At 35.3% G+C, this 72089-nt stretch overlaps 1 protein-coding gene, 6 non-coding genes and 4 pseudogenes across 7 annotated transcripts; 10 read left to right on the top strand and 1 right to left on the bottom strand.

The window, feature by feature from the left end:
• The first annotated feature begins 32011 nt into the window (after positions 1 to 32011).
• Positions 32012 to 32130, top strand: LOC140885636 (5S ribosomal RNA). The gene has a single exon (XR_012151054.1). It is a non-coding gene; the product is annotated as a 5S ribosomal RNA (ribosomal RNA).
• A 394-nt stretch (positions 32131 to 32524) lies between these two features.
• On the top strand, positions 32525 to 32643 carry LOC140885698 (5S ribosomal RNA). Its single transcript, XR_012151117.1, has one exon. It is a non-coding gene; the product is annotated as a 5S ribosomal RNA (ribosomal RNA).
• A 401-nt stretch (positions 32644 to 33044) lies between these two features.
• LOC140885611 (5S ribosomal RNA) lies at positions 33045 to 33162 on the top strand (annotated as a pseudogene).
• Positions 33163 to 33564: 402 nt separating this feature from the next.
• On the top strand, positions 33565 to 33683 carry LOC140885626 (5S ribosomal RNA; annotated as a pseudogene).
• Positions 33684 to 34083: 400 nt separating this feature from the next.
• LOC140885821 (5S ribosomal RNA) lies at positions 34084 to 34202 on the top strand. Its single transcript, XR_012151236.1, has one exon. It is a non-coding gene; the product is annotated as a 5S ribosomal RNA (ribosomal RNA).
• A 401-nt stretch (positions 34203 to 34603) lies between these two features.
• On the top strand, positions 34604 to 34722 carry LOC140885613 (5S ribosomal RNA; annotated as a pseudogene).
• A 403-nt stretch (positions 34723 to 35125) lies between these two features.
• LOC140885608 (5S ribosomal RNA) lies at positions 35126 to 35244 on the top strand (annotated as a pseudogene).
• A 401-nt stretch (positions 35245 to 35645) lies between these two features.
• On the top strand, positions 35646 to 35764 carry LOC140885634 (5S ribosomal RNA). The gene has a single exon (XR_012151050.1). It is a non-coding gene; the product is annotated as a 5S ribosomal RNA (ribosomal RNA).
• Positions 35765 to 36161: 397 nt separating this feature from the next.
• LOC140885590 (5S ribosomal RNA) lies at positions 36162 to 36280 on the top strand. The gene has a single exon (XR_012151034.1). It is a non-coding gene; the product is annotated as a 5S ribosomal RNA (ribosomal RNA).
• A 401-nt stretch (positions 36281 to 36681) lies between these two features.
• Positions 36682 to 36800, top strand: LOC140885557 (5S ribosomal RNA). The gene has a single exon (XR_012151001.1). It is a non-coding gene; the product is annotated as a 5S ribosomal RNA (ribosomal RNA).
• A 28831-nt stretch (positions 36801 to 65631) lies between these two features.
• Positions 65632 to 71831, bottom strand: LOC140879557 (polyadenylate-binding protein RBP47-like). Its single transcript, XM_073283319.1, has 6 exons — positions 71315 to 71831; positions 67814 to 68294; positions 67308 to 67372; positions 67103 to 67233; positions 66937 to 67033; positions 65632 to 66032 (listed from the first exon to the last, which is right to left on the bottom strand). The coding sequence occupies exons 1-6, from the start codon at positions 71690 to 71692 to the stop codon at positions 65883 to 65885; spliced, it is 1302 nt and encodes a 433-aa protein (XP_073139420.1). The 5' UTR covers positions 71693 to 71831; the 3' UTR covers positions 65632 to 65882.
• Between the last annotated feature and the right edge of the window lie 258 nt (positions 71832 to 72089).

Raw genomic sequence — 72089 nt, 5'->3', positions numbered from 1 at the left:
TGTTCTCGCTTGAGCGAGAATGATGTGCATAATTTTTTATTTTGGAAACTCTTGCTCGTGATGGACATTATCTTTTAGAGATTTGTGGGTACTTAAATATCGTTTTTCCATTAGATTGAGGGTTACAAGGAGATTGAGGAGGCAAGAGGCGGCTAGTTCATCATCTACCATTATGTTCTTTTTTTCTTTTCTTTTTGATTTTTAGTTGATGTTTGGGATTGAAAACTATTATTGTGAATTATATTAGACCTTGAGTAGTTCTTTCTTTTCGATCAAGGCCACGCGATTGGGCCGAACAAATTCATGTAGAAAACTTGGATGTTTATTTGGAATTTTTCAGATTTGGTTTTATTTTATTGATTTTTAGATTTATATTTGTTTTGTGAATAGACTGGTCAACTATTTGCTTGCATGTTAATCGGTTATAAGTCGACAGAGGAGGAATTGATTTTGATCACTCTAATAATTAACACGAAGTAAAATTGACTGGAAATAGCATTCGATTTTATCGTGCGGTTTTAGGTGCAAACTGAATTATCACAGTTCTTCATGCGTTTGAATTTGATTAGAATTATGAAAAATTAATCCGTCAATATTTGAATAGGTTTAATTGTTTTAGAAATAGACCTTTAAACAAATTAGGAGAATTCACCGTAATTTAAGATTAAATCTGAGTCCTGAATCGGCTACTTGTTACATGATTTTTTCGGTACCTACGTGTGTCCTTGATCGAGATTTTCTCATATTTGAATTTAATCCAAATTTTCTGCTGCGTTTTATTAATTTTATTTTATTTGCAAAGTTATTTCTTAGTTTAAAATCTGAAATTTCATCACTTTTATTAGCTAGTCTAGATTAAGTAGAAGTAATCATATTTTGGTAGTTACAAAATAACACTCCCTGTGGTTTCGACATCTGGACCTTTGTCCACTATCTATTACTTGACCTGGTATGCTTGCCAAAATATTTTTATCACACCGATTTAGGCAGTCAAGTTTTTGGCGCCGTTGCCGAGAGCTGTTTGTGATATCAGAATTTTTATTTCACTTGATATTAGACTTTATTTTTATTTGTTTTTATAAATTCTGAAATCTTTTCTTTTCTTTGTGATTTTCAGGTACTAGCTGTTGTGCATGCATAGCATTCAATCTAGGGAGCTCATACCGCTTGATCTAGAGATCGAACGCACGCTCAGCAAAATCAGAAGTGTTAAGAGATCTATCAATCTTGAACTGAGACAGAATCTGAATCAGAAGAGGACATGGCGGATAATAGAACTATTCTTGATTTAATTCGTCTACCAACTGAAGGCTATGGATCTAGCATAGTTCGCCCGACTGTCGAGGCGAACAACTTTGAGTTAAAGTCTGCTATTATTCAGATGATTCAACTACAAGCTCAGTTTGGGGGACATTTGTAGAAGACCCCGACGCTCATCTGGAGTGTTTTATGTCGATCTGCGACACGTTTAAGTTTAATGGGGTAACACCTGATGCAGTGTGACTACGGTTATTCCCATTCTCTTTACAAGGAAAAGCTGTAGAGTGGCTGGATGATCTGCCTGCGGGTTCTATCCCTACTTGGACCCAACTTATTCAAATTTTTTTGAACAAGTATTTCCCTCCTACAAAGATGGCAAAACTTTTCTCTGACATAATATCATTTAAGCAAAAGGAGGGAGAATCTCTTCATGCAACATGGACTAGATTTAAAATATGTTGAGGATGTGTCCTCTGCATAATCTCACTCAGGGCCAACAGACTCAGACATTTTACAGTGGAGTTGATCAGTCGGTTTGGTCCATGTTGGATGCTGCTGCTAATGGAAGTTTATTAAAAAAGACACCAGCAGAAGCGTGAGAGATTATTGGAAACATGGCTGAAAGAAATATAGGATGGCCAGACGTGAAGAAGGAGAAAAAGGCTGGAGTTCTAGAAGTCGATACACTGACAGCGCTGAATGCTAAAATTGATGCTCTTACATATCAAATGACGATAATGCAAACAACTCCAACTAATCAGGTACAAGTTCAGCAAACTAAGGAGCAGCAGGTCTTTGAAATTGATGCGGCAAACTTCATGGGAAATCAAGGGAGAAAACCATACAATCTGTACAACAACACTTATAATCCTGGCTAGAAGAGTCACCCGAATCTCTCATAGAAATCTACTGATCCCACAACCAACACTTCAAAGCCAGTAGAGAAAAATCCCTCTTTTGAAGAAATCATGATGAAATATGTAGCGGGTACTGAGACTCGTCTACCGAATCAAGAGGCAATGTTGCAAAAGTTGGAGACACAGATGATCCAAATAGCGACACAACTGTCAATTAGGCAAGCAGGCTCGTGGCCTAGCAATGCTGAAAAAATCCAAGGGATGTCAATGCTATCTTGGCAGTTACTAGATCGCAAGCACAGACTACAGAGAAGGAAATTGATGATGAAGAAATAAATGATCCAGTCATTGAAAAAGGGATAGAGGAAGTACCAAAGCATGCAGATTCGGCGCCTATGGGTAAGAAAGGTAAGTCTTCTAACCCAACTAATAATGAAAATATAGATTTGAGTAAACTTCCCTTCCCCCAGAGAGCAAAGCAACTGCAATTGGACAATCAATTTGCAAATTTTTAGAGATTTTCAAAAAGCTTCACATTAATATTCCATTTGCATATTATTTGGCTCAAATGCCCAGTTATGCAAAATTTTTGAAAGAGATTTTTTCTAACAAGAGAAAATTAGTGGATTTTGAAACTGTAAAGTTGTCGGAGGAATGTTATGCTATCTTACAAAATAAACTCCCTCCGAAACTTAAGGATCCCGATAGCTTTCAATCCCATGCACTATTGGAAAATCATTCTTAAATAAGGATTTATGTGATTTAGGTGCCAGTATCAATCTTATGTCTTATTCTTGTTTTGAAAAGCTAGGTATTGGTGAAATTAGGCCAACCACTATCTCCCTTCAATTGGCTGACAGATCTATAAAATATCCAAGGGGGATTGTGGAAGATGTTTGGTTAAGGTTGATAAATTTATATTTCCAGTGGATTTTGTTCTGCTTGACATGGAAGAGGATCGTGAGATACCTCTTATTTTAGGTAGACCATTTTTATCCACTGGAAAGACCTTAATTGATGTGCATAAGGGAGAACTAATTTTGCGTATGAATGATGAGAGCGTGATTTTTAATTTTTTCAGGGACTTCGTTATCCTGCAGACAATTCTGATTGTTTCAGAGTTGATGTTACTGATGATTTTGTTGAGTATTCGTTGCAGGAACAGTTGTCCGTGGATCCATTAGAATTATGTTTGACAGAAACAATGGATGAGGAGAATGTTAGTGATGAAGTGCATGAAGTGGCAAGATATCTGGATGGGAGTATACCCTTTGAAAGATCTATCAATACCAAGATGGGGGAGCTTGGCCATATTCCAAAACCATTGAATCCATCCACCGAGGAGCCCCCTACGCTTGAACTCAAACCACTCCCTTATCATTTAAAATATTTGTATTTATTAAGGAATGATAAACTGCCAGTAATCTGTTTGTCTTATTTGACAGGGTGCGAGGAGGAAAAATTATTGCGGGTAATCAGAGAGAATATAAGAGCCAAAGGATGAAGCTTGGCTGACATAAAGGGAATCAGTCCAACCATATGTATGCACAAGATACTGATGGAGGCGGAGCACAAGAAATCTACTAAACCACAGAGACAACTTAACCCAGCTATGCAAGAGGTAGTGAAAAAGGAGGTGATCAAGCTACTCGATGCAGGTATTATCTATCCTATCTCTGACAGTGAATGAGTGAGTCGAATTCAAATAGTGCCTAAAAAGGGAGGGTTTACTGTTATTGGGAATGAAAATAATGAATTAATTCCTGCTAGAACTGTTACGGGTTGGCGGGTTTGTATTGATTATAGGAAATTGAACGATGCCACTCGTAAAGATCATTTTCCCCTTCCCTTTATTGACCAGATGCTTGAGAGACTTGCAGGGCATGCTTTTTACTATTTCTTAAAAGGTTATATGGGTTATATTCAAATTCCCATATTACCTGAGGACCAACACAAAACTTTTTTTACTTGTCCATATGGCACTTTTGCATATCAACGGATGCCGTTTGGTTTTTGTAATGCCCCTGCTACTTTTCAGCGTTGCATGATGGCTATTTTCCATGACATGGTAGAAAAATTTATTGAGGTTTTTATGGATGATTTTTCTGTGGTTGGCTCTTCTTTTGATGCATGTCTTTGTAATTTGAAAAAAGTGTTTCAGAGGTGTGAAAAAAGCAACCTTGTATTAAATTGGGAGAAATGCCACTTCATGGTAAGAGAAGGTATTGTCTTAGGGCACAAGGTGTCTGAAAAAGGTGTGGAGGTGGATCAGGAAAAATTAGAAGTAGTTGAAAAACTTCCACCTCCCACGAACTTGAAAGGGATAAGAAGCTTTCTAGGACATGCGGGTGTCTATAGGAGATTTATTAAAGATTTTTCTTCAATTGTTAAACCCCTTGCTAATTTGTTGATAAAAAAGGTTCCTTTTAATTTTTCTGCTGAGTGTTTACAGGCTTTTCAGATATAGAAGCAGAAATTGACAACTGCACCTATGATAGTAGCACCTGACTGGAGTTTCCTTTTGAGTTAATATGTGATGCCAGTGACACCGCGTTGGGAGCCGTGCTTGGACAGAAAAGGGATAAAGTACTTCATGTGATTTATTATGCCAGTATCACCCTGTCAGCCGCCCAACTAAACTACGCCACAACCAAAAAAGAACTTCTTGCCGTAGTGTTTGCATTGTACAAATTCATATCATATTTGCTGGGAAGTAAAGTTGTAGTCCACACTGATCATTCGGCGCTGAAATACTTGATGAGCAAGAAGTATGCTAAACCCAGGTTAATTCGTTGGGTATTACTTTTACAAAAATTTGACTTGGAAATTGTTGACAGGAAAGGCTCGGAGAATCAAGTAGCGGATCATCTTTCTCGTTTGGAGAATCAAAGAACGGAAACGCAAGTGATTCATGATGAATTCCTAGACGAGCAGCTCTTCGAGGTAACGAATCTACCATGGTATGCAGACATCGTGAACTATCTTTCAAGTAATGTTTCTTCCCCCGCATTTGAATTATCAACAGAAAAAGAAATTTTTCTCTGAGTTGAAATATTTTTTGTGGGAAGATCCTTTTTTTTTAAGATCTGTGCAGATGATATAATTCGTAGATGTATCCCAGCTGAAGAGGTAAATTCTATACTCTCACACTGTCACACAAGTTCGACTGGAGGTCACTTTGGCGTGGGTCGTACCGCTGCTAAAGTGCTACAGTCAGGATTTTATTGGCCTTCATTGTTTAAGGATGCTTACACCTATGTGATTGCTTGTGATGCATGTCAAAGAATTGGAAATATATCTAGAAAACATGAGATGCCCTTGAATAATATACTTGTATGCGAAGTTTTTGATGTTTGGGGCATTGATTTTATGAGACCGTTTCCTGATTTTGAAGGAAATAAATACATTTTGGTAGCAGTTGATTATGTGTCTAAATGGGTTGAAGAACTCGCATGTAGAAAAAAATGACTCTAGGGTGGTTGTCAAATTTTTGAAAAAATTTATTTTTGCTAGATATGGTACACCTAGATCCATACTTAGTGATGGAGGAACCCACTTTTGTAATAATCAATTTGACACACTTTTGAACAAATATGGGATCACTCACAAGGTGGCAACACCTTATCACCCCAAAACTAGTGGCCAAGTTGAAATTTCAAACAGGGAGTTAAAACTTATATTGGAAAAAACTGTAAACTCCAATCGGAAATAATGGTCCAATAAGCTTGATGACGCGTTATGGGCTTATCATACTGCTTTTAAAACATCTATAGGAACTTCTCCCTTTAGGTTGTTATATGGTAAAGCGTGTCATCTCCCTGTTGAACTTAAACATAAAGCATTATGGGATATTAAATTTCTGAACTTTGATGTTACTGCCACAGGTGAGGAGCGGTTGCTGCAATTGCATGAACTTGAGGAGCTAAGGTTGGATGCATATGAAAATGCCAGGATTTACAAAGAAAAAATCAAAAGATGGCATATATATCACTAGTAGAAAAGTCACAAAAGACTTCGGTTATTAACCGAAGTCGTAGATAACTATCGAAGTAGTGTCACGTGAAGTAATAGGTACTGTTTTACTTCGCGTTATAACCTAAGTCGTAGCCCTGAAATGACCGAAGTCTTTGGTCGGTTCATGGAGCCAAAACCGGTTCAGGATTGAGCCGATGCCGAAGTAAAAACATATATTTTACTTCGGAAATTTCATTAATTAACGAATTAAAAGAGAGTCGTTTACTTTGTTAATTTCATAAATTTACGAAGTAAAACATATGCTTGTACTTTGTCGATTAATGAAATTGCCGAAGTAAAATATATGTTTAAACTTTGGCAATGACAGTAATTGATGAAGTAGAAGAAATTTTTTTACTTTGGAAATTTCACTAATTGACGAAGTAAAATAATGTCTTGTACTTTGACAATTTCATTAATTGACGAAGTGAAAGACATTCGTTTGCTTCGTCGGTTAGTTAAATTGCCGAAGTAATAGAAGACATATGGTGAAGTAAAATATTTATTTAACTTCACCATTTAATATGAAATTGTCGAAGTGCAAGAAGATATATATTTTTTTTCAAAAGATAGTTTCGTACTTATAAATGAGAAAACAAACTCAAATCATATACACATCTCTAAGGTGGCAATGATTCTATCAATTTTTGGCCAACACGCAGGAAAGAAAAAAAACATCTAGATATTATTTAATTATGAAGAAAAGATACACTTAAAAACTATATATATATACATATATATATATAGTTCTTTTATGGTGCCCAACACTATATGCTCACTTCATGTCCACCATGTACAAGTCAACTCATCTATTGTACCGATCAACTCATCTATTGTACATGGTGGGCATGAAGTAGACATATAGTGTTGGGCACCATAAAAGAACTCTATATATATATATATATATATATATATATATATATATATATATATATACATCTCACCTTGATTTAGTAACCTGTAGCTATTTGGTAACACAGCCAAGCCATAAAAGGATTGATTTTATTCTTTTCTGCATGCAAAAAACTGGGATAAATACCTGACAAATCGGAAAGCATTAGGTATCAGCATTATCAATAGCTATGTAATATAGAAAGGTAGGAGTCACCCATAACAAATGATTAAATCACCATGATCTGCTTTGATAAAAATTCAGTGATCCTATTCCCACTCAAGGATTAAAAACACCAAAGGAGAAGAAAAATCCTGGGTCGAATTACATGTCTGAGTAAATAGACATTCTAGCTCCTGGACCAACCCCAGAGGTCTCCGCAAAATGTTAATATTATTTGCATAAAGTAAACACTGCAGATGTTGTGGATTCTTGTTCTAAGTGGATTCGTTTTTTGGACCATCAAGGGAGACTGGAGAAAGTTTTTTATTTCCTAGCATGAGTTAAAAAGACAATGGATCAACAAGTAACGAAAAACGCTTTCTCAAGGTTGGGGAATCATTATATGAATTACTAGACACAATCAACAGTTTAGATATTTAACAACCTCCAGTCCAAAGGTTAAAGAGAAATGGAGACGACCGTCCTTGCTAGTTGCCCTGGCCTCTCTTTAAGTCACTGTCCAAGAGGAACGAACTAAGTACTAGGGCATAAAATAAGTAAATATAACATATTCCAAGGCTATTATGGTTGCAGGAACGTAATCAAGTTGTCTAGCTCCGTGATTGGATACAACCAGCTTGTATAGCTAGGGCGTCTGAAATATATTTGTAATGAGATATCAACAAGGGGCACCAGTATAATATCAAGAAGCAGTGATAGGCAAGTTAGTGATTGTTTGGAGCCACTTCACACATTCTGTCAGGTGTTGTCAAGAAGAAAATGTGAAAGTCATTTTCCTGCAATTATGCTATGCGGAAATGCTGTTCCTACTTTCAAGTCAAGTCAAATCATCACTTTTATCCAAAATAGGCAATAAAATCAACGGGATGTAGCAGAGCTACACAATTTATCATTTTACAGTGAAGAATTTTCAGACCCACTCGATGTCTTCTCTAGTAATCTTAGGCCCCGTGAAAAATCATGGTAATAAGAATCCTAGATTTGAGAAATTTAATTATTTAGCATTTGGAATATACCTAAAAGAAGTACCTGACCACCTTCAGACAAAGTAACTTTTCGATTATGGATTCAAATGATCCACATCTACAATATTGCTCGTTTTTTTACAATGCCACCGAAACAAAATAACCTACACTCAATCATCCAACCTAAAGAAAGAAAATATCACAAAATTGATGTGGCATAATATGTTAAAAAAGAAGCCAAGCACTGTGAAAACCTCACATTTGGACCAAAAAATAGTGAAGCAAAGTAAAGCACCATGTTTCCATAGCCTGACATGTATTTATGGGAATTTTAGCGAATTTGGAAAAAAAATTTTGGACATTGATAAGTATACTCGACAAATTTCCAATACAGAGTTATCATGGTAACGACACTAGCTCAAACTAGTTGAGCCAAGGCCCTTGAGGGCTAATTGCATCAATGTTCCTTTGTGAAAAATAAAATAAAAAAACAAAAACACTTTATTTAAAATTAATAGCATATTAGACCATATATTTTAAAAAAAATAGCATAAATCCCTTATCGGATGAGGTAAATGTGTCTGAGTTTGTATCACATAGATGAAGCAGTATGCATGATGTAAATTGTGGTAGTTATGATCAGATCGATTGAAATTAATCAATAAGATGATATGAATTATGATCAGATCACTGATTTGTGATCAGAATTGTTGTAAGATTGCACAGTAAGCCAAGAATTATTGTTTTAGATTGAGACAGTAGATTTACTATTGAATTGTGATTCAGAGTATCTAAAGCTCTGAGTACTCTTTGATGTGAAAGTACAATATATTATCCTTGAATTGAAGGATAGTCAGGGAAGATGAATCGGATTTAGAGAATAAACTATATCGGACATGATACAGATATGAATAGATATCTGTTAAGAAGCTAATGATATGAGGAGTTACAGGAATTATTGAAATCTATTGTCAAAATAGAACTTTAGATTTCTTCGATAGATTGTGGCATCAATTGATTGATGTTTTGAGTTTGGTTATATGTGATTGCATTATACCATTCTCTGATCAATGGATTGTTTGAATTGATTTTCCAGAATTTTGAGAATATACTCAGAACTTTAATACCTGATTCGGTATTAATTGACTTGATGTATTGCCACTTAATTATTATGATTCCTGTAACAGCTATCGAGTCGATATTGAGATAGTGCTTTGATGATACGATAAGAAATAAATCAGATATTTTTTGTGTTGAAATAATATTTCTGAAGCATCAGCTATCAAATCAGATGTGATTTGAGACACACAGATAATGTAAATATGAATTTGTACCGAAGAAACAGAGTTAGCAAGTGAATGATAGATATAACTTTTGAAGCTGGAACTGATTGGTCAACGAGAAAGTTATTCTTGAGACATAATTCAATTCAACGAGAAAGAGCAGTGTTTGATATACAGATTCAAAATATGAATATTTGATAAAGATCTTGAAGCGATGAACAGAATGACAGTGTAGACTTGTTATAAATTCTATGTAGAGCATGGAATAATATAGAGAGAAACAAGTCGTCACTGAAACTGAATTTTCCTGAATGAGATGTCAGACAGAATTGATGATGTTATGGAAAGATTTATTCTTTCTAGCTCGATATGATGGATCAGATTGTTCTACGTATCTAGAATAAGGAAGTGTCAGTTAGATTTTTCCTATGTACTTTAATCAGATGAAATAGATATTGAAGAGATTGTGAGTTAAGTCGAATATTCGACAAATCCTTGGTTGAGGTACAACTCAGAGAGAATTCTTTTCAGGTAATTAAAGTATAATAGAAGAACCATAGAATAGATGTAGAATAGAAGAGATAACCTGACAAGAGATTAAGAGATGAGATACGAAGATCAGAGTTGGATGATTGAAGTGAGAATTACTTCAGATAATCATTCAGTCTATCAGAATTGATATTTTGATTGAATGCGATTTCGAGGATGAAATCATTCCTTAGAGGGGAGGAATTGTAAGGCCCAGAAAATATTAAGTTATAAATTACGAAATTTGAGATTTAAATTCTGTAATTTATGTATTTGAGAATTTATGGAAATTATAGATTTAATTTCCGAGCCGAAAATATTTAATTTGAGAATTTACGGATTTTGAGATTTAAATTTCGGGAATTCTTAAATTAAAAGATTAAATATTCGATTTGAATATTTATGGGATTTAAGATGTAAATTCCAAGTTTTGGGAATTAAAGAGGATTTAATTCAAAGATGCAACCTGATTAGGGACTGATTTGTAAATATTGAAGTTTCAAGGGCTTAAGTGCAAAGTATATTTTTAATTCTAATCCGAGCATATTTAATTTGGAAATATTTAGAGTTTCGATTTAAATTCTAATATTCTTAAATTATTTAGGATTGAAATTGAATTAAAAAGAGGACTGAGGACTGAATTGCAATTTATGAAGTCTCAGGGATTAAATTTCAATTTATGCAGTACATATCCGATTGAATTAGATAAATCAGAATTGATACGTGTGCAAGTTATATTGAAGTTGGAAATCTGAACGTAAGCCGAGACCATCTTCAATTTCTTTTGATTTCCTTGATTTTCAAATCCTTGTAACTTTTGATCCGCTCGTCCGATTTTGATTCCGAAAATTGTTCTGAAATCCTTGCGACAAGGACTTCGATTTGATATTAGTTTTGAAGGCTAATGAATCAAGAACTTTGAATTCGAACCGACGAAAAGAAGTTGAGATTTGAAGCATTCAAAACAGAGAAAATACGAAGGTATAAGACGACATCGCAAGTCAGGAATTTGAAACTCAAGAATGAAGCTTCTTGAGTTGTCCTGCCAAAATCACATACTTGTTTATCTTTTCGATTTTATTTTGATGTTGTCGATCCATCTCAGGTAGTGGATCTTTGAGTTTGAGTCGATATGATTATGATATGATATTATATTGAATTGATTCTATGCCAAGATCTGAGGCGATATTATTTTTTAGTCTAAGACGACTACGATAGATAGATATTCATGTCAAGATCGGTTACGAATCTTGATGGCAACGACGATATATGAATCAATTCTTAATCGAGATATGCGTTATTTTACTCTATTGTTGAGTCGATTACGATTAGAGTTGATATGATTTATTTAACGCATTTATATGTTGATTATACTGGGAATTATATTCTCACCGGAGTTTATCCGGCTGTTGCTTTGTTTTGTATGTGTGCATGTCAACAGATGGGGCAGGAGCTAATCAAAGACGACATTGATAGCTCGGGAGAGAGATGTAGCATGTGTGGACTCGGGTTTAAGCTGAAGAATGGTAGATAGATAGCATCAAAACTTAGCAAGAAACTTGAGATTTGAAGTTTGTTTATGATATGTTGAATAACTTGTAGTTTTGTACTTTTTGAGCTATTAATTTGATGTATGAAATGCATGAATTGATGTTAAAGCCTTGTTGCATGTATAACTGCATGTTTAAAATTTTATAAACCATGATTTGAGTTGGTTTTTCAGGATTGAGATTGAGTTTCCAAAGTTTGACAGCAAAAATGATTCTGCAGGATTCTGAAGCAGAGGAGCCCGCTCGATCGTGTGAACTCCACCGTTCGAGCGAGGCCTTTAAATTTTGAAAACAGAGAATCGAGCTTTTGGGAACTCATCCGATCGAGCGAGGCCAAAATTGATGCAGACCCAAGAAATTGATTTTCAAGCTCGCTCGATCGAGTGAGTTTGTCCGATCAGCGGCTAGGGTTTTAGAGAAAATGGGAATCGTAAAAACGATGAAGTGAAGTGATGAGGATCTGGTTTCCTTTTTTCTACTTCAGCATCAATCTAAATTATATATTTTTTAAATTTATTACTTCATCAAATTTGTTATGCTGAAGTAAAAAGTTGACACAAATTAGTTGTGAAGCCCGTGTTTTTTAACATCTGAAGTATAAATCTATTTTTTACTTCGTTATTTTTATTATTGAAGTCTATTGGTATATATTACTTCACAATTTATAATCTGCAAAGTAAAAAATGGCGAAGTAAAAACCGAAAATTCTACTAGTGAAAAAAGAAAACATCATCAAAACATCGTTTCATGTGAGTTCGAGGTAGGCCAAACTGTTTTATTATATAACTCACGTTTGAAGCTCGTGACAGGTAAGCTGCGTTTGAGATGGTCAGGACTGTTTACTATGAAGCAAGTGCTACCGTATGATACAGTGGAAATTTATAGTCCTGAAACAGGAGCATTTAAAGTTAATGGGCAAAGGATAAAAATATATCGATGTGGTAATATGGATCAAACACAGACCATTGTCGACTTGCAGGACCCGAAAAATTGAAAGGGAAGTACAGTCGGGCTATAGACTATAAATTTAGCGCTGACTGAGAGGAAACCCAGTGGTCTTTTCCTTCAGTTAGTTTATTAAATTTTATTTTCGGTTGTTTTAGTGAGTTTTAAATTAGTTTTGTTAAATTTTCTTTATTTTTCCAAAAAATTTTCAAAAATAAAAGTCTCGCTCGAGCGGTACTTTCATGCGCTCGAGCGAGCATAGTTCTGGTTTTGAACAACATAATGTCTCGCTTGAGCAGCCTTATCAGGCGCTCGAGCGAGAAACTTTCTGGGAATTTTTAAAATTTAGTCTCGCTCGAGCGGCACTTTCGTGCGCTCGAGCGAGACATTCTCTGATTTTGGAATAATTTAGTCCTCTCTCGAGCGAGCATATTATGCGCTCGAGCAAGCCCATATCTGCATGATATATCAGAGATCTTCTTTCCTTTTCTTCTTCATTTGTTTTCTCTCTCTCGTGAACCATAAATCCCCAAATTCTCCATCTTCTTCTTACAATTCTATTTCATTCTCAAATTTCAGGATTCAAGTGCCACTCATCACCGTCACAAGTTCACCACAGATCCTCCATCTCAGCCACCGTTTCTCCTCCATCTGCAGCGCCGTCCCTACATCTTCTCCATCAACCGACCACCACTCCATCTCTGTTCTCACTGTCTTGTTTCCCCTCAGACTCTGGACCACCGATTTTCACAGCCTCCGCCCAGTATTTCTTTCACTGTTGCCGCCTCAATATCCTCCATCTGTCACCGTGCCATCCCTGCTCTATATCCATCCGCCGAACAGTCACAATTCTCCTAACCTGCACCGCTGTCTGCTGCCTTGCCGATCCATAGTGCCGGAATTAAATTAATACTTACATATGGCGCCCAAAAGAGCACGTCTCACTAGTGAATCATCTTCTTAGTGTGTTCCGGCATCATCTTCATCATCGGGACTTGCCGGAAAATTTGTAGACCAAGCGGCCAAAGAAAGGTATGATCACGCAAAGCTAAATAGAACTCCTATTCCTGAACGAGGTGTTGAGTTTACTTTTAGAGATAGTCGAGTTGCAATTGAGATTGGGCATCGAAATTGGGATAACTTTTGTAAGCAACCAAAGGCTATCATTGTTCCGTTAGTTCGTGAATTTTATGCGGATGCAGCCGAACGGGAGGATGGGAAAGCATACGTTTGGGGAAAAATTATTTATTTCGATGAAAATACTATAAATGATTTGATTCAAACTCCAAAAGTTGATGATAGTCTATATCAGAGTTTGAAGACCAACCCCGATTACAATGAGATTATTGAACAACTGTGTTATGAAGAGGCTTCGTGGCATGACCCGTTTTCGTATCAGCATTTTCCAGAGCGTTTTATCTTGGCGGAACCATCTACTTGGTTTGATTTTAATTCGAAAAGATTGATGCCCATCTCCCATACTAGTGGCGTGCATATGGCGAGCGCTCTTCTCCTTTATGCCCTGGATTTGGAGTGGCCGATCAATGTAGGCCGAGTTATTCACAGTGAGATCCGGAGATCGATCTACACTCCCTCTGTGGGCCTCTTCTTCCCAACCATTATTTCAGAGCTCTATATTCAATTTGGTGTTCAAGTTTGAGCAGATGAGGAGTGGTTGCAGCTGCGGAAACCAATTGATAAAGCTCTTGTAGATAAGAAGAAGGAGAAGAGAGCGAAAGATTTTCCGTAGGGCGGTCGAGCTAGTTCAAGTGCTGCTGCTGGATCACATACGCCTCCACCCCATCGTCGCACACTTCCTGATTCGGTGCAGGAACTCACGACCTTTGTTCATTATCACAATAAGTATATAACCGTCCATACCGCGAATGCCCAAGCTATGGATGCTCTGATCCGAGGGATAACCACTCACCTTGGTATAGACACATCATCTTACCCCGCTGCGGTTCCATATCCACCACCGTTTCAGTTCCAATATGCTGCACCTAGGTATAAATAATTAACAGTGTATTTTCTAATTGTCCTATTCAAAATCTCATCTCCCGAGTGCCAGATTTCAAATAAATATTACAATTCAATTATTGATCAAGTAATTGAAAAGACAATCAATTCAAGAAAAACAATTAATCAACTAGAATTCAATCAAATTAAAAATTCATGAAAACGTCTACACCAGATTCCATCCGACCTCTAGACTCTAAAAATTTAGTTTATAATAAAATTCTGAAAACAATAATTCATGTTCAGAAAATTCAACATCAAATCAGAATTAAATATATAAAACATAAAGAAAACAAATCTGTCGATGCGATGTCGTGTCCAGACTCTCGATCTCCATCTTTGTTCTTCAAATTAAGCCCAGATTTCCTTTAGAAAATCACACGATCAAGTTCCAAAATCTCCCAGAAATCTTTTCTCTGATATTTTGTGTGTGTGCGGCTCTCCTCTCCATTCACGATATGTTTTCTTTTTATACATCACCCAAAATCCCGTTAAAAAATCCCAAGGTTTCCTTGCCCGTGATAATTAAAAGGCTGAAATCTTGTCATGCGCGGGTGCTCCAAAAATCCTAGGCGGGGGCGCATACTTCTCGGTCTTCAATCTTCAAATCTTGCAAGCAACAACGCAATTGCGCCTCTCACTTTCTTCTCTAGCGCTTCTTAAGCGCTAACTTTCTTCAACAAAGGCCTAATAGAAAGCCCATGAACGATATAAGCATGTTTCTCTTCTATTTTTTTTTCTCTTCAGCTTTCTTTTCTTCTCTATTTTTCCCTTATTTCATTAATAATTATTATTTTCTTTTCTTTTCTACAACAATTTAATAATTACCTACGACCACAAAAACAACAAAACCCACACATAAATCTGCTCGAAACCAATAATTAACAATTAAAATTATATATAAATTAAGTGTATAAAATACACTTATCAAATACCCCCAAACTTTGACTTTTTCTAGTCCCGAGCAAAACTTAATCAACACAAAAATCCAAAAACTCAAATCACCAAAAAAGAGTCAAGAAATATTATGGAGCAATGACCTAAGAAATAATTTCAAAAATTCAGATCAAATCTCATCCAACCCACTAACACTTGAAAATTTTAATCATAACTAGATAACCGCATAAACTTACAATATCCGCAACTCACATTTCAAAACACCCTTATCCAAATTCAATTCAAATATTCATAGATCATGAGGGCTTTTCAAGGTAGCAAGGGATCAAAATTAAGGATATTAATAAAAAACACTCACAATAAGGTAAATGCAAAGAATAATAGTGTGTGCGTGTTTCGATAAAAAATTCATAATCATTAAAATTGTCAATAAACAGTCCATATGCTAAATTCTCGCAACTCTTCTTCACTAGTATATTGGGCAACTGTGACTCGGTCACTAGGAATTAATCAGCTTATAATGTAAGGTCTGGCTCATGGCTACAAATGAAGGAATAAGAATTCAAAAGAAGGAATAATTTATGCTCTATATCTAATTTCCACTTATTTTTTCATTCACATATTACTACTCTTTTTCACCCCATAGATATTTTATCTTTTCTTCTATTTCATCATCATTTTTCTTTTTCTTCTTTTCACAAACATTTTTACAACTTTTTCATCTCTTTTTAACTACCACCTTCTTGATTTTTTTTCTTTTCAAATTTTCCACCACACCATTCCATATTTACAAATATCAACTAGGAGCACATAAAATTTTAGCATTCAAATTACTCACTTAAAGGTAGGAATTAGTGTTTAGGCTATTCATAAGTAGTAAATGCAGGATCTTGAAACAATGACGAATGGTGGCTTTTCACACGTTTGCACGCATGCCATTCGATTTTCGATAAGGCTCAAATAAGGTACTAGGGATAACATGTAACAATTGGTAGCTTGAAAGGCTCAAAAGATTTTTCAGAAAATTGCCTAGATCATTCCTAATCACAGTTATGCCCGTATTTCACCTCGAAAAGTGTCCGAACAAGTTCTAGACAAGTCTCAATCCACAATTAAATCATACGAATTTCAATCAGTGCAGAATAAATAATCATCACCAGTAAACGATGATTTTCAACAAAAATTTCATATTGTACCTCAAGTACTAATATAAAACGTGAAAGCTGAAATGGGAAACTAAGGATAAATTTCAACAAAAATTAGGCCCAAAAATTTCAAACAATGCCTCAATCATCTCTATGTTTGTATATTTCAAAATTCAGATTCAAGCATTAATCACAGAGTATATAGGAAATTGTTCATCTAATTGGTTCCATTTTCAAAATACTGAATTTTGTTAAATAAGTGGACAGTCATAGATTTCAGTTATAGCACAAATTTTTTTTTTCATTGGTCGTTTCTCCAATTATTTCTCGACTCAATTCAACTCAACTCACTTAAACAACAAATAAACTCAAACAAAAATTTTATCTATAAAACGCACAATAAAACTCAACTAATCAACTATCAACCAAACAACTAAATCAAACACTGATTTACCACAAAAACTTGTTGTGAAAAATGCCCGCAAGCGTACGAGTGTCAAGTTTTAATATAGTGATAAATCAAGTATCGTTCCCACAGAGAGTAAAATGAAAATATTCAGTTCTTGTAATTAAAATAGTCCTAATTTTATCTAGAAAATCAATAACTGAGAGGTTTTGCTGAAAATAAAATAATCAATGAGTTTTTGATAGCACGCACACAACTTTCAGATAAAAAAATCAATAAGAGGAAAAATGGTCTAGAGGTTTAGATTTCACCTGGTTTCAACAACGATCAATCCTAATTAATTAATATTTATGAATTTCAGTCAATTAATAGGAAAAAACACTTAAGTTTATTATTTTCCTCTCCCGAGCAACAAATAAATTTTATCAACTACAATTCAATTCCAAAATCCCTATTAAGAATCTACTTCCAGTTATCTATTCAAAACAATGTTATTTTCAAAAGCTTTGTTAAAATTACACACTCTCCCGAGTTGTATAAATAATTAACAGTGTATTTTTTAATGGTCCTATTCAAAATCTCCTCTCCCGAGTGCCAGATTTCAAATAAATATTACAATTCAATTATTGATCAAGTAATTGAAAAGACAATCAATTCTAGAAATTCAATTAATCTACTAAATTCAATCAAATTAAAAATTCATGAAAGCGTCTACACTAGGTTCCATCCGACCTCTAGACTCTAAAAATTTATTTCATAATAAAATTCTGAAAACAATAATTCATGTTCAGAAAATTCAACATCAAATCAAAATTAAACAAATAAAAGATAAAGAAAACAAATCCGTCGATGCGATGTCGTGTCTGGACTCTCGATCTCCGGCTTTTTTCTTCAAATTAAGCCCAGATTTCCTTCAGAAAATCACACGATCACGTTCAAAAATCTCCGAGAAATCTTTTCTCTGATCTTTTGTGTGTGTGGCGGCTCTTCTCTCCATTCACGATCTGATTTCTTTTTATACATCACCCAAAAGCCCATTCAAAAAGCCCAAAGTTTCCTTGCCCGTGATAATTAAAATGCTGAAATCTTGTCATGCGCGGGCGCTCCAAAAATCTTAGGCAGGCGCGCATATTTCTCGGTCTTCAATCTTCAAATCTTGCAAGCAACAGCGCAATTGCGCCTCTTGCTTTCTTCTTTAGCGCTTCTTAATCTCTAACTTTCTTCAACAAAGGCCCAATAGAAAGCCCATGAACGATATAAGCATTCTTCTCTTCTATTTCTTTTTCTCTTCAGCTTTTTTTTCTTCTCTATTTTTCCCTTATTTGATCAATAATTATTATTTTCTTTTATTTTCTACAACAATTCAATAATTTCCTACAACCACAAAAATAACAAAACCCACACATAAATCTGCTCGAAACCAATAATTAACAATTAAAATTATATATAAATTAAGTGTATAAAATACACTTATCAAATACCCCCAAACTTAGACTTTTGCTAGTCCCGAGCAAAACTTAATCAACACAAAAATCCAAAAACTCAAATCACCAAAAAACAGTCAAGAAATATTATGGAGCAATGTCCTAAGAAATAATTTCAAAAATTCAGATCCAATCCCATCCAACCTACTAACACTTGAAAATTTTAATCATAACTAGATAACTGCATAAACTTATAATATCCGTAACTCACATTTCAAAATACCCTTATCCAAATTCAATTCAAACATTTTTAGATCATGAGGATTTTTCAAGATAGCAAGTGATCAAAATTAAGGATATTAATAAAAAACACTCACAATCAGCTAAATACAAAGAATAATAGTGTGTGCGTGTTTCGATCAAAAATTCATAATCATTAAAAGTGTCAATCAACAATCCATAAGCTAAATTCTCGCAACTCTTCTCCACTAGTATATTAGGCAACTGTGACTCGGTCACTAGGGCTTAATCAGCTTATAATGTAAGGCCTGGCTCATGGCTACAAATGAAGGAATAAGAATTCAAAAGAAGGAATAATTTATGATTTATATCTAATAGTCACTCCTTTTTTCATTCACAAATCACAACTCTTTTTCACCCCATAGATATTTCATCTTTTCTTTTCTTTCATCATCATTTTTGTTTTTCTTTTTTTCACAAACATTTTTACAACTTTTTCATCTCTTTTTAACTACCACCTTCTTGATTTTTTTTCTTTTCAATTCTTCCACCACACCATTCCATATTTACAAATATCAACTAGGAGCACATAAAATTTTAGCATTCAAATTACTCACTTAAAGTTAGGAATTAGTGTTTAGGCTATTCATAGGTAGTAAATGCAGGACCTTGAAACAATGACGAATGGTGGTTTTTCACACGTTTGCAAGCATGCCATTCGATTTTCAATAAGGCTCAAACAAGGTACTAGGGATAACATGTAACAATGGGTAGCTTGAAAGGCTCAAACGATTTTTCAGAAAATTGCCTAAATCATTCTAATCACAGTTATGCCCGTATTTTGCCTCGAAGAGTGTCCAAACAAGTTCTAGACAAGTCTCAATCCACAATTAAATCATACGAATTTCAATCAGTGCAGAATAAATAATCATCAGCAGTAAACGATGATTTTCAACAAAAATTTCATATTGTACCTCAAGTACTCATATAAAACGTGAAAGCTCAAATTGGCAACTAAGGATAAATTTCAACAAAAATTAGGCCCAAAAATTTCAAACAATGCCTCAATCATCTTTATGTTTGTATATTTCAAAATTCAGATTCAAGCATTAATCACAGAGTATATAGGAAATTTTTCATCTAATTGGTTCCATTTTCAAAATACTGAATTTTGTTAAATAAGTGGACAGTCATGGATTTCAGTTATAGCACAATTTTTTTTTTCATTGGCCATTTCTCGAATTATTTCTCGACTCAATTCAACTCAACTCACTTAAAACTCAACTAATCAACTATCAACCAAACAACTAAATCAAACACTGATTTACCTTAGTATAATCATTGTCCCCAATGATTAATCAAGAAAAGAACAAGGACTCGTACCTTCGAAACCGAGCATCAGTACCGGGTGTCATCATCATCCTCCCGGAGAAGAAAAAATTTGCAACATGTATAGCAACATCAAATAAACCATCAGGGATGACGGTGAACAACCAGTGTAATCATGCACAGATAGGAAGCTTGCAACATGAGGTGGAGCTTAATGAGGAAGGTCGATTGCTCACGAGTCTGTGCACTTGTGTAGCAGCTGGTTCGCGCATGGAGGTATTGCAGGTGAGGTAATGGAATGCGCGTTTGCACTTGGTGGAGCTTGCTTGGAGTGCAATCACATTTGGTGGAAAGCTTGGGAAGTGCCACGTTTACGCATGGTGGAAGAGCTGTTGGAGCATGGGTTTAGTGCTTGAGAGGTTTCTGAGTTGCTCGTTTGCGCAGATTTTGGGCTGTAGATTGTGCGTTTCTGCATGGAGTTGTGCAAATGGGACGCATGATTGCTCTTGTTTCTGCGCTAATGAGGATGCTGGAGAGGCGCGATTGCGCATGGAGGTTGCGCAGATGGGGATCTCGTTTGCGCAAGAGTTGCACGGTGGAGACGCACAATCGCGCATGGTTATAGGCAGGTTAAAGCATAGTTTGCGCTGGTGAGGAGTGTTGTTTGCGCTTGGATTGCACGGAAAGTCTGCGCGATTGCGCATGTAGCTGCTCGGTTGGGTTGGCATCAATGCATTGAGGAGGGGAGGGTGCGGAATCGATCATGAGCAAGCGCGCATAAACATCTGATTTGAAATCACAACCTTGAGCGAACGCCTCTAAGCTTGCGCGAGTGCGCATGTTCTGCTGTCAGAATTCCAAAATCCTGAAAAAATTCAAATAGATTTTTTTTATATTAGTCCTCCAAATCTTCCAACATTGTAATCAAATAAAATAAAATAATTAACAAAAACGAACGAAAAAAAATTTAAAGAATAAATTAGATAAAAAAATAAATTAAAATAACACAAAAATTTTGGGTTGCCTCCCAAATAGCGCTTGGTTTATAGTCGTCAGCCCGACTTTCACCTATATTATGTCTTTCCCTTCTCTTTCACTCACCAAATAAATTCCACAAACCGCCTTTTAAATTGCGCTCTCTTTTTCGTGGCCTTCTTTGTTGAATTTGGCGTGTTTTTCTTTGATAAATCACCCGCAATATCAGCTCTTGGACAACCTTCCAACTTCAAAACCGGCTCATTCAAGCACAATTATTCAATGGGTGTATTAGGTGTCTTCATGAATAAGTTAAAAATCACCCATTCGCACTCCACACCAATCGACAATTCACCCTTATTCACTTCGATTTTGGCATCCACTGTGGCCAAGAACGGTCTCCCCAAAATCAAAGGCATATTTCCGTCCTCCTCCATATCTAACACAACAAAATCCGCTGGAAAAATAAACTTATCGACTTTGACCAGAACATCCTCAATGATTCCAAGCGGATATTTGATAGATCTATCAGCGAGCAGGATAGCACTACACTCTTCAGTCAGGTTGACATTCTTGAACTCTTCCAACTTTCGCTTCTTAGACATCACCTCCTTCAAGAATTTGGCATAATTTGGCATTTGCAGCAAAGCATCGGCGAATGGGATATTGATGTGAAGTTTCTTGAAAATCTCAAGAAACTTGGCAAATTGTTCGTCCAACGCCTTCTTCTTGAACTTTGTGGGTATGGAAGTGGCGTCTTGTACATCGGTTTCAGCTCAGGTTCACTCGGCTTCTCCTCGACTTCCTTCTCTTCAACAGCAGCTTTTTCAGAAATCTTGCTCTGAGGTCTGTGACTGCGTTAATCGGTGTGAATAAATTCAACTGGCAAGCGTACCAGGTCAAGTAATAATATAGTGGACAAAGGTCCAAGTGTCGTACCCACAGGGACTGTATAAAAATGATTACCAAAATCTATTTATTTCTACTTAATCTAGACTAATGAAAAAGGATGATTTCAGATTTTAAACTAATGAATAAAATTGCAAATAAAATAAAATTAAATAAAAACGCAGCAGAAAACTTTGGATTACTTAAAATTTGGGAAAAGTTCGATCAAGGACACACGTAGGTACCAGACAATTCATGCAACAAGCAATCAATCTAAGATATCAGACTTAATCTTAATTTACGGGAATTTTCCTAATTTATTCAAAGATCTATTTCTAGAACAATCAAACCTATTCAAATATTGATGAACTAATCTTTCGTAATTCTAATCAAATTTGAATGCATTAAAAATTTGTGAAAATTCAGTTTACACCTAAACCGCACACTGAAACCGAATTCTATTTCTAGTCGGTTTTACAATATGTTAATTATCGAAGTGATCAAAATCGAGACCTCCTCTGTCGACTTGGAATCGATTAACAAGCAAACAAATAACTGGCCAAGAAATTTGTGAGACAAATATAAATTCGATAATTAATAAAATCAAATCAAGTCTAAAAATCTCAAATAAACAAACGAGTTTTCTACATAAATTGTCTGGCCCAATCACGTGGCCTTGATCGAAGAAAAAAAAAACTACTCACAATTCATAATTCAAAACCAAATTTTAATCATGAATTGATAAAAGAAAATAAAAGAAAAGAGAAAAGAAAATAATTCTTCTCCTAAGCGTGTAGCCGTCTCTGCCTCCGTCTCCAACTCAGAAAATTTGTGGAACCTTTCTAAAATAATTAAATCTCCTATTTATAGTATTTTTAGAACCCTTAAAAATTAAAATCCTTGCGCAACAAAAATTCTCGGAAAATTTGCTTCTTCGCCACACGGGCGCGAGCATGAAATACCCACGCCCGCGCGCAGCAATAAACAACAGAAGCCTCCAAATTGATTTCGCATGCGCGCGTTCCTTCTTTATTTTTCTGGAAGTCTAAACCGCGCTCGCGCGAGCCTACACCATCGCTCGCGCACACCACATATTTTCAGAAGCTTGCTCGATTGCATTTGAAAATTCCGCAGCTGTGCATCTGCTTGATCGCTTCTTCTTTGCAGCAGCTGTTCTTAACTCTTCCCGAATCGATGCCGAAGCTTTGCGCCCGAGTTTCAATTTCTGAATTTATCTTCTCCTTTGCGCGATTGATTCTCCTCTTCTTAAATCAAGTTCTTTTCTTTTTCTTCTTTTCGATTTTCTTCTTCAAATTGATGCGATTCGATTCCGCTTTGAAACTATTCTTCTCTTGCTTTGCACCTGCGCATGTTTATTCTTTCAATTCTGCCCATCTCTCGAGCTCGCGCAGCAGCCATGGCATTCTTCGATGCGACATCTTTCTGATTCGTAATGATTCCTTTTCTTCTTGCAGCAGCTCGATTGCATTGTGTTGTGTTCCATCTATGGACTCACTTGATTCTTGGCTTGCGCATATGCTTATTAATTCACATAAAATTCTGCTCTTTATTTATTTTCTTCACCCCACGCAAAGCTCGATCTTCCATCTCCAAAGCAGTAGTTTCTTGGCGTCACCAAAAATGTCGAGTTTCCGTCTATTTCCTATAAATTGACCAAGGGAATGTGGTGAAACAATATGCAAGAAACGACACGAAATATGCTATAAAATAATACGAATAAATACAAAAAAAAATAAAAAAACATCACAAAAATATGCATAAAAAATGTAGTTATCAGTCTGCCTTCTTTATTATCCACTTGCTTACCACTCCTCAATGTGATAGCATTACACTGCTCCTTGGGATTTACTTCAGTTTTTCTAGGGAACTAACCTCTGTTATTATCTTTCAAGGCATTTGCTAGCTGCCCAATGCTAGTCTCTATGGATTTAAGTACAGCACCCATGTTGGCCACATGCGTCTCCAAGCTATCTAGACGAGTATCAGTCCTCGCCATCCTTTTACCAGATTCCTGCACAAAATTACTAACAACATCCTCCAAAGATGGCTTACCCTCCCCCTTATTTGTATTGTATCCCGGAGGAGGATTCAACACATTTTTATTGTTAGCATAAGAAAAAATTTCATGATTTCTCAAACTAGGGTGATAAGTATTGGGAATAGGATTACCTCTGTAGCCCCCATAACCTCTCTGATTTATGTACTGCACTTGTTCAGAATGGTGAGATCTTCCATATCACTCTGCACACCTGCTGGTTCTGCAATACTCACTTTATTCAACACGGCCACTTGTGTAGTCAATGCAGGTAATTGGGCGGTGATCGATGTGAGAGGATCCACTGCATACACTCCAACTGGCTTCTTGACTCCCATACGTTCATATGGCGATTGAAAACTATTGATCCTCATCTGCTCCAACATATCATAGGCCTATACAGGGTCATTAGCAAAAATGGTGCCTCAAGCAGCAGAGTCCACCGACAATCGAGTAGGCGCATTCAGCCCATTATAGAACAGCTCAATTTGCTCCCAATCTTCAAATTTATGGTTAGGACACCGTCTTAATAACTCTTTATACTTTTCCCATGCCTCGTAAAGCTGTTAAGAGTCCATATGCCTGAATGTGCTAATTTCAATCTTCAGTTGGGTGGATTTGGCAGGTGGAAAATATTTTGCAAGAAATTTTTCTGCCATCTCCTCCCATGTAGTGATACTCCCCAACGGCAGTGATTGTAGCCAACTTCTGGCTTGGTCTCTGACAGAAAAAGGAAATAACCGTAAGAATATAATATCCTCAAAAACACCATTAAATTTTACCGTGTCAGTTATCTCCAGGAAAGTGCACAGGTGTAGGTGAGGATCAACAGTTTCACTCCCATTAAACTGGTTCTGCTGAACCATGTTGATCAATGCAGGCTTTAGCTCAAAATTTTTAGCATTGATAGTTCCACGAGCTATTCCAGCATAGTGGGCCTGGATTACTGGCCTGAAGTGCTCTCTAATTGGCACCAAGGGCTCTTCTTGTGCATTCTCTTCAGCCATGTTATTGATTTCTTCTCTTCTCACTCTTCTCAAAGCATGTGAAGTTCCCTCGATCTCCGGATAAAAAAGTAAAGAATTTGCACTTTGAGATCTTCGCATAAACTGCAGTCCAGAATAATAGAAATCAATTACTAACATAAAATAAAATAAATAAAAGCTCTAAATTAAAACATAGACTAATTGGTAACAAGACTAAACAAAATCAAAAATTACTCCCCGAAAACGGCGCCAAAAACTTGTTGTGAAAAATACTCGCAAGCGTACGAGTGTCAAGTTTTAATATAGTGTTAAATCAAGTATCGTTCGCACAGAGAGTAAAATGAAAATATTCCGTTCCTGTAATTAAAATAGTCCTAATTTTATCTAGAAAATCAATAACTGAGAGGTTTTGCAAAAAATAAAATATTCAATGAGTTTTTGATAGCATGCACACAACTTTCGGATAAAAAAATCAATCAGAGGAAAAATGGTATAGAGATCTAGATTTCACCTGATTTTAACAACAATCAATCCTAATTAGTTAATCTTCATGAATTTTAGTCAATTAATAGCCAAGAACACTTAGTTTATTATTTCCCTCCCCCGAGCAACAAATAATTTTTATCAACTACAATTCAATTCCAATATCCTATTAATAATTTACTTGCAGTGATCTATTCAAAACAATGTTCTTTTTAGAAGCTCTGTTAAAATTATACACTCTCCCGAGTTGTATAAATAATTAACAGTGTATTTTCTAATGGTCATATTCAAAATCTCCTCTCCCGAGTGCCAGATTTCAAATAAATATTACAATTCAATTATTGATCAAGTAATTGAAAAGACAATCAATTCTAGAAATTCAATTAATCTACTAAATTCAATCAAATTAAAAATAATGAAAGCGTCTACACTAGGTTCCATCCGACCTCTAGACTCTAAAAATTTATTTCATAATAAAATTCTGAAAACAATAATTCATGTTCAGAAAATTCAACATCAAATCAAAATTAAACAAATAAAAGATAAAGAAAACAAATCCGTCGATGCGATGTCGTGTCTGGACTCTCGATCTCCGGCTTTTTTCTTCAAATTAAGCCCAGATTTCCTTCAGAAGATCACACGATCACGTTCCAAAATCTCCAAGAAATCTTTTATCTGATCTTTTGTGTGTGTGGCGGCTCTCCTTTCCATTCACGATCTGATTTCTTTTTATACATAACCCAAAAGCCCATTCAAAAGCCCAAAGTTTCCTTGTACGTGATAATTAAAACGCTGAAATATTGTCATGCACGGGCGCTCTAGAAATCCTAGGCGGGCGCGCATACTTCTCGATCTTCAATCTTCAAATCTTGCAAGCAACAGCGCAATTACGCCTCTCACTTTCTTCTTTAGCTATTCTTAAGCGCTAACTTTCTTCAACAAAGGCCCAATAGAAAGCCCATGAACGATATAAGCATGCTTCTCTTCTATTTCTTTTTCTCTTCAGCTTTCTTTTCTTCTCTATTTTTCCCTTATTTCATCAATAATTATTATTTTCTTTTCTTTTCTACAACAATTCAATAATTACCTTCAACCACAAAAACAACAAAACCCAAACATAAATCTGCTCGAAGCCAATAATTAACAATTAAAATCATATATAAATTAAGTGTATAAAATACACTTATCAAACTGCCCTTAAATTTCAAGTGCCACCACCCGAGCATGACGAGGATAATGATATATGCGCCCACCCAACCATAAACCAGGGGAGTTTTTGTTTTGTTTTGCATTTTATTTGTTTGCATTTGTTATTTTTCATTTGTTGTTTGTGTTCGTGTTTCTAGAGCATTGAGGGCAATGCTTTAGATAAGTATGAGGGGTTTAGTTTTGTTCTGTGATCATTGCTCATTATGTTTTGCATCCATATGGTTTAGTTCAGTGCATATAGTTCGTATTCATATCATGTCATTTTGTTTCGTGTTTGCGTTGTGTGCATAAGTATAATGATGAATGTTGGTCCATGATGATGGAGTTGTTAAAATATTTTTTGTGGAAATTGTTGCTTTTGATTGGACATGAGGAGCTGCTAGTTGACCCGTGAATACTTTTTAGCACGCATGTTAGACTGGTGAAATGTAGCGAAGTAATTAATAAAGTTCGTGTTTGCTTGACGATTGCACGACAATAGGTGTTTGTTGTTCATGATAGTTTCTTTTGAGTCCCGATGATTTTATAACATTGCATGTATGATCTTGAGCGCACCTGTTAAAATTTTTTTAAGGACAATCTTTGTGAAAATAAAATTAACTCCATACGAGTTATGAGCAAGGGATTAAAATCCTAATACCTTGTTCTTAACTAAGTATGCGGATTCCATGAGGTTAAAAATTTGAAATTTTTAATCTAACAATTCTATTCGGGCTTGGAAAATGATTGAAATTCTAATCATTCTTCCATGGCTAAGTTTGCAGGTTAAATGAGATTGTCGCTCCATCCGGGCTATAGACGAGGGGATTGAAATTCGAATCCTATCTTAGTTATAGCTAAATTTGCGGGTAATTATTGTGGCTTAAGAAAACTGGATGCAAAATCCAGAGGTGCGTAATATATCTCAACAAATTCATGTTTTTCTTATGAATTGTTAGGATGAAAGAGCGCTTGATTGTGACACTTGCACTGATTTTCCATAGGTCAATAAGCAGTCGTAGGACAAACACTTTTGAAGTTGCATGAAACTGGAATAGCATGACACACACACACGTTCACGCTAAATTGACAGTGTATTTTGAAAAATCAGAAACAGTTGTGATTTTTAGTTGTTGGTGTTGGAACTTATCTGAGGCTATATTATTCATGATTCATCCTTGATTTTGTTTTTGTTTGCATATTTTTTGTTGCATGTCTTGCTCGAGGGCGAAAAAGGCTTAAGTATGGGGGAATTGATAAATGTTTTTTATATACATATTTTTGTGGTGTTTCATTAAAGTTTTTGCATGAATTCATGTGTTATTGTTGTTTTTTTTAGTCAGTTTAAGTATATTTCATGCATTTGTCTGCATAATGTCTCCTGGTTTATTTTATAGGGAATGTCAAGAAAATCAAAGATTTGGACAGCTTTGTTCTCGCTCGAGCGCATGTTTTGCTCGCTCGAGAGAGGTATGTTGAAGAGAAAAGTCTAGAGTTGTTCTCGCTCGAGCGCGTGATATGTCCGCTCGAGCGAGGTAGAAAATGCGGAAAGCTCCAGAGTTGTGCTCGCTCGAGTGAGACTTTTCTCCACTCGAGCGAGAATGACGTGCAGAATTTTTTATTTTGGAAACTATTGCTCGTGATGGACATTATCTTTTAGAGATTTGTGGGCACTTAAGTATCGTTTTTTCTATCAGATTGAGGGTTACAAGGAGATTGAAGAGGCAAGAGGCAACTAGTTCATCATCTACCATTCTGTTCTTCTTCTTTTCTTTTATTTTTGATTTTTAGTTGATGTTTTGGATTGAAAACTATTATTGTGAATTATGTTATTAGTTCTTTTTTTTCGATCAAGGCCACGTGATTGGGCCGAACAAATTCATGTAGAAAACATGAATGTTTATTTGGGATTTTTCAGATTTTGTTTTATTTTATTGATTGTTATATTTATATTTATCTTTTGAATAGCCTGATCAACTATTTGCTTGCATGTTAATTGGTTCTAAGTCGACAGATTTTGATCATTCTAATAATTAACATGAGATAAAATTGACTAGAAATAGTATTTGATTTCATCGTGCGGTTTTAGGTGCGAACTGAATTCTCACAGTTCTTCATGCGTTTGAATTTGATTAGAATTATGAAAAATTAATCCGTCAATATTTGAATAGGTTTAATTTTTTTAGAAATAAACTTTTAAACAAGTTAGGAGAATTCACCGTAATTTAAGATTAAATCTGAGTCCTGAATCTTGTTACATGATTTGTTCGGTACCTACGTGTGTCCTTGATCGAGCTTTTTCATATTTGAAGTTCATCCAAATTTTCTTCTGCGTTTTATTTAATTTAATTTTATTTTCAAAGTTATTTCTTTGTTTAAAATCTGAAATTTCATCACTTTTATTGGCTAGTCTAGATTAATTAGAAGTAATCATATTTTGGTAGTTACAAAATAACAGTCCCTGTGGGTTCGACATCTGTACCTTTGTCCACTATCGATTACTTGATCTGGTACACTTGCCAATAGATTTTTATCACACCGATTTAGGCGTTCAGAGTTCTACAGCTAGAGGAAAAGTAAGAATCATAGACCAAGGGAGTGTTATTTTTATTTGTCCTGTGTTTATGTCGTCTTTCATTTGTTTGTTTGTTTCTGCATTTTATTCATTTTTTCTAAAGCATTGAGGGCAATGCTTTGGATAAGTATGAGGGGTTAGACTAGTTTATTTCAGTGTTTGTCATGTTTGTGTTGAATTCGTAATGTTTTGGTTTGTTTGCATATAGTTCGTGTCGTGTCGTGTCGTGTCGTGTTTGATTGCGTTCTGTTCGTTTTAGTAATTGTCTGCATGTGTGTTGAGTAGGATGATGAATGAGAGCTGATGATGATATGAAGTTATGAATTTTGTGAAAATTTTTGCTCTTGACTTGACATGAGAAACTGTATATTGAACCGTTAATATATTTTTAAGCACTCATAATAGACATGGAATTGTAGCGAAATATTTGATGAAGTTTCTATCTGTTTGACAATTGCACGGAAATAGGTAATTGTTGATCTTGATTCTGTCCTTTGAGTTTCAATGATTTTCTGACATTGCACTTATGATCTTGGGCGCACCAAAATTTTTGAAGAAATTTTTTTGAACAATGTGTGTAACGCCCTGAATATATCTTAATTGAGTTTATTAGTGGTATTTGGAGATTATAGATTTTGAGGGTCGAATTGATATTTGATCAGAGTTTGTTTTGCAATTTTTGAAAATTCAGGGACTAAAGTGAAAATGGGGATTTTATATATTATCTTCAACTTTCTTTGTTGAATAAGTCTTTCTCCTTTCCTTATTCCTTCTCCAAAACCGATTCCCCTCCATGGAAGCATCTTCACGCCTCTTTCAAGCTTTTGAGTCCCGGTTTCCGCTCAATCCGTCCGATAGAAATCAAATCTGAAGGCATATTCGCGATCACAACATCGAAGGCTTCGTTCTATCGCAAGTTTTTCTTCGATCAGTTGTTCTTCATTTTTTGTATGTCATTGGAATCACATGAATTTCGGATATGTCGTGTATGAGCTAGCTTATATCGTTTACTCTTAGTCAGATCAGAAATAGAACGTCGTTCGGATTTATTATGAATTTTTGAAGCATAAATTGAAATTTTGGGTTTTGAGATTTGATCGTTTTGAGTTGATTTGGTTGAGATTGTAGTTGTTATGATTTGTATTGGTTGATATGTTGGGTTTGTTAGTTTTCGTTGATCGAAATATAGCCGTTATGTCGTCGGTTCGAGTTTTGGATTTCGTTTGGATTGTTTGTTTGAGCCGTGTCTTCGATTGAGTTGTTTATTTACTTCGATCCTATATAACTTCTTTTCAGATTGGTTTGAAGTCCGTTGAGCTCGAAGTTGCAGAATTCGAATTGTTTTAGAGATCGTTGCCGGTATAGTATTGATTTCCTCTTTTGACGACTGATTTGGTTTGAACGAGTTTTGATATGAGGTTATCGTGTGTTTATTCAGATTGGAGCATTTCAAAGCAAAGAGAAAGTTATAAGACGACATCGACTTGAATGGGACGATTACTTGAATCCGAGTTGATTCGAGTTTCCCAGTGAAATAATATACTTGCATGTTATTTGAATTACTTGAACTTACTTGAATATGCGATTACTTTTCATATGCATTCATATTGAGCCAAATGATTCGTCTTTATTTTGAATTAGACGTTTTGGGGATTATAATTGAGTGGCATTGGTTGTCGATTTTTACTCAAATGGCTTGATCAACTCTCTATAGTTGCTCCTGAGTCTAGGATTGAAATATACATCGTCCACCTCGAATGGGAGAGTCGGTGCGATCGTTGTAGTATTTTGTCATCGGGATCCCAACCATTGAATCAAAGAACCAAATAACCTTTTGATTATCCGATTTGATAATCTCGAATTTAAAAAGGCATGCATATTATTTATAGTTCTTCTTGAATTATATGATCTTTATATATATATATATCATGATTTGATATATGTTTGATATTTCATGTTCTGTCTCTTTTACTGGGAATATTATTCTCATCGGATTATCCGGCTGTTGTCTTGTCTTTGTATGTGTGCTTCGCGACAGGTGGGGCAGGACTGAGTCAGAGATCGCATGGCTAGATGAGATGTGATGATATAGTGAGGACTTGGTGTTTTAGAAATCGAATTTGTAATTCGAACTCGTTATATATTTTGTATTGGAAACCTAGAACCGAAGCATGTTATATCAGTTTGAATAAATGTACAACTCTAAAACTATCATGTATTGTATTTGTGGAATTGAGGTTGTGATGTATGTTTTAGAAATTTTTTTGAGGTTGTTATAGCTTGGAAATTTGATCTGTCCAGCTTTTTATTTTTGTTGGTTTAGCAGGGCACGAACCCCATGCAAGGGTCCGGGTGTACTCTGCCTCCGATCTATGTTTTGTGTTTGATATGCACGGACCCCGTGCTACCTTCGGGTAAGGGTCTGTGTGTTCCAATTTTGAATTTCTGCGTGCATGATACGCACAGACCCATGCACGGAGGGTGCACAAGGTCCGTGTATTTTTGTGGCCTTGTTACTTGTGGCTACAAGTTAATGCACGGATCCGGGCACGGATGGTGCACGGGGTCCGTGCATGCTTTTTAAATTTTTTTTTCTTGACTTGTTCTCGCCCAAACATTTATTTATTGATTGAACGATTATGTTCGATTAGATGATTAGAATCAAGGTCCTCATATTAAGTGAAATCAAAGCAATAACCCTACTGGAAAAACGCCCCGAAATTCCAGCTCCGGGTTGGAATTTGAGCGTCTCCGTCTCTTAGACCGAGATGCGAGCTGTAGGTATCGAGACGAACTTCGCGTGAGCAGACTAAAGCTTCAATAACTCTCAGCCGATCGAAAGTTATGTCCATTTGAAAGTGCAGCGCCTGTTCCTCCGATCCGCAATTCGAGAGACAAAACATTAAAGAATTCATTGATTGTTGGGTGCGATCATACCAGTACTAATGCACCGGATCTCATCAGAACTCCGAAGTTAAACTTGCTTGGGTGAGAGCAGTACTAAGATGGGTGACCCCCTGGAAAGTTCTCGTGTTGCACCCCTTTTTCATTAATTTCTTTTTTTTCTTACTCGTACTTCTTGTTCTTCCGATTTCCCGCTGTCTTATTCCCGACTCTTTCAGTTCAATCTGCGGATAGAAAAGATGCAATAAACTGGATGACACGGCGTGAACGTGCGATATGGGTGACGCGGGCCGCTTTGGTAGGTACCAACGTGCCCTATGGAAAAAACGCCCCGAAAGTCCATCTCCGGGTTGGAATTTGAGCGTCTTCGTCTCTTAGACCGAGATGAACGTTGTAGGTATCGAGACGAGCTTCGCGTGAGCAGGTTGAAGCTCCCGTAACTCTCAGCCAATAAAAAGTTATGTCCGTTTGAAAGTGTAGCGCCTGTTTCTCCAATTCGATAGACAAAACAATAAATAATTCATTCACTGTTGGGTGCGATTATGCTAGCACTAATGCACCGGATCCCATCAAAACTCCGAAGTTAAGCGTGCTTGGGCGAGAACTGTACTAGGATGGTTGACCCCCTGGGAAGTCCTCGTGTTGCACCCTTTTTTCATTTATTTCTTTTTTTTCTTACTCGTACTTCTTGTTCTTTCGATTCCTCGCTGTCATATTCCCGACTCTTTTAGTCCAATCCGCAGTTAAAAAAGATGCAATAGACTAAATGATACGACGTGAACGTGCGATCTGGGTGACGTGTGCCGCTTTGGTGGGTTCCAAAGTGCCCTACGGTAAAAACGCCCCGAAATTCCATCTCCGAATTGGAATTTGAGCGTCTCCATCTCTTTGACCAAGTTGCGCGCTGTAGATATTGTGACGAGCTTCATGTGAGCAGGGTGAATCTTCCATAACTCTCAGTCGGCCGAAAGTTATGTCCATTTGAAAGTTCAGCGCCTGTTCCTCCGATCCGCAATTCGAGAGACAAAACAATAAAGAATTCATTCACTATTGGGTCCGATCATACCAGCACTAATGCATCGGATCCTATCAGAATTCCAAAGTTAAGCGTGCTTGGGCGAGATCACTACTATGATGGGTGACCCCCTGGAAGTCCTTGTGTTGCACCCCTTTTTCATTAATTTCTTTTTTTCTTACTCGTACTTCTTGTTCTATCGATTCCTCGAGCTGTCCTATTCCCGACTCTTTCAGTCCAATCCGCAGTTATAAAAGATGCAATAGACTGAATGACACAATGTGAACGTGCGATCTGGGTGACGCTGGCCGCTTTGGTGGGTTCCAAAGTTCCCTACGGTAAAAACGCCCCGAAATTCCATCTTCGGATTGGAATTTGAGCGTCTCCGTCTCTTTGACCGAGATGTGCGCTATAGGTATCGAGACGAGCTTCACGAGAGCAAGATGAAGCTCCAGTAAATCTCAGCCAACCGAAAGTTATGTCCGTTTGAAAGTGCAACGCCTGTTCCCCCGATGCGCAATTCGAGAGACAAAACAATAAAGAATTCATTCATTGTTTGGTGTTATCATACCAACAATAATGAGCAGGATCCCATCAAAACACCGAAGTTAAGCGTGCTTGGGCGAGAGCAGTACTAGGATGGGTGACCCCCTGGGAAGTCCTCCTGTTGCACCCTTTTTTAATTAATTTCTTTTTTTCTTACTCGAACTTCTTGTTCTTTCGATTTCTCGCTGTCCTATTTCCGAATCTTTCAGTCCAATCCGCGGATAGAAAAGATGCAATAGACTAAATGACACAACGTGATCGTCCGATCTGGGTGACGTGGGCAGCATCAGTGGGTCCCAACGTGCCCTGCGGGACAAACGCCCCGAAAGTCCATCTCCGGGTTGGAATTTGATAGTCTCCAACTCTTAGACCGAGATACACGCTGCAGGTATCGAGACGAGCTTCGCGTGAGCAGGCTGAAGTTCCCATAACTCTCAGCCGACCGAAAGTTATGTCCGTTTGAAACTGCAGCGCCTGTTCCTTTGATTCGCAATTCGAGAGACAAAACAATAAAGAATTCATTCACTGTTGGGTGCGATCATACCAACACTAATGCACCGGATCCCATCAGAACTCCGAAGTTAAGCGTGCTTGGGCGAGAGCAGTACTAGGATGGTTGACCCCCTGGGAAGTCCTCGTGTTGCACCCCTTTTTCATTAATTTCTTTTTTTTTCTTACTCGTACTTCTTGTTCTTTCGATTTCTCGCTGTCCTATTCCCAACTCTTTCAGTCCAATCCGCAGTTAAAAAAGATGTAATAGAATTTATGACACGACGTGAACATGTGATCTGGGTGACGCAGGCCGCTTCAGTTGGTCCCAACGTGCCCTACGGTAAAAACGCCCCGAAATTCCATCTTCGGGTTGGAATTTGAGCGTCTTCATCTCTTTGACCGAGATGCCCACTGTAGGTATCAAGACAAGCTTCGCGTGAGCAGGCTAAAGCTCCCGTAACTCTCAGCCAGCCGAAAGTATGCCCGTTTGAAAGTGCAGCGCCTGTTCCTCCGATCCGCAATTCGAGAGACAAAACAATAAATAATTCATTCACTGTTGGGTGCGATCATACCAGCACTAATGCACCGGATCCCATCAAAACTCCAAAGTTAAGCGTGCTTGGGTGAGAACAGTACTAGGATGGTTGAACCCTTAGGAAGTCATCGTGTTGCAACCATTTTTCATTATTTTCTTTTTTTTTTCTTACTCGTACTTCTTGTTCTTTCGATTCCTCGTTGTCCTATTCATGACTCTTTCAGTCCAATCCACAGTTAGAAAAGATGCAATAGACTGAATGACACGACGTGAACGTGCGATCTGGGTGACGCATGCCACTTTGGTGCGTCCCAACGTGCCCTATGGGAAAAACGCCCCGAAATTCCATCTTCGGGTTGTAATTTGAGCGTCTCCGTCTCTTTGACCGAGATGCGCATTGTAGGTATCGAGACGATCTTCTAGTGAGCAGGCTGAAGCTCCCGTAACTCTCAGCCGGCCGAAAGTTATTTCCATTTCAAAGTGCAGCGCCTGTTCCTCCGATCCGTAATTCGAGAGACAAAACAATAAATAATTCATTCACTATTGGATGCGATCATACCATCACTAATGCACCGGATCCTATCAAAACTCCTAAATTAAGCGTGCTTGGGCGAGAGCAGTACTAAGATGGGTGACCCCCTGGGAAGTCCTCGTGATGCACCCTTTTTTCATTAATTTCTTTTTTTTCTTACTCGTACTTCTTGTTCTTTCAATTCCTCGCTGTCCTATTCCCGACTCTTTCAGACCAATCCGCAGTTAGAAAAGATGCAATAGACTGAATGACACAACGTGAACGTGCGATCTGGGTGACGCTGGCCGATTTGGTGGGTCCCAAAATGCCCTAAGGTAAAAACGCCCCAAAATTCCATCTCCGGATTGGAATTTGAGCGTCTCCGTCTCTTTGACCTAGATGCGCGCTGCAGGTGTCGAGACGAGCTTCTCGTGAGCATGCTGAAGCTCCCGTAACTCTCAGCCGGCCGAAAGTTATGTCTGTTTGAAAGTGCAGCGCCTGTTCCTTCGATCCGCAATTCGAGAGACAAAACAATAAAGAATTCATTCACTGTTGGGTGCGATCATACCAGCACTAATGCACCGGATCCCATCAGAATTACGAAGTTAAGCATGCTTGGGCGAGAGCAGTACTAGGATGGTTGACCCCCTGAGAAGTCCTCGTGTTGCACCCCTTTTCCATTAATTTTTTTTTCTTACTCGTACTTCTTGTTCTTTCTATTCCTCGCTGTCCTATTCCCGACTCTTTTAGTCCAATCCGCAGTTAGAAATGATGTAATAGAGTTTAAGAAACGACGTGAATGTGCGATATGGGTGACGCGGGCCGCTTCAGTTGGTCTCAACGTGCCCTAAGGTAAAATGCCCCAAAATTCCATCTTCGGGTTGGAATTTGAGCGTCTTCATCTCTTTGACCGAGATGCGCGCTGTAGGTATCGAGACAAGTTTCGCGTGAGCAGGCTGAAGGTCCCGTAACTCTTAGCCGACCGAAAGTTATGTCCGTTTGAAAGTGCAGTGCCTGTTTCTCCGATCGGCAATTTGAGAGACAAAACAATAAAGAATTCATTCACTGTTGGGTGCGATCATACCAGAACTAATGCACAGGATCCCATCAAAACTCCGAAGTTAAGCGTGCTTGGGCGAGAACAGTACGAGGAAGGTTGACCCCCAGAGAAGTCCTCGTGTTGCACCCCTTTTTCATTCATTTCTTTTTTTTCTTACTCGTACATCTTGTTCTTTCGATTACTTGTTTTCCTATTCCCGACTCTTTCAGTCCAATCCGCAGTTAAAAAAGATGCAATAAACTGAATGACACGACATGAACGTGCAATCTGGGTGATGCGTGCCGCTTTGGTGCGTTCCAACGTGACCTATGGGAAAAACGCCCCGAAATTCCATCTCCGGGTTTGAATTTGAGCGTCTCCGTCTCTTTGACCGAGATGCGCGATGTAGGCATTCAGACGAGCTTCGCGTGAGCAGGATGAAGCTCTCGTAACTCTCAGCAGGCAGAAATTTATTTCCATTTGAAAGTGCAGCGCCTGTTCCTCCGATCTACAATTCGAGAGACAAAACAATAATGAATTCATTCACTGTTGGGTGCGATCATACCAGCACTAATGCACCGGATCCCATCAGAACTCTGAAGTTAAGCGTGCTTGGGCGAGAGCAGTACTAGGATGGTTGACCCCCTGGGAAGTCCTCGTGTTGCACCCCTTTTTCATTAATTTCTTTTTTTTTTACTTACTCGTAATTCTTGTTCTTTCGATTCCTTGTTGTCTTATTCCCGACTCTTTCATTCCAATCTGCAGTTATAAAAGATGTAATAGATTGAATGACACAACGTGAACAAGCGATCTGGGTGACGTGGGCCGCTTCAGTTGGACCCAACATTCCCTATGGTAAAAACACCCCGAAATCCATCTCCGGGTTGGAATTTGAGTGTCTTCGTCTCTTTGACCGAGATGTGCATTTTAGGTATCGAGACGAGCTTCGCGTGAGCAGGCTGAAGCTCCCGTAACTCTCAACCCGCCGAAATTTATGTCCGTTTGAAAGTGGAGCGCCTGTTCCTCCGATCCGCAATTCGAGAGACAAAACAATAAATAATTCATTCACTGTTGGGTCGATCATACCAGAACTAATGCGCTGGATCCCATCAAAAATTCAAAGTTAAGCATGCATGGGCGAGAGCAGTACTAGGATGGTTTACCCCCCCTGGGAAGTCCTTGTGTTGCACCCCTTTTTCATTAATTTCTTTTTTTTTCTTACTCATACTTCTTGTTCTTTCGATTCCTCGTTGTCCTATTCCCGACTATTTCAGTCCAATCCACAGTTAGAAAAGATGCAATAGTTTGAATGACACAACGTGAACGTGCGATCTGGGTGACTCGTGCCGCTTCGGTGGGTCCCAATGTGCCCTACAGGAAAAACGCCCCGAAATTCCATCTTCGGGTTGGAATTTGAGCGTCTCCGTCTCTTTGAGGGAGATGCGCGCTGTAGGTATCAAGATGAGCTTTGCGTGAGCAGGCTGAAGCTCCCGTAACTCTCAGCCGGCCAAAAGTTATGTCCGTTTGAAAGTGCAGCGCCTGTTCCTCCGATCCGCAATTCGAGAGACAAAAATTAGCACAATATGATTCTATACTTGATCCGATAAACAACAATGTAAAGTGTGCTTGATCAGTTTAATTCAATAGATTTTGATAGCTTTTGTTGACTTTGTGCACTACTGAAAGATTTGATGATTCAAAGATTCGAGAGAGTGAGAGAGGGAGGGATAGAGCTTTAAAAACTAATCTCTTCTCCAAGTTATAAGAATTGGTTGTAACGGTAACATTATTCAACATCACGTGTGTCCAAATAAAATATTCGTTACTTTGTCTTTTAGCTTACTGACATCCATACTAAAGTAGTGTGCCTATGCAGTAGCCGTTTGTATGGGAAACTCTATCCAAAGTCTAGTCATAACTGATTGTCCTTCTCGAGTGATTGTACTATAAGTCTGGGACTCCTCAACTGATTACCATTTCAAATGATCTCAATTTAGTTGACTGTCTCAGTTTGGTTTAACTGAGAACTTCAGTTGGGCTATATGGATCAGTTGACTTGTATTGTTCAGTTTTCATGTCCGGTTGAGTAACTCTATTCAGTTGAGTGACGTTGTCTAGTTGAGTTACTTGACACAGTCTTTTATTTTTCCTAGAGTATTTTGTGTAACATCAAAACTTAATAATTGATTTCCCAACACAACTCCACATTGTAGTTCTTAATGATGATATGTATCAGGTGGTGATTGATGGTCCAATTATCATGATAAGCCAAGAATTCAATAGACCTTGTCAAGAACATCTTGTACAGCAGTTTGTACAACTACACATTCAGGAAGATCAATACATGTCCAACTGCCAAGACATTTGGCAGAAGTTGATCTATCTAGGCGAGTAAAGTGAGCCAATTGAACAGAGCAGGAGCCAAATTACTGAATCAAGTGATGAACCTTGCTACTCGGACAAGCAAAACTGATGAAGAACCAATCTTGTGCTTAATGGATGATGCTACAGATGATGATCAATTGAAATAAATCGAAGAAGATGAGGTAATCTCTAATTTCAGTAATGACATCTTTACATGTGATGATCTCATCACATCGCTAGATAATAATATTAAAGAGTATGATCGAATATATCATGAGTTTGAGGAATTCAAGGTAGAAAGAAAGAGCCTACAAGATAAGTCAAACTAGTTGGATATTGACAAATCCAATAGGTGTGAAAGTCTGAAAGCTCAAGTAAATTTTCTCGTGACTGAGAACACAAACATGATACATGAATTCCAAGTAATAATCATAGAAAATCAAAGGTTGACGAATCTAGTCAACACTTGGAATCAGCCGTCCATCTCACTAGATCAACTGCATGGATTGCAAAATCAAGATGTTGACATGTTTGACTTAGGCTTTAACATGAATGAAGGCAGTAAATCTCAGATAAGTACTCAGTCATTCCTGGACAAGAACTGCTTGAGAATTGTGAAATTTTTCAGGTCCAGCATGATATATGAACATTTATAACCTGAAATTCCTTTGAGTCGACCAATATATCCATTGAACACTCTTTCCAGCAAAAGGTTGGGATATGTAAAAACAGAGAGTTCTAAGTCAAGTTGGATAAAAATAGACCAATTTGATCTAGACATGATCAAGCAAGACAAGGCTCTATGAAGGTACAACATAAACCAAATTTTAAAAACAAATGAGTTCCAAATAGATATTGGAGGTCTAACACAAAAAAATCAGTCTAAACAGACACCTCATTTGCAGACACATCACAAAGCACAAACCTTGTTGAAAACATACAATGGTCAACCAGTTAAGTTGATCAAAGTTTGGGTTCCTAAGGTACTAATAAAACTTGGACCCACGTAGTTATGGGTACCATAGTATATTTTATTTTGTGCTTGCAGGTGGCGGAAACTGAAGAAATCAGAAGATGCTCGAGGGCGAGCAAGGATTAAGTGTGTGGGAATTTGATAGTCGTGTTTGTGTTGCATATTTTAATATTATTATGTTGTTGTTTTGCAGGCATTTATATGTTTTAATTAAGTATTTTGTTCATATTTCATGAATTCTGTCTTCATAACATGATCCCGGTTTTATTGTGTAGGATGTAACATTTTGGCTGGAAAATTGAGTCAGAAGTTTGGCCGCTCGATCTGCATATGTTCACCGATTGAGCGGGCGTCATGGAACAAGAAAGATTTCGAGATAGAGTTTTACCCGCTCGATCTGCCATATTCAACCGATCGAGCGGCCAGAAGAAGAAAATCAGGAGTAGAAACAGAGTTTTTCTCGCTCGATCTGTCAAGTTCAACCGATCGAGCGAGCTGAGCAGTTCGAAAAATAATATTTAATTTAGGAAATTTTATTTTTAAGGACTCTAGTCTTGAAACGACCCTAACCTCTACTTTAAAATAATAATTAAATAAAATGCGAAGTTTCAAAAAAAAAATTGGCATGACCTATCTATTTAAGTCATAACCCACTTGACGCAGACAACAATTTAAAAAAATAATAAAACCGACGATACTAAATAAACTAGATTGAGAAAAGAAAGAACGAGAACCCAAGAAAGATCTACGACATTCAAACATCCATAAATCGTAATAATATGATATTTACATGCCCAAAAATAAATATATGAGTCTTTTCATTACATTGGTCCAACTAATAAGCTAAGAGTCTTTAAAGAATTAAAACTTGAACTACTATTGCGGAAGACTGACATAGGTCGGAGGGATGTGTCGTGCCTACATCGCAGTTCGCTCGATAGTCCTGCCCCTCAGTCTCTATGAAAAACTTCTCACCTGAAAACAATAAGTGTAGTGAGTCTAAAAGACTCAGCAAGAATATGGGGGGGATAACGAGTACTACGTAAATACAAGCACACGCAGATTAAAAATAGCTTGATAATAAAATATCTTGTGCCCTTAATTTGAATAAAATGTATTTCTAAAATAAGAGAACATAAATATAACATATGCATGGCTAAGTCATGTATAATCAATGAAACTGCATAAACTGTATCTGAATCTGTAACTGTAACTGCGAACTTAGATCCTTGATTGTGACTCTGTGATTTCGATCATGATCATGGCTATAGTGCCCAATGCCACAAGGAGGTCGAGATGGAACTCAACCCAATCTTGCCCTATTGGTAAGGGAAACCAGAATAGCTCCAGTCCCACACAAACACATGCTAAGGTGAGGAAACCCATAATGATTTGGTAAGGGAGGCCAAAACGTCTTTCAGCCCCACACGAACACATGAATATGTAGTCACAACCATCTCACTTCGTTCAAAATATACTACTTTCCTTTATTGAATATGAGACTTATCATGCATATGTAAATATGACGTACATGTAAATGTTAATCAAAAATCATGCATATGACTCACACATGGATGATCGGGATGGTGATTTAGGAACTAAATCAAAGGATGGGAAAAACTAAATCATAATGTAGCGCTTAAGGCAAATTGGAGCGGTTTGCCCGTAAAATATGTAACTTGCTCGATTCTTAATCAAAAAGGATTCCTCTTGAAACCATGACTCCATGACACTTAGAACCAAATAGAGAAATCATCCTCGGAATTTATTTCCTAAGCAATCATTTTATAAAAATTCCATTTCCGGGCAGCAAGCTTAAAAGCCTAGAATTCTGCACCTTCACCTTCAAAAATCTAGAACTCGACCAAGACTTAACCGAATTGATTCCCTCTTGCACCATAATAATCCCAACATCTAAGACAAGTTCCAAACCTGAGCCCTTGACCAAAATTCCACTTTTAACCCTGCCTTAGTTATACATTTCCAGACAGCCGCAAAGCTAAGAAAAAATCTGCACAAGTACTAGCTCATTACCTTTCCCAAAACTTTAACCAAAACTTAACTAAATAAATTCTCACTTGAACCGACATATTCCTAACATCTTGGCCTAATTCCAGACCCGTGCCCTTGACCAAAACCCGAGTTTAATCCCTGTTTTAAAACAGCTTCCGGACAGCCCACTCAACTTCAAAATTCTGATCTAATTACAATTTCAAACTCAACCCAAAATTTGCTATATTTCCTCCAATCCTCCAAGACTCTAATCCTAGGACCAAGACCAATGTTCAACCCCATTACCAGCCCTTGCAACTCACCTCAACCCACCTCAACTTAACTCAATAATGGCAGCCTTTATCATTGCTCAAAACTGACCCCAAGCCTTCTCAAATTCGAATGGTTCTCACTCCCATCTAACAACTAACTTCAATCCATTCTAAATACTACCATGTGAGCTACATTCTCACTCATGGTAGTTCCCAACTCACCATTCGAATCAACACAACAAAACACCAAGTATTCGAACCATGTCAGGAATGAAAAATCTGGAATATATTCGAACAACGGGCCAAGGAAGTATTCTGAACAAAATTCAAACCAACATGATATGAAATAAACAGGAGAATTTTGATCCCACATGCTACGGAAAATAAACTGAGGATTTCGAACCAACCATGGTAGAAAGTAAACTGGAAAATGTCGAACAAGCATAGCATCATTGCAATCACCATTTCGATCCATAAATCATTTTTAATCCTCAACTTGATCGAAATCTGATAAATTCTCAAGCACACACAATGGAACAAAAAAAAAGAAAAACATCACGGCTCATTCCTCAAGAAAAAAAAACAGGGCACTAAAATATCTAAGTATTTCGAAAATTTCATAATATGCAACACACAATATATACTAATCTACAAGGGGAAAAGAAGAAGCATATTCTTGCCTAAGCTACCAAAAACGAAAAGAAACAAGCACTTGAAACTGCCGATCAAAGCTGAGATAATGCTGCTCGAATGGGCTGAAATCGAGCTGGAAATGAGCTCAATAGCCTCGACCAGCTCGGCTATCTGATGCCTCGCCAGAGAAGAGGGAAAGAAATAAAAGAACAGGCGGCATGAGCTTAAGAAGGGAGAAGCCGATGCACTTCAATGGAGAGCAGGACACAAATCGGCATTTTGTGTATGTTTGAGTGTGTGTGTGCGTGTGTTTTGGGTTTGGGGAGTGGGTTATCAGATGGCAGAGATTTACGTCAGAAAAGTGGTAAGATTACATGGTGTTCCTAAATCTATCGTTTCAGATAGAGACCCTAGATTTACATCACACTTTTGGCACAGCTTGCAACAAGTTTTTGGTACTAAATCGCATCTGAGTACAACATATCATCCTCAAACATACGGACAGTCAGAGCAGACTATCCAGACACTTGAGGATATGCTTCGAGTTGTAGTGCTATATTTTGGCACAAGTTGGCCAGATTCATTACCACTTGCAGAATTTTCATATAATAACAGTTATCATATTAGTATTGAGATGGCTCCATTCGAAGCACTATACGGAAGGAAATGTAGATCACCGTTGTACTGGGATGATATTTCAGAAGTACCTGATGTTGGGACTGATATGATTCATGTAATGATCTAAAGGGTGAAGCTTATTCAGAAAAGCATGAAAACAGCTTAGGATAGGCAAGAAAAATATGCGAATATCAGACGTCGACCTCTATCTTTTGATCAGGGAGACAGAGTATTCTTGAAAATTTTTTCGTTCAGAGGTACAGTCAGATTTGGAAAAAATAGGAAAGTTATCTCCATGTTTTATCGGTTCATATGAGATTATCAAGAAGATAGGCAATCTGGCTTATCGACTCGCTCTTCCTCTATCTTTGTCTGGTATTCATGATGTATTCCATGTCTCTATGCTTTGGTAGTATCAGCCTGATTCTTCCCATATTCTTCAACTTTATGAATCTTAACTTGACAAGACTCTTAGTTACTTTGAGCAGCCTATTCAGAATTTTGATCGTAAAGAAAAGCAGCTCAGAAACAAGATGATTCAGTTGGTTAAAGTTCAGTGGAGTCGACATGGAACTGAAGAAGCGACTTGGGAGACTGAGTAAGTTAAGAGACAGAGATTTCCAAGAGTTGTTTCATTGATGTGAGCACATATTCTGTTTTCTGTTATTTTCTTATCTTATATGTATACAGACTGCTTATACAGATTTCATGTGATTTCGAGGACGAACTCATGTCTTAGAGGGAGAGAAATGTAAGGCCCGAGATTATTTAATTTTAATCCAAAAATATTTAATTTGGGAATATTTAGATTTTAGAATTAAATTATAATATTCTTAAATTATTTAGGATTGAAATTGAATTAAATTTATTTTTCTTGGACTGATTTGCAATTAAGCCAAAGTTCAGGGACTAAAGTGCAATTTGGCTAATATATATCTACACTTTCATCTATTTCCTAGCACAACACACGTGAAGATAAGCCCAAAATCATAAAAACCTTCCAACTCCATTTGTAATCTTTAAAGCTCCGATATCTCGTGATTCGGCCGTCAGATTTTAGAATCAAATATATATCTTCGATCACCACACCGAGAGCTTTGTTTTGGTATATATTTTCTTAATTTATATCATAGTTGAAGTTTGAAGATATGATGGAATTTTATTATTATTGATTATATGTGTATATGAGCTAGCACCGATTATATATTCGAAAACGGATCGAAAAGATTGTCGTTCCAATTTCTTATGAATTTATAAAGCAAATTCGAAACCCTTATATTTCTGAATTTATTGTTTGGCCGTGTATATGCTGAGGTTCATGTGTATATATATTGTTGTGAATTGGTATTTTGGTAGCAATATCGTTTTGGTTATCGATTTTGTGCCGTTACGCCATCGGATTCGAAAATGATCAAGATTGAGTTAGGTTGATTGAACAAAGACTGGTTGAGTTGCAAACTGATATATGTAGATTGTATACACTTCATTTCAGACTTGTATTGAAGTTGGTCGTTCTTGATAATTCAGCATTTCGAACCGAGGAAGATTGGTGAAGGTTTGATGTTAGTTTGATTGATTGACTTACAACAACTTCAAGCAGATTATGATATGTGTTATTGATGTCCTATTTCAGATTTGAAGTACTTTTAGACTCAAGATTGAATGGTATAAATAACAGCTAATCCAGATGGGATAGAACACTCGAGATAGATATGATTCTCGAGTATTCCCTTTTAAATCACATACTTGTTTGCTTATATGCTTTTATGTGATTTTAATTATTGTTAATTCTTGGCTTGATCATTTGATTTGATTGTTCAAGATGTTTTACAGTATTTAATGCATATAGATATGTTGCATTCATCTTGAACTCTACCTTAAAAAGCACAGAGGGCTGAATGGCCTAGAGTGCAGATGATGTTTGGAGGGCTATAGTTGAGTGGCAAGGAATGTAGATTTACTTTCAGAGCTAGATGACTCACTATAGTTGCACCAAAGTCAGGAAAAATAAAATAATTGACGTCACCTCAATTGGGTGAGTTGGTGATTGGTTTGAGATTTTATTTCCTCATAATCCCAAGAATCGAGATTCTATTGATATCAGATTTGTACCCTACCATTGACACATGCATTGCATTCATGTTTATTATATTGCATGTTTTGTTATTTATACTGGGATTATATTCTCATCGGAGTTATCCGGCTATTGGTGTGTTTTGTATGTGTGCATGGAAATAGGTGGGGCAGGAGCTGGTCAGACTCGACATGGGTAGCTCGAGATAAAGTCATAGCATGTGGTGACTCGGGTTTAAGCAAATGTCATGTATTATATGAGTTTGTGAAACAAGTTAGAAAAGAAGATCTTGTATATGTTTAAACTTTTCAATTACTCGTATATGTTTGAGATTTCAAGTATTCTAAAAGATTAGATGAATAATGGGATGCATGTATATTATGTAATAGTTTGATGAGGATTGTATATGTGGGGACCTCGGGTTGCTAATCTCATCTTAGGATAATTAATGATTAATAAAACAATTAATCAAATAATAAAATGAATAATAAAAACCAAGTGCTAAATTTTTTTTTTTTAAATCAGCACCTCGCTCGATCGGACAAACTCACCCGATCGAGCGAGCTTGAAAATCAAACTCTCGGGTCTGCATCAACTTTGGTCACCTGGTTTGCATACTCACATCACTTCTCAAGATTCAATCAACTTAACATAATCAGCTCATCTCAGAGCTAAGTAGTTAACAAAATCTGTATCTTCATCATCATATTGCTACAAGCATCTAGTGTAATCCCAAGGATATCATAAATTCAATGCCTTACCTGGGTATATCTCAATGTTAAGCAAGAGGAATAAGCCGATTCATTTATTCAGGATAAAATGTTGCAAATTGCTAACTTTGGTCTCTGAGTGTTTTATACCTTATTCCAAAGCCTACCACTTATACCTGAATTAATCAATTCAGAAGAATAAAAATTCCATTCAAAGCTGGCGGAGTCTTACCATGCTATAAATTTTTGACATTCTCCATATCGAGGAGTTATCATTCTTTGCTAGAGATTCGAGGTTTTCTGATAAAATCAAGTCAAGCATTGCTAATCAGCAAAATACTAAATCTTACCTCAATCCCAGCTTAATAAATTCTTGAAGCTGATAGAGCAGCTCCCTTGATATAAGATGGTCTCCTTGTAATCTCAATCTCATGACAGCAATAGCCAAAAGCTCTTCCGCTCATACTTCAGGTTTATGGCGATGCATCGTCATTTTCATGAGCTGAACCTGCAGTCAATCTCAGATAAATATCCACAATCTGTATGCCCTAGTCAAGGTATACATCACCTAATCAGGTTCTAAAATTCATAATCATTCATTGTATTGCCTGACATCATCGCATATCTGTTCTTAAGAGTGCATAGCCAACAGAGAAAATCAATAGGAGCTAAGTTCAATTTACCATTTCTCAATTCCACTAGCTCCTATGCTGACTAATCAATACAGTGATCTCCGTAGTTCAAAATCACATTTGCTTTATTCTCATATAGAAAATTTATCAAATTTATCAACACAATATTGTGATCAACCTCATAGTCCTCTCCTCATCAGCTTACCTCTGATCAAGACTCGGTTCTGATGTCTAAAGACAAATACACATGCTTCCACTCGATTCAGAGATTCAGGTAAGCATGTAAGGTCAAAGAATTCAAGTATACCTGCTGCCAATCACTTCAGATATTCAGGTAGCATGTGATGGTTCAATATTAAAACATGCTTTTCAACTAAAACACAGTATCATGTGATAAGTCCATAATTACGAAAGCATGTACCATACTAGCAGTTAAAGCATGTAATTCAACATGTAATTAAATCATCTCATGCTACTATACAAATAAGCAAGGAAGAAAACTCGATCTACCCCACTCACTAATCGTCTATCTTAGTCCAGAATTTTCTCGCTCTGATACCACCTGTTGTGGGGCCTCGGGTTGCTAATCAAATCTTGGGGCAATTAATCACTAAACATGATTAATAAACAAAGGATCAAAGATAAATAGAACAACAAAAAAAAATTTCAAACATGGGTGCGCTCGGTACGTTAAAAACCGCCGATCGAGCGCCCCTGTTTTAACTCAAAAAAGTAGGCTAGAAAATGGGGCTGTGCTCGGTCTGTCAAAAACAGCGGATCGGGCGCTGTCTGGGCAGAAACATGCCCTGTTCTTGTAGCTCAAACTTTGATCCTCAACTCCTTTCAATTCATGGTTTATCAAGTCTAAAACATGCATTGATCTATACAAGAAGTTCTAATCATACTTCCAATCAATTGTTACATCTAACAAGTAACTTACAGTACATCAAAATAGCTACAAAATTCAAGAAGTAACAAGTGTTCTTCGATAATCAAGTCATACACCTTCTAGCATATTTTCCAAGATCTAAACTCTACGTTTCTGCTACAAACCCGAGACACCACGTGCTAAAACTCTCTCTCGAGCTACCAATGTCATCTCCGACTAGCTCCTGCCCCACCTGTTGTCATGCACACATACAAAACAAGACAACAGCCGGATAAACTCCGATGAGAATATAATTCCCAGTATAAAAGACATATACATGCGTTAAAATATAAACATGTCAACTCTAACTGTTTCAACTCAAGGATAGAGTAATATAACGCATATATCAATTCGAAACATATCAATCAAGACTTCAAATAATACTTCAAATCAAAATATTTATATAGCGCGCTATCAAGAATTGATTCATATCAAATCACTGCCATCAAGATTCGTATCCAATCTTGACATGGATATCCATCTATCGTCGTCTCATCAGACTCGAAAATAAGGTCCATCTGACCTTGGCACTAGAATCAATTCAATATCATATCATATCATAAGCAATAAAGATCCACTATCTGAAATGGATCGACAACATCAAATTCTAAATCAAGAATAAAACATAATCAAATATGTGATTTGTTCGGGATAACTCAAGAATCATCATTCTCGAGTATCGAATCCCTGACTCTCGATGTCATCTTATACCTTTCATTTTGAATTCTGAAAATGTTCCACATCTGGACATATCACAAAATTCTGCTCAGGTTCATCATCTAATCTTCAAGGTAGAATAACTTCAACCTTGAGATATTCGATCTCGTTTCCCAAAAGCTAAAGTCTCGAGTCCAAATCGCTTCTTTATAAATCTGAAATACAACATATCAAGCTATTTATATCAGCTAAGAACTCACATAAAAATCTGCTCAATCACATCTCAAACTTCAAGGCAAAACTAGTTACAAACTTTGCTCAATTCTTGGCCGATTCGAAATTTAGCTTCTCGAACTCGAAACATTCAAATATAATCTGATAGGAAGTGTAAATATGCTGCATATATCAGCAATCAACTCCTATCTAACTCACTTCAAATACTATAAACTCAAACTTGATCAAAGTCTTGAACCGACGGCATAACGATATCAAATCGGTAACCAAAACAATATCGAACTCGAATATCAATCTCATATCAGCATATATCACATAAAACCAGCAAGAATACATCCAAAATCCAAGTCTATCAGATGTGCAAGGGTTCTAATCAATGCTGGAAAATCATAACAATTGTTAACGGCATCCAATCTCCTAACCGCTTTCGATATAACATTATATAGAACTCAAGAACAATTATTCCTAATCAATTCTGATTTCTCCAACTTCCAACTTTCAAAATATACTGGAAAGAAGATAACACTTACATAAAATCGAAGCTCTAATCGCAAGGATCGCAGCGCTATGTTCGCAATTGAAATCGGACAACCGGAGCATGAGATATCGGAGTTGAAAGATGAAGTTGAGCTTCAAAAATCTGATCTCTCGATTTTTGCTGTTGTAAATCTGATAGAATTCATCCATTCAACCTTATTATATACAACTCACACGTGTGATTTCCCACTTGCAAGGGAAATTGCACTTTGGCCCCTAAACTGGTGCATAATTGCAAATCAGTTCCCGGACAAGCGATTTAATTCAATTTCAATCCAAAATAATTTAAAAATATTAGAATTTAATTCTAAACTCTAAATATTCTCAAATTAAATATTCTCGAATTAAAATGAATTAATTTCAAACCTTATCGCATTTTAGTCCTTGAACTTCTCTATATTTGCAAATTGATCCCTGTTCGGATTTCACTGTCGAATTAAATCTTCTTTCATTCTCAAAACTCGGAATTTAATTCTTAAATTCCATAAATATTCAATTCAAATATTTCCATATTTAATTTAAAAATCCCGAAATTTAAATCTCAAAATCCGTAAATTCTCAAATTAAATATTTCCAGCTCGAAAATTAAATCTCTAATTTTCATAAATTATCCAATTGATATTTTCTCAAATTCAAAATTTAAATCTCAATTCCATAATGAATAACTCAATCTTTCAGGGCCTTACATTCAGAGTAGTATGATTGAAGTAAGACTTACTTCAGCTAAACTTTTACCTGTTAAATGTAATCAGGTAAGGTAGATAAGATTTTGAATTGATTAGAATGATTGATATAGATTTTGGATCACGAGAAAGAGCAGCTTAGATATAAGTTAATTCAGTGATTACAAAAGAATTGAAGAAGTGATCAGAATAAAGAATACGAAAAGATATCAGAAAAGGTATCCAGAACTTACGGATTTGAAGTAAGTACTACTTCAGTCACCTTTACACTGGCGAGATTCAGTAGTAAGATTTAAGTAGAAGGTGAAACTCGAACAGGGATTGGTTTGCAAATATTAAAGTTTCAAGGGTTAGAATGCAATTTATCTTTTTAATTTTAATCCATGGATATTTAATTTGAGAATTTTGGAGTTTATATTGAAATCCTAATATTCTTAACTTATTTGATTTTGAAATTGAATTAAATTATTGGCCGAGAACTAAATCACAATTAATGAACAGTTGAGGGGCTAAAGTGAAATTTCCCTTGCAAGTGAGAAATCACACGTGTGCGCTATACATATATATGTGTAATTGATATATGAATCAGCAAACTTCAGCAAAAAAGTTGAGACCTTCAGCTCCTAAGTTTTCTTCTTCCTTTTTAGATTGTGATATCTTTTGATCTGGCCATCCGATTTTTATTCCGAAGATAGTTACTGAAACGACCCTAAATTCCAACATTTAAATAAATAAAGAAAATACGGAAATTTTTAAAAAAAATTTTGGCATGACCTATTTGTTTGAATAACAACAAACCACCTGTCTCAAACAACAGTTTAAGATAAACTTCAACCCGAGGTAAATATCTCACAAGGCATACATGACATTAACTAGTTTGACGTCAGACGAAAGGAAAATATTTAGTGTTTACATGCCAACATAATTGCAGGAAATAACACATCCTTGGAATTCAAGTGTATAGGTAGGCAAACCCTAGAAAAATGAGAGTGTTGGAAATTTCATAAAAAAGTGAAACACACCTATAAAAAGTGCTAAATCAATACTAGCAATTAGGACTACAATTAAATCGCCTAAATAAAAAAACAAACTTAAAAAAATCATAATTTAAAATATTAAATTTGATTTTACTAATCCGGAAATAAAAATACTAATTTTCGCAAAAGTTAACAATAATAAATTCTAATGCGCGGGAAAAATATAACATTTAGCCAATTAGCGCAGAAAATATTTATAATTAAAATCATAAATATTAAAGACTGATTTAGGCATGAAAATCCAAGAATTAAACACTTCATTAAAATATTTTGATGTCACGGCGATGATTAAAATATTTAAATAACAAGCCGAGCGATTAAAATAGTTTGAACAAACTAAACTAACGTTTAAAAGTAATTTAAATAAATACACAAGTGGAAAAAAAAATCTTTAAAATAATTTGGACAATTAAAAGGATTTAAAATAAATAAGATAGACATTTAAAATAATTTAAAACAATTAACCGCTAAATATAATCTATTTAAAATAAATAAGTTGGACACTCAAAAATATTTAAATAACTAAACTAAAGAGTTAAAATAATTTAAAAGAATAAACTAAATAATTAAAATCATTTAAATATGCAAGTCTAAACCTTAAAAAAAATTTAAAACAAATAAATTGCACAATATAATCATTTGAATAAATAATGAAATATTTCATTAACACATAATTCACATAAAGAATTTAAATCAAATAAACTTAAAAAAATAAAAATCTTAATATTTATTAAATTAATGCATGTAATCTAGTAAATTGGATTTTATGCGTCACAAGTCTTTTATTAGGTCATTATTCCGATTTTCACCACTTTTAATCAGATTTGGACGTGTAGAACACCAAGTATTCCTTGGCGGCTAGATTTTATTCTAACTTTTCTGATATTTCTTCTCTTCTTTTGATTTTTCTTGCGAATTTCATGAATAATTGTGGCTAGGCTTTAGAACTTGGTTGAGGAAGACAAGCCCTTGAATTTATTTATTTGTGAGATTCAAATTTTCAGTGTTTAATTATTATTGAGTATCAAAAATTGTTTTGGATTATTTTATGCTTGTATGTGATATTTTCGGATTGATCACCCTAGGATTTCTCTTTACAATCTACTGTTAAATTAGAATTCAAATCTGTAATTGTTTAAATCATATAATTTGTGAAGCAACTGCAATTAATAATTTTTTGCTTGTGAATTTATTAATCTGTAGGAACAACAATTGACTAGATTAAATGCATCCGCTTGTGTATGTGTTGTCTAGATTCATCAGTTTTACTAGTTTGTATTTTGCCTTGAATTTAAATCTAATCGCTTGTATTGGGTTGATTCATTGGTAAGGGTTAATTTAGAACGCTTGTGTCTAGTTAACTAAGATTAAGGTGAAACATGAATTTAAGTTCCAATGATGAATATTCAATTAGAATTAATTATTTTTAGATAATCGATGATCGAATGAATAATTTTAAAGGTGTAGTCGACCGATACCAAGGATTATTTTTAATTGATTTCTCATAATTTTAATTCTTGCATGTTAGTTGATAGAATTTCATTTTAAATTGCTTTTAATTAGTAGTAGTTAATTTCAATCCAAAAACCCCTTTATTTAATTTTAGTATTTTAAGGAACACAATTAAATTTCACTTTCCTCGTGGGAATGATCCATACTCTCACTACTACATAATTTATTTATCTGATTGAGTTGGGTAATTTGGGTGCGATACGACTGAGCGCCACCAAATTTTGGTGACGTTTCCGGGGAAGGCGTTTAATTTATTTGGGTTCTTTTTTTTGTTTTTATTTCTATTCTTTCCCCCCAGTGCTTCTCTGGTTTGTTCATGCTTGCAGGTGAATCTTCAGAAGAAGAAGAATTTCCCTATGATTCTGAGATAGAAAGAACTTTTCATCGACGGAAGAGGGAAGCTCAAAGGATATTTGAAGAGGAAGAAGAGGTTCCATTTGAAGAACCTGAAGAAGAGATGGCTGCCAACGCGAATCTGAGATTGAGACAACTGGGCACTCCTAATTTAAACCAGCAGCCTTTATGCATTACTTTTCCCACTCTAGAAGCTAATGTTACATTTGAGTTAAAATCCGTATTAATTCACTTATTACCTTCTTTTCATGGTCTTGCAGTTGAGGATCCCCACAAGCACTTGATGAAATTACATGTGGTATGCACGAGCATGAAACCCCATGGAGTAACAGAGGAGCAGATCCAATTGAGAGCCTTTCCGTTTTCGTTGAAGAATGCTGCGAAGGATTGGGTATACTACCTAACTCCTGGATCCATCGCAACCTGGACTGCAGTGAAGAGAATTTTTCTGGAGAAATACTTCCCAGCTTCTAGAGTAGCAAATATCAGGAAGGACGTTTATGACATCAAACAACAGATAGGGGAATCACTTCACGAATATTGGGAGCGGTTCAAAAAGCTCTGTGCTAGCTGTTTGCAACATCAAATAAGTGAAAATATTTTAATCCAATATTGATATGAAGGTTTGTTGCCTCATGACAGGAGTATGCTAGACGCGGCCAGTGGAGGAGTGTTTGTTGATAAAACACCACAAGCTGCAAGGAACCTAATATAGAATATGGCTGCCAATTCTCAACAATTTGGCACCAACAGAAGTGATTTTTCGACTAAAAGGAGTAATGAGTTAAATGTTTCTTCCCTAGAACAACAACTGATTGATCTGACATCTCTTGTGCGTCAAATGGCTGTAGGGAATGGACAGAATGTGAAAAAGTGTGGAATTTGTGCTGCGATGGGGCATTCAACTGACATGTGTCCCACACTTCAAGAGAAAACGGTCGAACAAGTGAATGCCACTGGAGGATTTTCCGGGCCACCACAATAGAAGTATGATCCTTATTCCAACACATACAATCTAGGTTGGAAATACCATCCCAATCTTAGATACGAAAACCCTCCGGTGAATCAGCTTGCACTTCACGTGCAACCGAATACTCAAGCATATAGGCCGTCATACCCTCCACAACCACAGCGCCCTCAAATTCCAACTCCTGGTGAGTTTTTAGAAAACATTGTTAAGGATCTTGCAACTAATACTTTAAATTTTCAACAGGAAACAAGAGCAAGTATCCAACACTTGAATACTCAGGTGGGACAGTTGGCAACCGCAATCAATAGGTTGGAGGCACAAAACTCTCGCAGTTTACCATCTCAGACAGTGCCTAATCCAAAGAAAAATGTGAGTGCAATAACTTTGAGGAGTGGAAGGGAGTTGAAGGTTCATGAAGAAGTGATACAAGCACCAGTATAGAACGAAAATGAGTAGAAATCCAAGGTAGAGGAGAGGGAACCTATTCAAAAGGAAGCGCCAAGAGGTAAGTTTCCTCCTCTTTCTGAGTATAAACCTGTAGCCCCTTTTTCCCCTTGCATTGAAGAGTCTAGGAAGGATGAAGGTATTAAGGGGTTGTATAACACTTTTCGTAGATGTGAGGTAAATATTACATTGTTAGATGCTATTAAACAAGTACCTCGCTATGCTAATTTTTGAAAGAATTATGTACTGCAAAAATAAAACAAAAGTTGAAGGGATGTAAAAAATAGAACTAGGAGAACAGGTTTCTGCTGTTATTCAGAGAATGATACCCACAAAATTCAAGGATCCTGGTATGTTTTCGATTCCTTGTAAAATAGGAGATGTTCAGCTTGATACGGCCATGTTAGACTTAGAAGCATCGATTAATGTCATGTCATATTCTACTTATGCTTCGTTAAAACTAAGGTCTTTGAATGAAACTGCAACTGCTATCCATATGGCTGATAGATCTACTATTTAGCCTAGGGGTGTGATAGAGGATGTTCTTGTGCAAGTTGGTAATTTGGTTTTTCCTGCTGACTTTTATGTGCTTGACATGAAAAACAATGATTTGAAGAGCCCAATTTTGCTAGGAAGACCATTTTTTAAAACTTCAAAGTTCATCATAGATTTTAATAATGGTACTCTCACTATGGAATTTGATGGGGAGGTTGTTAAGTTTAATATTTTTGATACCCTGAAAATTCCTAGTTGTGAAAGTGTTGTTAATGTTATTGATGTCAATAATCACTTGTCACAAGAAAACAAGGAATTTGTGAATGGGAATAAGCTAGAGAAATTTGTTGCAAAATATGCTAAACACTCCAATGATAAGATTTTCCTTTTTGATTTGCAGGCATCTAGGACTAAGACAAAACTTCCTCCTGATCGATCAAAGGGTATACCCATGGGAAAATGGAAGAAGTAAGCAAGAGACGGGGACCGACAAGAAATTAAAGCAGCATAAGATGAGACCGAAAATAACTGCAAAAACTCTCAAGTGGGTGAAGGTGGACAAGATAGCTAGATATGAACCACCATGAGCATCAGAAGCATATATTCGGTCCGAAGACTGTAAACAGAGGTGCTGGCTGGGAGGCAACCCAGTGTTCTTTCCTTTCATTTAGTTTTTACGTTTTATTTGCGTTGTTTTCAGAACCGAGTGCCGCCACCTCCGCAGTCCAAGTCTCAATATGATTCTTCCACTATTCCGTCAGACGTCAAAGAGGACGACAACTCCAACACTTGAACCAGGGGAGTTCTGTTTTACATTTTCATATCAATGTCATTTTGTTATTTGTGTTGTTGTGTTTTTGTTTTTGTTCTGAAGCATTGAGAGAAAATTTGTTTTATTGCGTATTTTCATATAGTTCGTGAAATGTTTTTGTCGTTGTTTCATGTTTGTTTCGTGTGCATAAGTAGAGGATGATTTCTAGCCTATGATGATGAAGTTGAAAATTTGATTTTTTGCGAAAATTTTTACTCTTGATTGGATATGAGAAACCGTAGGTTGATTAGTGAATATTTTTAAGCACACATGTTTAACCAGTAAATTGTAGCGATGTATTAGATGATGTTGATGTCTATTGGACCACTGCACGGAAATAGGTGTTTGTGGAACTTGATAGTTTCTTGAATCTTGATGATCTTTTTGAAATGACATATACAATCTTGGGCGCACCTATTAAAATATTTTGGTTTATGAAAAATTTTGTGAAAATGAAATTAACTCCATCCGGGTTATGAGTAAGAGATTGAAATCCAAATCTTCTTGCTCTTGACTAAGTATGCGGATTGAATGGGGTTAAAATTTTGAAAAATTTTAAAATAACAATTCCATTCGGGCTTGCAAAGTTATTGAAATTCTAGTCACTAATACATAGCTAAGTTTGCGGACTTAATGGGATTGTAGTTCCATCCGAGCTATAGACGAGGGGATTGAAATTTGAATCCTATCTTAGTTATAGCTAAGTATGCGAGTAATTATTGGGACTCTAAAAATTTCGGGTGCAAAATCCGACGGTGTGTAATTATATCTCAAAAGAGTTGTGTTGTGTTGAGGGATTGTTCAGAGGAGGGTTCTTGATTGTGATACTTACACTGAAGTCTCCTAGTTCGGAGAACAGTCTTGAAATTATGTCTTTTGAAGGTGCATGTATCTGGGATAACATGACACACACACACGTTCACATTCTACTGGAGGTGTATCATGTAAAATCGAGAGTATTCGTAAGCTTGTTTTTATGTGAGAAACTTCGTTGAGGCTATGATATTCATGATTCTTCCTTGCTTATATTTTTGTTATGTTTTCATTTTGTTTTTGCATGACTGGCTCGAGGGCGAGAAAGGATTAAGTGAAAATTTGGTAGCGCTCAGTCGTGTCACGCCCAAATTACTCAACTTAATCAGATAAATAAATTATGTAGTAGTGAGAGAATGAATCGTTCCCACGAGAAAAGTGAAATTTAATTGTGTTCCTTAAAATACTAAAAATAAATAAAGGGGTTTTTGGATTGAAATTAACTACTATTAATTAAAATCAATTTAAAATGAAATTCTATCAACTAACATGCAAGAATTAAAATTATGAGAAATCAATTAAAAACAAGCCTTGGTTTCGGTCGAATACACCCTTAAAATTATTCACTCGATCATCGATTATCTAAAAATAATTAATTCTAATTGAATATTTGTCATTGGAACTTAAATTCATGTTTCACCTTAATCTTAGTAAACTAGACACAGGCGTTCTAAATTAACCCTTAACAATGAATCAACCCAATACAATAGATTAGATTTAAATTCAAGGCAGCATGCAAACTAGTAAAACTGATGAATCTAGACAACACATACACAAGCGGATGTATTTAATCTAGTCAATTGTTGTTCCTACAGATTAATAAATTCACAAGCGGAAAATTATTAATTGCATTTGCTTCACAAATTAGATGATTCAAACAATTACGGATTTGAATTCTAATTTAGCAGTAGATTGTAAAGCGAAATCCTAGGGTGATCAATCCGAAAATCTCACAACAAGCATAAAATAATCCAAAACAACTTTTGATACTCAATAATAATTAAACACTAAAAATTTGAATCTCACAAATAAATAAATTCAAGGGCTTGTCTTCCTCAACCAAGTTCTAAAGCCTAGCCACAATTATTCATGAAATTCGCAATAAAAATCAAAAGAAGAGAAGAAATTTCAGAAAAGTTAGAATAAAACCTAGCCGCCAAGGAATACTTGGTGTTCTACACATCCAAATCTGATTAAAAGTGGTGAAAATCGGAATAATGACCTAATAAAATACTAGAGTCCTTAAAAATAAAATTTTCTAAATTAAAGATCATTTCCCGAACTGCGCAGCTCGCTCGATCGATTGAACTTGACAGATCGAGCGAGCAAAACTCTGTTTCTACTCCTGATTTTATTCTTCTGGCCGCTCGATCTGTTGAATATGGCAGATCGAGCGGGTAAAACTCTGTCTCGAAATCTTTCTTGTTCCATGACGCCCGCTCGATCGGTGAAAGTATGCAGATCGAGCGGCCAAACTTCTGGCTCAATTTTCCAGCCAAAATGTTACATCCTACACAATAAACCCGGGAGCATGTTATGAAGACAGGATGCATGAAATATGAACAAAATACATAATTAAAACATATAAATGCATGCAAAACAACAACAAAATAATATTAAAATATGCAACACAAACACGACTATCAGAAGATCAGTTTGATGCTGAGACAAAGTTCAACTGGTGAAAGCCCAACTGATATCACGACAGAACTACCTTCGCCTAATTGAAGACTTTCTCTAGACAACTGTCAGAGTAGTTGCAACTAGATAGTGCAACCTTCTTGAGATAATCTATGCAGCTAAGAAAAAGTTTGAGGGAGAATAAATTCAGGGGGAATATCAGTTTTCCTAAGCTATGCATTTGTTGAGGGGGAACGAAGATTCTTGAGCAGGCCAACTGATAAGACAAATTTCAGTTTGGTACCCCAACTGAAGTAGACACACTAATGTAGTCGAAGACGAGTCATGCCAAGATGTCACAACTGAATTAGTGAGACATTACCCATTGAGGGGGAAGGAACTGCTTGAAGATATTTTGTCTTAAATACAAGGAGAAGGATTCAATAGAAGAGAAGATCCCTCATTGGTGATTGACAAAAAGGGGGAAAAGAGACCATTCCCTACAAGTGGTTTCAAGATCAATTAAAAAGGATAAATTGTTGGAAGAAGATGCAAGAAGCTGAGAAGTTGAATATCTTCAAGAAGTGAAGATAAGTGAAGTATCAAGTGTATCAAGAGCATAACTGAAGATCAAGAGGTCAACTGGAGATCAGAAAAAGTGCAAAACTGGAGATGAGTTGAATATTTTGAAGACTAAATAGTTCCAGTGGATTTTAAGGATTTATTTTGCCGGAATATGGAGTTACATGCTGAATTTTTATCAACACTAAAAAGGGAAAATTGTTGGAACGTTCATGATTTCTATGTTGAAAAACTGTTTTGATGATTGATAGATTACATAGGCAAAATTATGAGGAGAACTGAACTTGTCCAAAAGCTAAACTGAAGTACTGAACTGGACAACTAAACAAGTCAACTGAATAGACCTAACTAGTCCACAAGCTAAACTAGATGGAACCTCGACTGGACTAGTCAAGCTAGATTGGATTTAGTTGAGCAGAGCATGACTAAATCAATCTAGCATGAGCTAAACTAAAATCTACTCGACTGGACAATTTTACTCAATTGGACAAGTTACCCAACTAGAGATGGTAACTCAACTGAACTAAATGACCAAAACTGGACTAGTCAAGAGAAACCAAGTGGAGATAATACTGAAGTATTTCAAGAACACTTTATTTCAAAAGTATACTTTGGATATGGATAGAGTTTTCCGTACTTAGCTGACACCGCAGATCCTGTAAAGAGCAACAGAGTACTCTCAAATCAGATAGTACGATATAGCAAACAAGACAAGATAACTATTGTATTTTGAATATTACCATTATAGTTGGAGTTATAAATATCAGATGAAGAACAGTTTTGGATAAGGCTCTCGAAACTCTTGAATCGCTCGAACAATCACATTCTCAGTAATTTCAGTCGAGCTATCTATGTATGAGTCAACTGAAGACTTCAAGAGTAATTTAAGTCAACTGATCAAGAACACACTTTGAATTATATTTCATCAAGTGTAGGATCATATTATGCTCAGTCTATCAAATTCTAAACTCATTGTAATAGATCAGTTAGTGTGTCAAAAAAATCTTGTAATAGAATCAGTGGAGGATTGTATTCTTCAGTCGAAGTGCTAGGAGTTTCAGTTGTAGGCAGTGGTGTAAGTCTTAACTGAACTGGGGTATTGCAAAGTATTTGTAATACTCAAAGTTTACTAGTGAAATCTTTTCTAAGTGGAAGAATGTGTGACATAGAATATGAGTTTTCGAACATCCATAAACAAATCTGTGTTCTTTACTTTCACTCGAGATCATCTATTCAGTTTACCTAGCCATGTACATATGTTCTAATCTGTCAGTAGACCTCTTTCCGCACATATTCATTTTTTGGTCAACTGACATCGATAACTGACAAATAAATGATTTAGTTGTCAAACACAACTGAACTCGGTTTAGTCAAGTAAAATCAGTTCACCCCCGATCCTTTCCAACATGATCGGTGCACACGTTTCAATTGTTTTGTTCATTTATTATTTCTATATAGATAAATAAATTACGCATGGGACTCGTGCCTCATGCGTGAGTGCAAAGCTCTCGGCTCGCTTGGATAGAGGGTGCGTGGATCACACCCTCTGGCTTTTTTTAAAAAATAATATAAATTTAAAAATTAATTATAAAAATAAACCATTTTATAAAACTGTATGAAAGTATTATAATCCGGGACTCTAAGTCCCGGATTTGGCAGGGTTTCTGCCATGATGCAGAACCATGGCAGGCCTCCTGCCATTTGCCAATGATGGGACACGGTCCCGATTCCTTTTTCTTTTTTTTTTTTGTTTTATTTGAAATTAATAAAAATAATAAATAAAATCTAGTCAATAATATTTGAATAATTAATCAAAAAATTTTAAAAAATTTCTATTAAAATAATTATCATAAAATGAAAGTCATTCATTCAATTAATTGATCTTATGTTTCATAAATTAGTTTTTAATAAAATAGAGTTTTAAATATTTTTGATATATTTTATTTATTATTTTTACTAAATTCAAATTCAAAAAAACTATAGTCAAGAATATTTAATTAATAAATAAAATATTTTAAATATTTTTTATTAAAATAATTACCAAAAAATGAAAGCCATACCATCTAATTAATTGTTCTTATATTCATAAATTATTAAATAATAATATTTAGTTTTATTAATTACACTATTAATATAAATATTAAGTAGTGTATTATTATTGCTAATATGATGATATAAAGTAAAATAATTACAGTTAGTTTCGGTACAATATTATTATTTTGGTTTTATTTGATAATATTTCTAATTAAAATATTAGAATTTATAAATTTAATTTTTCATAAAACGTAATAATTTACAAATATTTTCTCAAAAACTAATGAAAAGTAATTCACTATTTTTAATAACATTAATTCATATTACAAGTAAAAATTGTACAAAAAAACATTAAATGTATTATTACCACGAAATATACAATTAATAAAATAATTAATTATTCCATATTAACTTTTAACAAATCACTCCAATAAAATTAGAAACAAATTCAACAAATATGATTATAATCTAAACACATTTAAAAATTATTATAATAATAAATAATTAAAAAACATTAAAATTATTTTAAGATTAATATTAACATTAGTATTAAATATTAACAGTATTTATCATTTAATTTAAAAACAATAAAATATTATGATATATTAAATAAAATCACTTTAATATTTATATTAACATTTTAATATTATTTTTCTTAAATACAGACAATATTTAATTTTTTTGATTATAATAACCTTTAATTAAATATTATTTTATTTAGTGAATTAACTCAAATAAAGAACAAGTTTTTTTCGTTTTTTTTATCCGAAATTATTTATTGGCCAAAAAAAATTAATGAAACTTTTTGAATCAGGGAGACTATGTCCCGGATTCAACAAGTGTTGTGTCACTATTGCAAAACTCCTGTTCAATTCAGGATAAATTATTCCCAATTGTACTAGTTTAATGAAGTTTTTAAAACTGATCTATTTTATTAAAATTATTTTTATACTAATTTTTTTAAAATAGTCGGAAAGTTGTGTGCTGAGTGCACAAGAAATTTTGTTTATAACTTACGTACTTAATATTTATATTAATAGTGCAATTAATAAAACTAATTCAAATTATTTTAAAATTTTAGTCAATTAATTAATTTTTGAAACATAAGAGCAATTAATTAAATAAAATAAATTTTATTTCATGGTTATTATTTTAATAAAAAAATCTTTAAAATCTTTTATTTCCTAATTAAATATTATTTACTAGATTTTATTTATTATTTTTATTAATTTCAAATATATATATATAATAAAAATAAAAATAAAAAAAGAAAGAAAGCCGGGACACTTTGTCCCCGCATGGATCCTGCCATGGTTCTGCCACCATGGCAGAACCACTGCCAAATCCGGGACTTGGTAAAAGTTTTATATTAATTTTATAAAACAATAGTTTCCGCAACGCGTGCGTGCATTGCGATATATTTTTATAATTTTTTTATACTTTTATATTAATTTTATAAAACAAAATTTTTTATTTTAAAAAAAAATTAATATAAAAAATTACTTGCAACTAGTATCCAAATTTGAAATTGGAAGTGGGTTTCCGCAACGCGTGCGTGCATTGAGTTTTATAAACATAGCGTTGGGGGTACCCTTAGGTAGTGTTTGGGAGAGCTTCTTAGAAGTACTTCTCTGCTTTTTCGTTAACAAAAATCTAAAATTTTGTAAAATTTTGTTAACAAAAAGCTGAGAAGTACTTACTACAAGCTCTTCCAAACATTACCTTAGACCCCACTTGTGAAATTCTACCGTCTTTTTGGACAAAATATTTTAGTAGAAACATCTATGGAAATGAAAGGAAGTTATGTTTTTTTTTTTTTATCAAAGGGAAGGAAGATATGTTAATAATATGATGTTTGGTATGATTTCAACAGTGTTGATTAATTTTTTGTATCACGAAGAAATGACCAAAATATCCCCATTATGTGTACATAATTACCTAATTTTAATATATAAAAAAAACAATAAATAAATAATAGAAAATAAAATAATCTATAAAATAAATAATAAATAATTTTTAAAAAATATTGATAATATCAATATTAAGTACAATAAGAATACGAAGTAATAAGTCTAATAAATTAATATTAAATATAATGATAATATATAATAAGTTTAATAAACTTATTACACATTTATTATTCTCATTATAAGTGATTATATTATTCTTTTAATCAGTAATATTTAATTCCTATTACTTCTTTATATTTTATAATTAAAATTATTCTTCTTATTCGTCAATTAATTTTCTTAGTAATTTACAGTTAATATCATTATTAATTGAACTCTTATTATTAATTATTTACTAATTATTCTTCTTATTCGTCATATTGATAGTATTTCTTATTTATTATTGATAAAAAATTTATTTAATCTTGTTATTATTACTCATACTAATAATATTATTATTAGAGTCATTGATATAATTTTACTTACTATTATTCTTCTTAATAATATTATTTGAAACTAATTAAAAAAATTAAAATATTGAGTACCGAATCTGTGACGGTTTCTAATTGCCGATAAATATTAGAATTCTTTATATTTTTTAAAATGTGTATAATTATATTTTCTCAAATAAACAATATTTTTTTAATATTGATATAAACCAAAATTTCTCACATCGCATTTAATTTATTGATTCCATAACCACAATTTTTCAATATCTATCTAATCAAAAGCGCGTAAACAAAATTGGAGAATGGAGGGTTTGATTTTATATATAATAAGAAAGGAAAAAATAGGAATTATTCAAATTATCCATGGGTTGTATAAAGAATCACATGAGTACAACTAGGGATAGGATCGGGTTGGGACCCGTCCCGTAATAAGAATTGAGATTATTTTTTCCTTCCGATCTCGCACCCGAAAAGTGTCGAGATCCGAATCTCGTTGGGTAGGGAGAGGGTAATCCTTAAAAATATTTTTTTTAAAAAAATCTATGAAGAATCTCAAACAACTCCTTAGTACATCACAAATATCAAAAGTATCCCTTGAGTAACATATTCGAGTTTCTCCCATTCAAATGCTCCAAAGCTAAGAAAAAATTGCAAAAAAATATAAGGAGAGAAAGCCAGGTAATGGGGACATTACAAGATCTCAAAAAAAAAAAAAATTGAAGACAAAATAAAAGGTAATGTCAGTAATCGAAGTTAATTTTGTTCCTTCAGACATCTAGCAAACCATCATCTAATTAGATAATTATAAATATGAATTTATTATTTTATTAATTTGATATTTTAAAATAATACAAAAAATAAAATATCATTTCTTAATTATATTATTCGACCGTTTCAACAATAAACAATGAGTGCACAATTAATTGTTATATGAGTTGAAACACAATAATATTTAGTTTAATTTATTAATAAAATTATTAATAAAATATATTAATCCCGTTGGGATAAGATTTTATTCTCAATCCCTCTCCCAATATGAATCGGGATGGGAAAAATGCCGAAAATTCGGGTCGGAAAAATATCGGGTAGGGATTTTTTCGGGACGAAAATGGGATGAGATTCGGGAAGGGTCGGGATTTCGGAAATTTTTGGCACCCCTAAGTACAACTCTGTTAAGTTATGTACCATTTAATGTGTACAGTGCGGGCCATGTGACAAACACTAGGATAATTTCGAATTCCAATACTCGTACCAAACTTGTGATTATGATTGATTATTTGCCAATCACCCTCTTATCATGACTATTAAACAGGGCCTAATATAAATATACAATATGTAAAAGTATCATCTACAATGTTCGAAATTTTTATTTTTATTTTAACAATCAATAATTTAATTATTTTAATACAATTTAATTTCAAAAATATAATTATATATAAACAATCTTTTGGTATCCAACACAATGAAAACAATCAGGCAACCACTAACTATATTTACATAATATTTATTTTTTAAAAAATAATTTACATCTTAAATACAATTTTAAAAAAAAGTATCAATTAGTGTGTATTTACTAATGTTTTAAAAGACGTCAGTACTTAAGCAGTGGACAGTTACCTACCGTCCTGTATTACGAAAATCGGTGGTTTTAAGCAATGTTAAATAATCAGTTGTCTAGGCGCCACATAGGTGACTCAAAACACGCTTAGGTGAGTAATAAATTTCCTAGACGATTTGATTTTTTTAAAAAAATTAAAATAAAATTTAAAATATTGATAATTTTTTTTGAAAAAATGGTTGAATAAATTTATGCATATTTTGTTAAAATATGCGCACATAAAAAATGTATGCACATTAATAAGCATGAATGAAAAATTATATATTTACAAATGTTGAACATATGTAAATATATATATATATATATATATATATACTAATTTTAGATATGAAAAATATTTTTATAATTAATTAAAAAAATTTTAAAACCCGACTAGATTGCTGCTTAGGCAGCTAGACGTAAATCAATAAGTGACCACCTGTCTATCGCCCAACACTTTTCAAGACTTGACATTTAGATATTTATCTAATAGAAAATGCTAAATGTACAACAAATATCGTGTACAACGATATTTACAACAATAATATCGTGAGATTTTGTTATTTTATTGCGAGATTTTGCTATTTTATCGTGAGATTTTGTATTTGATGTATCGTGATATTTTGATAAATTAAATTCCTGTATTAAATTTTTTGTATTATAAAATTTGGTGTACAAATTTTGTTGTATCTGTAGCATCACTTTTTATCTAATACTGAGCAAGTGCACACATTGTACGTATAATTAACTTATTGTACATGATTTTTTATGTTAATAAATTTTTGAGTGAAAAATTATATTAAAATTAAGGACTACAACGATGATATTTTTGTAGTTTTTTAAAATTAGTTAACACAATTTTTTATTTTTTATATAAAAGTCTCTTGATAATAACTACTGGTCGAAACACCTGTATTGCATATGCTTTAACAATAAATCATAACCATTAAGATTTGAGACCGTAGTTATTTAATTATTTATTATTTATTATTTAAAATTGAAAAGGGATGATAATTTAATTCAGGTGGAAATTTGAACAAGGAAAGATTTAATCAAATTTTTTTTATATACTTTACCTTAATAAAAACGACACAAGGAATATATCTGGATTTTTTTTAATAAAGTTCACCAATGTACAAAAGTTAGTTAATCATGTGTTTAGTTTTAATTAATATTATAGACATAAATAATTCATATTTCATTCAGCATAACAGACAAGCATTCCAAAACAATGTATGAAAATAAGGGATTTTGAATGATTTATTTATTATTTTTAATAATAATAATAATCTTATCATGGATGGCACTCTGCACTCGTTGCTTAACTGGATTCCTAAAAAATTCTAATTTTTGTTACATCTCAAATTTAATTCTAAGAGTATATATATAAAAATAAAATAAATAAATAAATAAATAAGTCAAGTAAATCAAAACTGAACTAGGATTGGGGTTAAATTTTTAAAAACAATTACCTGGGTTTTTACACATGCATGTCATGTTCTACCCATTGTATGAAACAGCCAGAGATGCAATAAGAAATGTAACATAATTAAGTTCCAAGTTAGCATCAGGATCTAAGCATAGCAACCAAAGTACCCTTCCAAGTTCATTTATTCGAATCAAGAAGTTCGTGTCAAGTCCACGCTTCTAACGAATGCACATCAACTAAATGGCTACCAAACCTGATCAAAAGTTAAGTTCTGTCCCATGTTTAATTGCATGCCCAGGCAACGGAGATGCAATGAATGATGCATCGTCGTGAACACCATTACATATGCTTAGCTTACTTGCTGTTGGTGCGCTCCATACATTGGATAAGGAGTCCCTCCATATACATACATGGTTGGATCAGCAGCATATCCGAAGCCATCAAAAAATGGTCCCCTGTAGTATGCCCCGCTCCATTGATTTCCATAGTCAGCTCTTGACTGCAGACAAAGGACATGAACAACACAAGATTTTGATCCAAAGTAAGCAAAAGATGGATTTGGTTCCCTAGGAAAGGTGACACGTATGAAGTGGTTGCCTGCTCGTATGAAGTGGTTCGCAGCAGGCAACCTTGGCTTTTCCCACAGCATACTCTATGAACAGCTTGACTCTGCCCTAACATCAACACTGGAGGAACAGTGTTGTGACTAAAAGAGCCTAGGCAGCTCTACCGAATGGCATATATGCCATTCAAAGAAACAAAAAAAATAATGTTTCCTAAGAAATGAGACAATGTGGAAAGTGGAATTTTATTAATTGCCACCAATTCAATCGAATTATGTACATTTTCTTGGAGAAAAAACTCGTGGTAATAACTAATGAGAGCACATGGGAGGGTTTTGGGAAAAGCATGCCATGTAAGTTCAACAACAGAAAAAGAGAGTTTCAAATTCTCTAATAGGAAAGCCAAAAAAATTTGTTAAAATTTTTTAGGATATATTGGTTCATCTTTCGGAGAAATACCTTCACTTCCTAGAAACATAAAAAAGCATATAAATATTACTTTAACATGCATCTTTATCCAGCTTCACATCCCCCATACTATTTTAAAATCAACTTTCCAATCCCTCCAAAAACGCTTTTGCTATAGTTTTGTTCTAAAACTATGTATATATTTCCAAAGTTTGAATCACGTACAATCTACATGAGAAAAACATCCCATTTCGAAAGCTTGACCAAACCACTGCACTTTCCATTTCAACTACTCCATATACATTCACAACATGTTTCCACAAAACATCACCACATATCCTTAATCATAGACTCTCCAACTTCTTGAAAACATGAAAACGAGCAGCAACAATAGAGTACTGACAGGTAAGACAGTATGAAAAGGTCACTCACCTGTTTATTCGCTGGACTACGTCCCCAGGACAGGCGTACTGTTTGCTGTCCAATTGGTGTACCATTCAACTTCTGCATTGCCTCCTCAGCGTTGATTCTTCAAATTCATAACTTTGTTACTTAAATTGGTACAGGAAATTAGGACTAGTTTTAACCAGTAAACTACCTGTTCGCAAATTGTACGAATCCACAACCCTTCCCAACTGGGATTTTTACTGATACAATTTCACCATATTGTGAGAATGGCCGTCTGAGATCGTCATCACTTGCGTTAGGGTCCAGTCCTCCAACAAAAATCTATTAAAAAGGTGCATTAGCCTTATGTTGGCCAAAAAGAAAGATAAGAGAACAAAAAGGGTCAGATAATCAACTGTAGTGTTCTCTGAATCTCCATTCGACTGGGAGCCCGGGGCAGAGACACCATTCGAGTGCCCACCTATTATAATCATTCTAAAGATATTAGACTGCAAATTTACATTTTTGAGTTAAAGGAAAAAAAAACTAGCATGGAGACAACAGATTGATCCAGAACCAACGGCATGGAAAACCACGCTCACAAAATGGACTGACATTCACTGAAACCAGTTTGGTCCAGTAACAGAATATGAATGGGAAAGTGGCATCAGCAAGTATCCCGTAAATCTAAAGGTCATTTAGAGATTACAAATCAAGGCTTGAATCTTGATAAGGGAATGATGAAATGACTACAAAAAAAATTTCAGGTCAACGATAGAATAAAAAAGATATGCCATCAGCAATGGCTGTTACTGCTGCTCATATTGTCCAAGCATATCAATTAAATTAGAAATGTATGAAAGAGATACATATAAAGCACTGAAGAAACAAAACAACTGAGATTAAGATTGCTTATCAATGCCTTGAGATGAGTACTGTTGTTGATAACCAGATGCCTTCCTTGGTGTTGCTGCACCTATTCGCATGGGCCTGCTAGAACAATAGGCACCATTCATTTCAATCATAGCTTGTGATCTTTCATTGTCATCTCCAAACCTAACAAAACCATAGCCTTTCGAACGACCAGTATTGGCATCAATGACAACTTTAGCAGCTTTGACAGAGGGAAATTTACTAACAAAAGTTTCGTGAAGCAAAGTATCGGTCACATCAGCAGCTAAATCTCCTACGAAGATAGAAAGATCGGAACCATTACTTGAACGTTTATCACCCATGCTAAATGAAGCCCAATTCAATCGAAAAAGTTGATCTGTGTTAGGCATAGTAAGACAAGAATAAGATTGTAGAACTTTCTCAGCAGCAGCATGTGTATAGAATTCCACAAATCCATATCCCTCGGAAGAACCTGTTTGCTTATTGCGAATTACCTTAATGGCTGCAACCTGCACAAGTATTATTTGTCATAGTGATATATGAAGTATGAAAGATGAATTGAAGTCAATAAAAGGAATTAGGTAAGTTTAGCTACAGGAAGATGAATCAAAAATCTTAAAAAATCTGTTTTTTGAGCATGAAATCCTAGCTAAGAACTTTGGCTTTCAATCACAACTTTCGCTGATAATACATCATAACAAGAGAAAATGAAAATGCATATGAAAACAATGAACAAATATTTTTCACTGGGAAACAAACACAAACATAACCCTAGTTAAACTGTCAGCTTTTTAAATAAAATACAAGAAATTCTTACTGAAAGTTCAATTGATTTTGCCTTTTGAATGGGCATCCCTCTGCTAAAATGTACGGGAGGCGTTTTCATCCATTTTCAAAATTAAATCTCTCGCAACCAATTCATGATACCCAAAAAAAACATTTCACAAGCAGATTTTCAAATTTTAAACTAACCATACTCAAAAATCATTTCAAAAGTACAATGAAACACAACATTGTATCAAGTTCCCAAAAATTTTTTAGCAAACCACAAATCTTTCAAGATTAAACAAAACCCTTGAGTTGAAAATACCAGAAAGCTCAATTTAAAGGATCTTAATAGACCATCCATTGCATCATGCGTTGGAATGATGAGGAAGGGGTCATTCTAAGATAATGACGCATGGAATTTCAATCTTCTGAAATTTTAAGCACGAGATAATTATCATAAATATTTTAGCTGAAACATTATTTAAAAAAATAGCAAAAAAAGATTAGTTTTTCAAGCAAGTTTATAGTCAAAGGTTATAATTTTGAGCGTTTCTCTACCCCAATGAATGTTAGAGAGGCAAATGAGCAGAACCTCGATAGTTGATAAATATTTTGGAGAACTTTAGGGATTCTGAATTTGTAATCTATTTAAATGGATAATTTAGGTCCATATACTTGTACAAAATCATAAACAATGGCAAACTCACTATGTAGGAATTAGGATCGATATTTATGGTTTTACCAATAGCTATACTAAGACGTTTCAAATCATACAGCCCAAGAGCCTAGGGGTGTAAACGAATCGAGCCGGTTCGCGAGCTTTTCTAGTCGGCTCGATAAATATTTGATTCGTATTCGAACTTATCGAACTCAAGCCGAATCCAAACATGTTTGAACTTTTTTTCGAGACGAGCTCGAGCAAAAATTATTTGTTCGATAGTTCGCGAGCATTAATATTTTATTAATATAATATAATTAATTAATTATATATTAAATATATATATATTTCGAATCTTTTCGGACATTTGGAGCATTTCGAACCATAATATCCAAGCAATAGTTCGAATAATTCACAAATAGGTTCGAATATTTCGAGCCGAACTCGAACTTCATTTCGAGCCGAGCTCGAGCTAAAATATTTGAAATTTTCGAGCTTCGGATCGAGCTCGAACTCGAATATACTTAAATCGAGCCGAATTTGAGCCTTAAATTTTTACCATTATTCGGGTCGATTCGGTTCGTTTGCACTCTTACAAGAGCCACTAGGTTGCAACTAATGAGAATTGATCGTATGACATTGAAAATGATATCAATTGTAAGATCGAGCAATTGTCACTTTATTAAAAGTTATAACCAATATTAACAATGCATTTTAAATTTTTTAAACTGCACAACCTAAACGCTACATTTCGATTCTTCTCCTAGAAGGGGCTATTGGCTAATTATTGCTACCCAACATATAAAATAGCCAAGTGAAACAAACACAGCCCCAAAGTTTTAAATTATTATAAAATCAAATACCTTGCCTTTATATTATGGTAGAAGAACCAACGAAAAATTATGTCACCTCCCTGCAATTGAAAAGCTTTCAAATTTTATAGTTTCGTGCCTAAGATGAGGTTAAGCTCTTCCACTTCCATGCTTCTGGTGCAAATTAAGTGTTCATATTGAATAATGTAGCCACAATGTTATATTAAAAGTTTCATATTGAGCTAGGAAACAGAGTAACTATATGATGAGCAACTCTGAAATAGAAAATGAGAAATAGTTGACAATCTAACTAGGCAAAGGAAATGTTATTGCCACGGTATTCAAGAGAATCAAGACGCATTAATCATTCTAGAAAGCTGTCGAAATAAATAAAACTGGTACACCATCTCAGCATATTAGAAAAACCGAAGTATGCATTACAAAACAGAAGATTTAAAAGTTAAATGCTGCTTTACCAAAAAGTAAATGTTTAATAGGGGAAATAGTGTCATCACTCCAGAATGACCAACTTGCAGAACCCCAGTTCACGCATAAGCAACCTCATCATTCAACAAATACATTCTAATTATAATCACGAAATACTACGAAAGTACTAAAATGCCATCAACAGTTTTATATTCTGAATTAACTGCTATAAGAACCAATTACCCAAAAGAAAAGAACAAACGTCACCAAGAAATAGTAACTGACTAGCTATACGGGCCAAAACAACATTATTCATTAGTAATATTGTACCATGAACTTCTGAAAATTTTCTAACTCATAGCTGACCCATCACTCAACAAATACTTTCGAATTCCAATTCGGAAATGCTACAAAAGTATTCTAATGCTATCCACGTTGTTATATTCTGAATTAACTGTTATAAGCACCAATCACAAACACCCAGAAAACAGTAACTATACAGACCAAAAAAGCATTGTTGATTAACATATGCATCATGGAGCCCCCGAAAAATTTTCCAATTCATAGCCAACTCATCACTCAACATTACATTCTAATTCCAAATGAAGAAATACCGAAAAGTACTCGCATGCAATCAACAAAATCCATCTGCACAACGAATCAATCACTAAAGCTAAGTCACCAATTTCAACTATTAAAAATCACATCTTTACACTAACTTCGACTCCATTACCTATCATACATCTTTTAAACAATACCATCAACGATTAACCAAGAATCAAAAACAAAAACCCATTAAAAGAACCATCAATTTTACTTAAAAGAAAAAAAAAAGTAGGCGTAAAAAAAATACACAAACGTATACCTCTCCCGTGGAAGCAAAGCAGTTTCGGAGATAATCCTGATCCATCCAGTTAAGGAGGTCACCAACCCAAATCGTGCGGTTCTCCCCATTGGTGCTGCTATGCTGCGGAGACGGCGGCGGAGGCTGGTGGGGGTGATACGGCACGTAATGCGGTGGGTAATGCGGCGGCGCCATCATCCCATGCTGCATTACCATCCCCGCCGCTGCGGCCGGGTACTGCATCGCCACCCACTGCTGCCCCGGAATTGCCGGCAACAAATGCGGCTGCGGCGGCGCAAAATGCTGCCCGCCACCAACACCCTTGTTAATGCCATTACTACTTGCATCATTATTGCTGTCTTTATTTTTGGTAGATTCAGACCCATTATTGGCTTGCATTTTCAAGGAATTATAGTATAAAACCAAGGTGTGATGATGATAAGGAATCTTTCCAAGAATAAATATATAGATACACAGATATATGGGATAGTGTTGTATGTATATGTGTGTGTGTATAATATGTGGGAATGAATCTGAGTTATTGAATGAAAGAGGAGTGGAGATTGGAGGCTGGGGAAGAGGATTTATGATGTTTTCGTGGAAGCCCTGAGATGACCATGCCAGCCGTTGGATGGGGCCATTCACTTTCAATCTGAACCCTTAAATATGCTTACAGATTCACTACTATTTTATCTTTTATTTATTATGTACTTCATATAAAAAAAAGTCAAAATTAAAACAACAAATCAATGACCAAATATATTTTTTATGGGACAAAAAAATATATATAAAGTCA

The sequence above is a fragment of the Henckelia pumila genome, chromosome 2 (genome assembly GCF_033568475.1).
Source record: "Henckelia pumila isolate YLH828 chromosome 2, ASM3356847v2, whole genome shotgun sequence".
NCBI classification, from domain to species: Eukaryota; Viridiplantae; Streptophyta; class Magnoliopsida; order Lamiales; family Gesneriaceae; genus Henckelia; species Henckelia pumila.
Note: the sequence above shows the minus strand (reverse complement) of the source record. Positions and strands in the feature narration are given on the sequence as shown.

Bases quoted from the DNA above. Each gene is read 5' to 3' on its own strand.
- LOC140879557 (XM_073283319.1), bottom strand. From the start codon at position 71,692: ATGCAAGCCAATAATGGGTCTGAATCTACCAAAAATAAAGACAGCAAT. The intron at 67,373-67,813 runs GCATTGATAAGC...TGATTATAATAG, and splicing joins ACAACAGTACTCATCTCAAG to GTGGGCACTCGAATGGTGTC. The intron at 66,033-66,936 runs GTGAGTGACCTT...CTTTGTCTGCAG, and splicing joins GTAGTCCAGCGAATAAACAG to TCAAGAGCTGACTATGGAAA.